The sequence below is a fragment of the Pongo abelii genome, chromosome 2 (assembly GCF_028885655.2).
Source record: "Pongo abelii isolate AG06213 chromosome 2, NHGRI_mPonAbe1-v2.0_pri, whole genome shotgun sequence".
In the NCBI taxonomy this organism is placed as follows: Eukaryota; Metazoa; Chordata; class Mammalia; order Primates; family Hominidae; genus Pongo; species Pongo abelii.
The window spans coordinates 110,554,246-110,626,334 of NC_085928.1; the positions used below are offsets into that span (position 1 = coordinate 110,554,246).

The 72,089-nt window shown below is 43.9% G+C and overlaps 1 long non-coding RNA gene across 5 annotated transcripts; it reads right to left on the reverse strand.

Annotated features, from left to right (window-relative positions):
* Positions 1-1,189: 1,189 nt before the first annotated feature.
* Positions 1,190-49,327, reverse strand: LOC129058273 (uncharacterized). Of its 5 annotated transcripts, none has more exons than XR_010139211.1 (5): positions 40,645-49,327; positions 39,104-39,184; positions 28,035-28,114; positions 18,182-18,250; positions 1,190-2,349 (listed from the first exon to the last, which is right to left on the reverse strand). It is a non-coding gene; the product is annotated as an uncharacterized LOC129058273 (long non-coding RNA). The 5 variants fall into 5 exon arrangements; XR_008523341.2 differs by having other exon boundaries at positions 2,142-2,349; positions 40,470-49,327; XR_008523342.2 differs by lacking the exons at positions 1,190-2,349; positions 18,182-18,250 and adding an exon at positions 21,911-22,921 and having other exon boundaries at positions 40,470-49,327.
* Between the last annotated feature and the right edge of the window lie 22,762 nt (positions 49,328-72,089).

The following is a 72,089-nucleotide window of genomic DNA, read 5'->3' on the forward strand; positions in this document are numbered from 1 at the left end:
AGGACACAAACAAATGGAAAAACAATCCATGCTCATGGATAGGAAGAATCAATATTGTGAAAATGGCCATACTGCTCAAAGTAATTTATAGATTCAATGCCATCCCCATCAAGCTACCACTGACTTTCTTCACAGAATTAGAAAAAACTATAAATTTCATATGGAACCAAGAAAGAGCCTATATAGCCAAGACAATCCTAAGCAAAAAGAACAAAGCTGGAGGCATCATGCTACCTGACTTCAAACTATACGACAAGGCTACAGTAACCAAAATAGCATGGTACTGGTACCAAAACAGATATATAGACCAATGGAACAGAACAGAGGCCTCAGAAATAACGCCACACATCTACAACCATCTGATCTTTGACAAACCTGATAAAAACAAGAAATGGGGAAAGGATTCCCTATTTCATAAATGGTATTGGGAAAACTGGCTAGCCACATGCAGAAAACTGAAACTGGACCCTTTCCTTACACCTTATACAAAAATTAACTCAAGATGGATTAAAGACTTAAATGTAAGACCTAAAACCATAAAAACCCTAGAAGAAAACTTAGGCGGTACTATTCAGGACATAGGCTTGGGCAAAGACTTCATGACTAAAACACCAAAAGCAATTGCAACAAAAGCCAAAATTGACATATGGGATCTAATTAAACTAAAGATCTTCTGCACAGCAAAAGAAACTATCATCAGAGTGAACAGGCAACCTACAGAATGGGAGTAAATTTTTTGCAATCTATCCATCAGACCAAGGACTAATATCCAGAATCTACAAAGAACTTAAACAAATTTACAAGAAGAAAACAAACAACCCCATCAAAAAGTGGGTGAAGGATATGAACAGACGCTTCTCAAAAGAAGACATTTATGCAGCCAACAAACATATGAAAAAAAGCTCATAATCACTGGTCATTAGAGAAATGCAAATCAAAACCACAATGAGATACCATCTCACACCAGTTAGAATGGCGATTATTAAAAAGTCAGGAAACAACAGATGCTGGAGGGGATATGGAGAAATAGGAATGCTTTTACACTGTTGGTGGGGGTGTAAATTAGTTCAACAATTGTGGAAGACAGTGTGGTGATTCCTCAAGGATCTAGAACTAGAAATACCATTTGACCCAGCAATCCCATTACTGGGTATATACCCAAAGGATTATAAATCATTCTACTGTAAAGACACATGCACATGTATATTTATTGCAGCACTATTCGCAATAGCAAAGACTTGGAACCAACCCAAATGTCCATCAATGGTAGACTGGATAAAGAAAATGTGGCACATATACACCATGGAATACTATGTAGCTATAAAAAGGATGAGTTCATGTCCTTTGCAGGGACATAGATGAACCTGGAAACAATCATTCTCAGCAAACTAACACAGGAACAGAAAACCAAACACCGCATGTTCTCACTCATAAGTGGGAGCTGAACAGTGAGAACACATGGACACAGGGAGGGGAACGTCATACACTGGGGCCTGTTGCAGGGTGGGGGGCTAGGAGAGCGACAGCATTAGGAGAAATATCTAATGTAGATGACTGGTTGATGGGTGCAGCAAACCACCATGGCATGTGTATACCTATGTAACAAACCTGCACGTTGTACACATGTATCCCAGAACTTAAAGTATAATAATAATAGTAAAGTGATACCTATATATAATGGAATATTACTCAACCTTAAAAAGGAATAAAGTTCTGATCTAAAACATGGATGAATCTTGAAAGTATTTTGCTAAGTGAAATAAGCCAAACACAAAAAGACAAATATGGTATGATTCCACTCATATGAAGTACTTAGAATACTCAAATTCACAGAGAGAGAAAGTAGAATGGTGGTTACCGTGGGTCAGGAGGAGGTAATAGGGAGTTATTTTTTAATGGGTATAGAGTTCCAATTTGGAATGATGAAAAAGTTCTGGAGAGATGGATAGTGGTGATGGCTGCACAGCAATGTGAATGCTTTTAATGCCACTGAGTTGTACACTTGAAAATGTTTCAAATGGGAGTTTTGTTTTATGAATATTTCGCACAACAAAAAACATTTTTTAAAAAAGTGATTCCGTGAGAATGTTTGTGATGTATGCTCTCATTTCATTTACAAAAATCCTTTTCTTTAATCACGCTAGTTTCTCTGCATACATTGCTACAAAATATTAATAGTCCTCTGCTTCATGTCCAGGAGGGCCACTCTGCTAAGCCGAAGGTTTAGTGACCAGGTGGCTTCTGAATTTTGAACTGACAATCAACTTCTCTTGGGTGCGCATTTTGGGGAGGTGGGGGTGCTGTTGGTTCCTGATGCCTAGTCCTTTATTCTGTCCATGATCTGCCTTCCTGGAAGAAAAAAAGATTGGAAGATGCTGACAATGACTGCAAAGATTGCCTAGTAATTTCAGGTAGCAAATGGCTCATTAAAAAATTGAAGAAGAAAAAGAAAACCAACTTTGATGAGCAAGGTATAGACGAGTCAGAAGCATGAGAAATAAATACATCTGAACTCTGAGTAGGTGGTTTTTTTTGTTTTTTTTTTGAGACGGAGTCCTGCTCTGTCACCCAGGCTGGAGTGCAGTGGCACAATCTCGGCTCACTGCAGCCTCCCCCTTCCGGGTTGAAGCCATTCTTGGGCCGCAGCCTCCTGAGTAGCTGGGATTACAGGCATGTGCTACCATGCCTGGGTAATTTTTGTATTTTTAGTAGAGATGGGGTTTCACCATGTTGGCCAGGTTGGTCTCAAGCTCCTGACCTCAAGTGATCCACCAGCCTCGGCTTCCCAAAGTGCTGGGATTACAGACATGAGCCACTATGCCCAGCCTAAAATCTAGGTATTAAAAATGAAGGAGAAATGGTGCTTAGCAAAGTTATTTGTGGTTTTTCAGACTCAGATCAAGAACAATAGAAAAATTGTTCCAGATGTTCAGTGGAACTTGGGACAGAGCCAGATCCACCCAGCTCAGCGCAGTCTGAGAAAGGGAGAGGGAAAGGAAAAGAAAGGAGAGAGAAATGGGAATGCAAGGGGTGGGGGGTTGCTTCTGGTGTGTACATTTAACTGTGAAACTAAATACACATGTTGGTAGACACCAAGTTACTGTGCCTGGTAAACGATGAATGCCAGGGCAACCCAAGTTTCTGAATTTAAAATTACAGGATAGAGGTTTAAATTAGCTCCAGTGTTGAATACTGGGGGGTCTTTCCTACCATGGGAATTCAGGGTTAGAAAGATTCCCGTAGGATGTATTGGATTCTTCCTCTTTAATTACACTTGAGTTGTTTTTTTAAAAACGTTTTTCTTTATATTTTGGCATTGTTTTCTGAATTGAAAATCTTGTCATGTTAATTTATTTATAAGCTAACAGAGGCCGAAAATGCAGTGTTTTTTTTTTTTTTTTTAACTGATGAGCACAGTAATTAGCTTGCTGCTGAGTGCTGGAGTTCACATTGAGAATGCTGTGGGTGAGTTTCTGGTGGTGTCAGTAGTTGCCATGAGATGGGGCTAAATCAGCCCCCCACTGTCCTATAGAACAAGTCCAGAAATAAACCACTCAGATAAGTTTAAATTGTAAGACACAGAATACTACCCCCAAGGAGTACAGAAAACCCCATCAACTCTCCAACACTAAGATTGACCATAAATGCCAAATCAACTGGGTAGTTTATTTGGCACACATTTTTTGAGTGTTCACTATATGCTTTGTGCTAGGTGTCAGCAAAGGAAGACTCCAGTCTTTAAAAACTCACAGTCTAATGAGGGCCAGCAGACTATAAATAATCAACCATAATGCAACTTTTTTTTTTTTTTTTTTTGAGGCAGAGTCTCGCGCTGTTGCTCAGGCTGGAGTGCAGTGGCGCTATCTCGGCTCACTGCAAGCTCTGCCTCCCGGGTTCACGCCATTCTCCTGCCTCAGCCCCCCGAGTAGCTGGGACTACAGGCGCCCACCACCATGCCTGGCTAATTTTTTGTATTTTTTAGTAAAGACGGGGTTTCACCGTGATAGCCAGGATGGTCTTGATCTCCTGACCTCGTGATCCACCCGCCTCGGCCTCCCAAAGTGCTGGGATTACAGGGGTGAGCCACGGTGCCCAGCCCCATAATGCAATTTCTTAAGTGTTGTAAGAGAAACTTGTCCATAGTGATGTAGGAACCCAGGAGAACTAGTGAATGGTTTTCTGTTTGGGTGCATGTGTATATGAGTGCATGTATGTGCATGAATGTATATGTGAGTGTGAGTGTGTGTGTGTGTGTGAGAGAGAGAGAGATAGAGAGAGAGAGAGAGATCAGAGAAGGCTGCACAGAGAGACACTTGTCCTCTGTGTTGAAGATTGAGTAGAATTTCAAAAAGCAAAGCCAGGGGCGATTCCAAATAGAGGGAACTGCATGAATACAATACATTGTGATTCAAGCAAAAAAGAAAAAGGTTTCGTGAAGGAAACAAGATTGACTAGAAAAAGAAAACCCAGCCTGTCCTCTTCTTTTACTTTCCCCATTTATTCCCTTCTTTTCCTATTTTTTCCTTCCCTTCCTAAACAGTTCAGTCCTAAACCATTAGCTGAGGCAGAGCAAAGTAAACATTCATTCCAGGGGAGGTCATGACAGTTCAAAGAGAAGCATCAAACCCCAGGCAGGTGGGGAGACCTGGGTTGGGATGATGCCCACAGAGAGGGGCAGCCAGGCTTGGGGAGTCAGTGCTTGGGCAAAGTGAGAAAGGCATTCCCCCAGAAGGGCAGCCTGGTGTGAGATGTCAGAGCCCATCTAAAGTGAGGAGAGTGTGCATTCAATGGCAGAACAAGAAACGTGAAGAAGACAACAGTTGATTTAAAAAACAAACAAATAAACTCAGGGTTTTACATATTGATTGAGTTCATTTGTTCATTCAACAAAAATGTATGGAGCAGGTACCAAGTTCCAGGTCCTGGGATAGAGGATGCAGAGATGAGTAAGGTGTCACAATTTCCATCTCTATGGGATGTAGAGTCTGCTGAGGAGACGCTCTGCCCAGAAATGAGGAAGAACGAAACTAATGTCCTTTGCAAAAATTTAGGTCTCATAACAGATATGGGCCACAAATAAAAACGATGAAAATGACACCCAAATTTTTATTGCAAGTGTGAGTTGAGTGGAGCAGCCCATTACCCCAAAGGGATCACAAACAGGTCAAGTTTAGAAACACTTATCTACATTTACCAACATTTAGTCAATTTCTTTGCTCCTCAATTGTTCTTTTATTCTACTACTTCAGATTCATTTTTTTTTTCCTGCTGAAAGTATATGCTTTCATTGTCCTGTCAGCATGCATCTGTGGTTTTGCTGGCACTTGAGTAATAGTTTAGCTGGGATAGAATTGTAGTCGGAGAGTTATTTTCCGTCAGCATTTGGAAAGTATTTCTGTGTCTTTGGGCATCTGTAGTTGCTCCTAAGAAGCCTACTTCCAAAAGAATAGCCATCACATTGATATAATCTTCCTTTTATCTCCGGTAGCTTTTAAGATACTCTATTTGTATTTAATGTACTCTGTTTCATCACATTGTAACAAGATGTGCATTTGTTTTTATTCAATCTATTTGCAATTTAAAGTTCTCCTTCAATCTAAGAACTCATGTTCTCTAATTTCTTTTTCTTTTTTTTTGAGATGGAGTCTCGCTCTGTCACCCAGGCTGGAGTGCAGTGGTGTGATCTCGGCTCACTGCAAGCTCCGCCTCCCAGGTTCACGCCATTCTCCTGCCTCAGCCTCCCAAGCAGCTGGGACTACAGGCGCATGCCGCCGTGCCCTAATTTTTTTGTATTTTTAGTAGAGACGGGGTTTCACCGTGTTAGCCAGGATGGTCTCGATCTCCTGACCTTGTGATCCACCCTCCTCGGCCTCCCAAAGTGCTGGGATTACACGGGTGAGCCACCGCGCCTGGCCCTCTAATTTCTTATCTCTTTGAATATAATTCTTCCCTAGTCTCTCTTGCATTCTCCTTCTGGAAAATATATTGGTTCTTCTCACTCTTTTGTTCATATCTCTTAATTTTCTTTCATATTTTTCATCTCTTTATCTCTCTGTGCAATTTCTGGGTGATTATGTCAGCTTTATCTTTCAATCTATTAATTATTTCTTCCCCTAGATCAACTTGTCCATTGAGTTTCTGAAATATATTTTCATTGAGATATAATTTACATATCATAAAATTCACCAAAATGTTGGTGAATTGTAGAACATTTTCATCACCCCCAAAAAGAAACTCTGTACCCATTAGTAGTCACTCCCCATTTGCTCCTCCTCCATTCTGTGGCAACCATTAGTCTACTTTCCATTTCTATAAATTTCTCTTTTCTTGACATTTCATATAAAGGAAATAATACAATATGTGGCCTTTTGTATCTGACCTCTTTCACTTAGCATAGTGTTTTCAGGGTTCATCCATGTTGTACCATGTGTTAATACTTTGTTCCTTTTTATGGCCAAATAATATTCCACTGTATGAACAGACCACATTTTGTTTATTATCTTGTCAGTTGATGGACATTTGGGTTGTTTATACTTTTTTGGCTATTATGAATAATGATGCCATGAACATTTGTGTACAAGTCTTTGTGTGAACATATATTTTCAGTTCTCTTGGGCATATATCCATGAGTGGAATTGATGGGTCAACTCTTTATTAAACTTTGCGAGGAATTGTCAAACTGTTTTCCACAGAGGTTGCACCATTTTACATTCCCTCCAGCAGTGTACAAGGGTTCCAATTTCTCTACATCATTGCCAACACTTGACATTATCCATCTTTTTTGTTATAGCCATCCTATAAGACATGAAGTGGTATCTCATTGTGGTTTTGATTTGCATTTCCTTGATAACTGAAAGATGTTGAGCATATTTTCATGTGCTTTTAAAACTGGCTATGTGTATATCTTCTTTGGAGAAACGTCTGTTCAAATCTTTTGCCCACTTTTAAAATGGGTTATTTGTCGTTTGATTGTTGAGTTATAATAATTCTTTGTAAACTCTGGATACAAGTCTCTTATTTGATATATAATTTGCCAAAATATACTCTCATTCTGGAGTTGTCTTCTCAGGTTCTTGATGGTGTTCTTTGAAGCACAAAAGCTTTTAATTTTGACAGAGTCAAATTAGTCTATTTTTTCTCGAGTTAATTTGTGTTTTGGTGTTATATCTAATAAATCTTTGCCTAATCCAAGGTCATGAAGATTTACACTCATGTTTTCTGCTTAGAGTTTATAATTTTAGCTCTTAGATTCATTTGGGATTAACTTTTGTCTATGACATGAGAGCCCAAATTCATAATTTACATGTGGACGTCAAGTTATCCCAGCACCATTTGTTGAAAGACTCTTCTTTTCCCCTTTGAATTATCTTGACATCTTTGTCTAAAATCAATTGACCAAAATGTAAGGGTTTATTTCTCAACTCTTAATTCTACTTCACTGAGCTGTGTCTGTCCTTCTGCCAATACTACACTGTCTTGATTACTGTAGCTTTGTAGAAAGTTTTGAAATGAAGAACTAGGAGTCTTCCAACTGGCAACATGAGTGAGCTCTTCACTCTCTCCTTACTGGAGAAGCCAAGCAAAGGCACCGAGATCTCTCCTGGCAGAGCCCTCCCCTAAAGGCTTCCTTCCTGGAATATAATAAAAACAACAGTCACTGAATTAGGCCAGCCCACTTAAGTTTGTCTCATTTAATCCTAACAACCCTGTGAGGTAGGTATTATCTTTATTATTTCTGTTTTACAGATAAGGAAATGGATATGCCCAATATGTTCCAGTTGCTCTTCCGGACTCACACTCCAGCCTTGCCCACATACTCTGCTATTGGGGGCTGGCTAGTGTATCATTGCCCCCATGAGTTCTAGACCCTCTGGCTTCTAGTTGGGTTGGGCAGAAGAGACTTTGCTGGAGATGAGAGAGTGGGAGGTGTGTGAGGTCGGGGTTTTTATTCCCTGGCCATCTCTCAGTGAGGGTGCCCCTGGCTGGCTTTGACCCTTCCAGAAGGTCACGACTTCTCTCAAAGCAGCTTGCTCTAAATGACTCTTTCTTTTTGGGTTCTGGTGACCTCACCCACCTTGGGCTGTTCCATGCAGAGAGGTGGCCACAGCTCCTGGGAACTGTGGCTTCCGTTTCAAGTGGGCTGATGGGTCTTAGAGCTCTAAAATTATTGCTACCACTTTATCTTATTTGTACTGCATATTTCAGTTTACCTACTACATCAAAACAGCATGCACACTCCACCTTAGGGCCTTTCAAAAATTAACTCTTTTGCTGTATTTAGAAAAAAGACTCAGAACTACTGAAAAGTTGCAAGAATATTTCACTGGACTCCAATATGTCTTTCAGAAGTGAACCCCTTCTGGGTGTCATGGGTTCAGCAGGCTCAGGAGGATGCACTCTTGAGGAGGACCTAAGGGAAGATCTACCTGATGTGCCAATTTCTAGAGCACTTACTCCGAGGTCCTTTGCCAATCCATTTAATATTAATGGTAGTAGTAGGTGGAGCAACCCTTAGGAATGAAGTTTGGGCAAACATAATAGAACTTGCAGATGCAAAGAGCAAGCCCATGGAGCTTTATGTTAGAATCTGCCTTGAAAGGCCAATTGGACTCTGCCAAATTTGGAAAACCATTTAGAGTCTTTCAAAGCAAACCGAGAAAGAGGCAAAGTCATAAGTTAAATGTCAAGAACCTAGAAATGTAGCTTCTAGCAGATGAGCCCATTAGCAATACTACTGAGACTTGCAGGTTTTAGGAAGTTTGTGAGTGATTTTGAAATTATCTGGGCAGGATCCAAGCATCTGTTTGGAGATATGCTTTGTGGAGAAGGGGAGGCAACACCAATGCAGAGCTTGAAAAGTATTGCTACCACTTTATCCTATTTGTACTGCATATTTCAGTATGCCTACTACATCAAAACAGCATGTACATTCTACCTACGGCCTTTCAAAATACATTAACTCTTTTGCTGTATTTAGAAAAAAAAGCTTAGACCTACTGAAAAGTTGCAAGAATATTTCACTGGACTCCAACATATCTTTCACATGAAGCCACCTATTGCTTACATTTTGCTGTGTGTGTGTGTGTGTGTGGCGGGGGGTGCGTGCATGTGTGCACGCATGCATGCATGCTCTTTCTGTCTGTCTTTCAGTAATATAAGGTTGAGCCATATAAAATATGAATGTTATTATTCTTATTTTTATGTTTCATATTGATATATTTTTACTATGCATACTTATTAATTTTTTCGTATTTATCATTATTATTCATACTTATTCCTATTTTTATTTTTGCTGAACATTTGAGAGTAAATGGTAGAGACCAAGATCTCAAGTCTCTAATACTTTGTGTGTATCTCCGAGGAAAAAGGATATTCTCTTAACCACAATTCAAGGATAAAATTTGAGAAATTTAACATTTCTCCAGCTTTTTTATTTCACATATAGCCCATATTGAGATTTTGCTAACTCCCTCAATATCATCCTTTACAGCAACATTTATTTTCCCCAGTCCAGGATCCAACTTGGCATCACACCCGGCACTCTGATGTCAAGCTTAGAGCCTCTCTCTCAGTACATGGGTTATGTGGTACTTAGAGTGGACTCAGGTCTTAGCTTAATGGTTCTGGTTGGCAGGGGAGCAGTTAGCTCCTGCCAGAGAAAAAGGCTTCCGATGTGCCTGAGATGAGACATACTCTATGATGGAGAACTTAAAAAACTCCAAGAGTTTTGGCTGACTCTGGAGAAGCCTTAGAGAGCCCAACCCAGAAACACTGGGAAGGAAGATTCTTGCTCTGGGTCCTCATCAACAGCCCTACAGTTTGCATTTTCCTACCCCTGGGTGGCGTGAGTTCTCCGTGGAGTTTCAGGGGCTTTCCCAGGGTTACATATTCTGCTCTGGGGAATCCTTGTCCTCGGTCTGCATTCCTCTGCCTTTGAAATCAGCAAGATGTGTGGCCCAGCCCTGCTCTACCAGGACAACCAACCAATGGTGGGTTTAGTCCCTAGCTCTGAAATGGGACAATAAAGTTTATATTGGTAGCTTGTCAGGATTCAAGGTAGTGCTCATAAAATCTTGGAACAGACAGGCTCTCAGCAAAACAGAAAAATATTATTTCTTTTTTTCTTAAAAATAAAAAGTGTTTCTTTTTTCTTGAAACAAAATTTTCTTTTTTCTTAAAAAATGAAGTGGAAGTGTCAACTCATCTGACCTTGAGTGTGTGTGTATACATATATATTCATGTAAAGATAAATACATATATTTTTTGTATACATGATATGTGTACATCTACCTATCAATTGATTGAATGATCTATTGCTTACTTATAGATATGATCGTCTGACCCTTTCTGTGTATTATAGAGACATAGGATGGTACTGGGGGAGGATATTGATTTTCCTACTGAAAGGACAGATGCCATTTGCACTATCCTTTCCTTTGTTTACCTTTCTTTGGATACAGATATGAGGCCTGGAACTGTGGCAGCCATATTGTGCCCATGAGGGGAACCATTTTCCAACCAAGGGAGAAAGGCCAACCTGCTAAGAATAGTAGAACAGAAGGACAGAACCCGGGCCCTTGTTGAGTAATTGAACTATGACCTTGTTAAGTAACTGAACTGATTATTACAATCACTTCTTTCAGATCTTGTTATACTGGAAAAAAATTAATTGTATTTGTGGCATCCTAAATAACATATATTTTGTCTTTCCCCTGCTTCCTGGCACATAGCTCCTGAAACCACTGGACTCTCTGGAGTGATAAGTCTTTAGTATGCTAATGAGAGAACTAGTGGCTGGGGGCTCTTAGATAACTTCAGGATGAAGCTGGTCACCAGAAAGACCAAGACATCGTTAGAGGGTTGGGACTTTCTGCTCCCTCCATCCCCCAACTGCCACCTCCAGGGAGGGCTAGAGATTGAGTTAATCACTAATGGTCAATGATTTAATCAATCATGCCTATGTAATGAAACTTCCATTAAAAAAACCCAAACAGTAGGGTTTGGGAAGCTTCCAGATTGGTGAACACATTGGGGTGCTAGGAGGGTGGCACTCCCAGAGAGAGCATGGAAGCTCTGTGTTCCTCCCACACCTTGCCCATGCATCGCTTCCATTTGGCTGTTCTTGGGTTGTAGCCTTCATAATAAACCAGTAATGGTAAACAAGGTGTTTGCCTGAATTTTGTGAGTCATTCTAACAAATTATCAAACCTGAGGGGGTGGTTCGCTAATCCTCAGCTTGTAGCCACGTTGGAGAGAGTGTGGGTACCCTGAGGACCCAATACTTGTGAATGGTATCTGAAATGAGGGTAGCCTTGTGAGACTGAGCACTTAAACCTGCAGAGTCAGATGCTAACTCCGGGTAGAGTCAGAGTTGAATTGTAGGAACAGCCAGCTGATGCCCAGAGAGCTGGAGAATTGTTTGGTATAGGGAAAAACCCACACATTTGGTGTCAGAAGTGCTGTGAGTAAAAACAGCTCAGTATCTAATAAATCCCCTGTAAACTGGGTTTTCTATTACATAGTCTGAAAGCATTCGGAACAGATAGAGGCATAACTTTGGGAGTTATTTCCAAGGGAAACGAAGTCTGAAATCACTGAAGTTTGTTAGTTCCATTTATATCTGGAGGTGGAGAAAAGATAACTAGTTTAGTTTAAGAGATGTTAAAATTGTCATCACTTTTTTGAGTACTTGCCATGTGCTTTAACACATGCTATCTTATTTAATCCTCAGTCCAACCCAATGAGCTCAGGTAAGGAATGAAGACTATGCCTGAGGAGAGGGTCACTGGACTAGAAGGGTTGAGCTCTGCTCTCTGTAGCACATTGCCCAAGGAAAGTGCATGAGGGAAGAGAGAAGGGGCCAAGGCCAGCAGAAGTTGGGTATTGGCCTGAGGGTTTGTCTTTCATGTAACAGAGGAGTAGGCAGGGAGATAGGACAGTCAGGAAGCCAGCGGGAACTGTGAGGTGGTCATGAGGTCTTTGGTGACCTTAGAGTGAAGGCCCCGGGGTGGATGCGGGGGGTTGGGTTGTCTGGGCATGCTGAGGGAGGGCTTCTTTACCCACCCTGGGGCGCTTCTCTGTAAACAGTCGCTGGAATAGTTGCTCTTCAGATGTGCTTTGAGTTTCACATTTGCTGAGTCCTTGTGCCCCCTTGGATACAGGAATGAAGACCTCTGCTTCTAGATGGCTGATGATGAGGAAAGAGAGAATGAGAGGGGAAGGGAGGAAGGGAGAGAGGCCCGCAGGAGGGGGAGGGGCCGGCTGTCTGTGGGATGTGGGGATAAGAGAAAGACTGGCCTTGGCTGCTTTGTACAGCTGAGGGGCAGTGATGGAAATGTGCCCACAGGGTTCTGGATGAGGCAGGAAGGTGCGCACCTGCTGAGATATTCTCATTTCCACAGCCAGTCAGTAACCCGGGAGGCTGGTGCTTCCTACTCCTCGCTGGGGAGTCTCCTGTGCTGATTTATGGCAGCTCATGGCGGTCTGCTCTCCTGTTCTTATTCGGGTTTCCTCTTGTTGGTTCAGCTGGAGTGTCCAGCCCCACTCCTTAACTCCCTCTCAGCCTCCAGCATGGAGCCTGGCACGCGGTGAGCTGTCAGCCTGTTTACTGACTTCATTTGTGGAGAGTAGATTTTGGTTGAGGTCTCTGCCTGTCTTTTAATTTCTTGTTTAAGCCAGCATTACCTGGCCCTTGTTAAGACATGTGACAGCTGCACAGGAAGCAAATGCCAACTGTTGGCATGCTCTCCCCACCCTCCTCCACAAACCTCCCTCCACAGATTGCCCAAATGGCACCAACACTTACTCTGGACACCTCCCTCGCCCTCCCCGCTCACGTCGGAGCCACTGCCAAAACCTATTAACACTTACGTCCTAAATATCACTTCTCTGCAACTCCACCCAGGCTTCTACCCAGCCCTGGCTTTGCTCACGTGGGCCACTCTAACAGTTGCTTCTCATTGATGCTTTCTCCCTACAATCTTTCCTGCATTCAGAAGCCCAAGTAGTTTTCTAAACAAAAAATTGGATCCTCTCTCTCCTTTGCTTAAAACAATTCCATGACCTGTTATTACCTTCCAGAAAAAGACCAAACTCAGGGCTGTGGCCTCGAGGACCCTTCTGTCCCTGGGTCGCTGGTTCAGCCTCAGCTCACTCTTTCCTGAGCTGTGCCAGCTACCATGTCTGCTGTGAGTTCCTCAAACACGCCACGTGCACTCTTTTCTTTCTCTCTCTTTCTTTTTTCTCTTTTTTTTAAGATAGGATCTCCTTCTGTCGCCCAGGCTGGAGTGCACTGGCACAATCACAGCTCACTGCAGCCTCAACTTCTCAAACTCAGACAATCCTCCCACTTTAGCCTCCTGGGTAGCTGGGACTACAAGCCTGTGCCACCACGCCCAGCTAGTTTTTTGGAGACAGGGTTTCACTATGTTGCCCAGGCTGATACGTGCACTCTTTTCTTGAGGTCTTTGTTCCTGTCTAGAACGTTCTCCTCTGCCTCCCACTCTCTCATCACCTCTATGAGCTCCTACTTGGATTTCACAATTTAGTTCAAAGGTCATTTTCTCAGGGAAGCCTTCCCAGTTCCCACAAAGCCCAATCGAGCCCTGCTATTACACTCTCCTGTAGAAGCCCAGAGCTTTTCCTTTGCAGCACTTATCATGGCTATAATTCTATATTTGTGCACCTATTTGATTAGTGTTCATCTCCCCATCTTAGCTGAAAACTATATGAGGACAGGGACTGGGTCTGTTTTTGTTTCTAACTGACTCACTTGTAGTAGTAAGGCAAATAGTAGGTGCTCAATAAACACCTTTTGAAAAGTGAAGGCATGACTGGGTAGATGGATGGGTGGTTAGTAGCCTAGATTCTTTTTTTCTGCTGGGGGAAATGCTGCACCATTTTACATTTCCAGCAGTGATATGTGAGGGTTCCAATTTTTCTACATCCTTGTTAACACTTGTTATTCAAATATATATATATATGTGTGTGTGTGTTTGTGTGTGTGTGTGTATGTATATACATACACTTATTTCCATCCTAATGGGTGTGAAGTAGTATCCCATTGTGGCTTTGATTTGCATTTCCCTGGTGACTAATGATAATAGTGCATCTTCTTACGTATTTATAGACCATTTGTATATCTTCTCTGAGTAAATACCTATTCAAATCCTTCGCCAACTTCTTAATTGGGTTGTCTTTTTACTGTTGAGCTGTAAGAGTTTTTTATGTATTCTGGATACTAGACCTTTATCGGATATGTTTTGCAAATAGTTTAAATAACTCTTTATCTTTGCTCCCTCCTGAAACTCTCCTAAAATGACAGCAAAATAATAAAATTAGACTCATTCTAACATCAAGGACAAGAAGCAAAAATACACAGATGAGAGATTTCTAAAAATCTTTTGAAATAGCATTTGGGGGTGTGGTCTCTGACTTTGCACATAGGGATAGTCTCAGCTCAAGTGTCCAGAAAGAATGAGACAGCTCACCCTAAAGAATTCTGGAAAAGTCTAGGGCCTTAAAACACCAAAACTGCAGAAGTTGTAGGGAAAACAAAGGGTAAAACATTAGCTTTATTTATATAGACAGTGGATGAACCCTAGGTCCCACCCACCATCCACAGGAAATGAGAGATTTCTTTCCCTTCAGACATTTCTGATTCAGAGGTGTGGAGTGCACAGCAGGCAGGTGACAAGAAAGTCTGCACCCTGAGCAGGGCCCTCTGTTGTTTCCTTATTTTGTTCCTAAGTATGGGGATCTGGGCACCTCTACTCCAGGCAGGAACAGAACAGTTCCTCTGAAGAAACTGCATAACCTCAGAAGAAAGTCTTCTGATCCTGGCACTGGGCTGGAGACTAGGCTTGCGTGCAGTCCCATCACCCCTGCTGAGGCTGACTAGTTCCCAAGCTCTCCGCATACTCAGAGTGGAAAGAGATACCCCTAGACCAAGCCCCCCACTGCACAAATGTGCATATGCATTAATTTAATCGCCTCAGAGAGAAAATAAGATGTATTTCAGCCAAAAAACACAAGGACAGAATGTCACTGAAAAGGAGCAACAGAAAATAGAAAAGCAGCCTTGAAAATTAAAAATATAACTGAAATTTTCAAAAATTACATAGCAGAATTAGAAGATAAAGTATAAGAACTCTCCTAGAGAATAGAACAAAAAGTCAAAAATAGGGATGAAAGGGCAGAGGAGATAAGAAAATGAGATAATCAATCCAGAAGTCCATAAAGGGAAATGAGAGACAAGAGCAGGAAAGGAACTATTAAAGAAATATTACACAAAAAAATTCCAGACTTTAGGCACAATAATCATCCAATTCAGGAAATGGGAAAAAGATCCACATCAAGGCACATCAGGGATTTTAAAAAAGATTCTAAAAGCCTCCAGGGAGGGACAAAAACTGGTTCCACATGAAGGATTGGGATGCAAAATGCCATTAAACTTCTCAAGAGCACAGTGGGAGCCTATGACAATGGAACAATGCATTTTAAAGAATGAGGAGAAATAATTTTGAATCAAGGAACTAATATTTCTAACCTATCAATCAAATTTGAAAGCAAATATTTTTAGATGGGTACAAGCTGAAAAAATTTGCTTCTCAAGTAAGTGATTATTGGGAAGCTACTGGAGGACGTACTTAAGCAAAAGAGGAGAGAAAACAGGGGAAGAAAAGAAGAGGAGGAAGATAATAGATCCAACAAGCCAGAGAAATAGTCCAAAAGAATCATAGTGGGAAATCAGGAATGTAGTCCATACCCAGTCCAGAATAAAGGAGAAAGATGGAGAGCTATAGAAGAGAGGTTGCTAGGAAGTCAACAGAATTGATAGAGCATCTGACATGCTTGGCCATTCAGAAAATGTTGTTCATAGGCATTAGAGATCCACTGAAAGATAAAGAGAAAAAAAATAAGTACATAAAAAATGAAGTAAATGGAAAAGACCAAGGCAATGATTAACTCCAGGAAAAATAAAAACTTGTACAAGCAATGAAAAGATGAAAGTACCTCCCTGCCTCAGCAGTGATTGATATTTACATAGTCATAAATAATATAACCACTGGCTACTTATTTAATTTCTGAGATAGCATATTAGAAGAACATGTAAAATGGCAAGGTGGTGGCGGGGCAGAGGGGGCAGTGATCAGTAAGAGGGCTAAATTCTCATATAACCTAATAGAAAGTCAATAGATCATTTCTAACACATAAACCAAGAAACTGAAGCATAAGCATGTTAGTTAGAAATAACACGGTGAGTACTCAGGATGAACACTGAACTAAGTGATTGTTTCTGGGGAGTGGACATGGGGGTTGGGAATGTGGAGGGAAAAAAACGATAATTTTTACTGCCAGACTTGGAGCATTATTTTACTTAAAAAACAATTTGAAAATCAATTACAAAACCATAAGGAGGCTCCTTCTGAAATGTGTGCTGTGAGACCACGAATTGAAAGTTTCCATTCCATTTACCTGTGAGGAAAGTGACAGTGACATTCATATTCCCTCAGGATGTTAATAACTCAGGGCTGAGTAAGTTCCCACATTGTCCTCTCTCCCAATACACACACCCTGCATTTATGAAAACCTTTGTGCTTTAGAGAAAAAAGGAGAAAACAAATGTGTGGAACTCCAAAATCACAGCCCAAAGCACATATTTATTTGTATCACAGACAAATCCTCAGATTTGGTTGGAGAAACTTAAAATCATTAGTGTCTACATTAGTGTCAAATGTGTTATCCGCAGTGTTTTCCAGTGGAGTAGCACATGTTTCAGAAATAAGTGGGAGACCAAAAGGAGGGAGCCAGAAAGCCAGGAAGTGTGACTCAGACATTTGCTTTTAACTTTAATTAGTCAGCCCTGCCAATTTACTTCTCGGAAGGGGAAGCTCATCTCCTACCCTCTTTCTTCTAGAGCAATTTCAAGTTAGTCTCACCCAAGAAGTGAGCCACTTCGTTGCCGTTGTATGTCTGATGAGACCTGCCCACTTGGTACTGTTCATCAACATTAGAGCTGCACATCAGTCAGCAAAAATATATCGATCACTGTCTTTCTTTATCCTCACACGCTTTCATAGGACTCCCTAATGCTAGTGGATTTTTCAAAGCTAATCCAAGTCCCAGAAGGTTGCTAAAAGAAATGATGGTGTGTATATTGGCTCAGAAACAAAATTGCAAAGTGCTTTCCAGTTGGTAGACTTGCAGAGAAGATGCACAGAAGCGCAGACCGAATTTGATTCAATAAACATTTATTGGGTGCTGACTACATGCTATTCTGCTGGGTTATAGAAATGACTGGGACCTGAAACTGGCCCTCAGTTATCCCAATATTGGATCATAACTCTTCCCAGTCTCCTCTTTTCTGCCCCACTTACTGGGGGAGCCCCACACTGTCTTCAGGGCAGGAGGAAAAATGAAGGGAATGGGCTGGTCTCTCCAGCTTGGGGTTTTTTCTGTTAATCTGAGAGAAGGGAGGATAGAGTCCAGCAGAAGCCAGTGGAGTGTGTGTGTGTTTTTGTGTGTGTGTGTGTGTGTGTGTGAAATGGGTATTTATCCCTTTTAAATACTGCTTTGCTAGTTTTCTGTATCCTAGATACAAAATGGCCTTTGATGGTATTTTAAACAATGCCTTTAGAAAGAATTCCACTCTGAGACCCCAAATCATACAGACACAGAGGATTTGTTTAGCTAACTTTCCCTGTTAGGGGGACCAGGCTTTCAGAGTATTCCATGTAGCTGTTCCCCCGAACTACTCAAACCCTCTCAGCTTCTATGTTTTTCTCTGTAAGCCCTTCTCTCCCCCTCCTCCAGGATATGCCATTCTCCCAAGCTCAATACAAAGAAAGTTCCAGTGGCAGCTGCCAGCTATTGCTCAGGCATATTTCTATTGGTCATCAATGGTGTTTCTTCTGTCCAGTCCTTTTTCTGGGTCTTGGGTATGGGGAGGGGGAATCCTCACCGTGGATGGCTACAACCTGGAGACAGCCACTCAGACCCTTTATGGCCTCCAAGCCCTTATGCACCCAGCAGTTGCCATGGCATTACTTTGCTCCCATCCCAAAGGCAACGAGCATTTGAAACATGAGGGAGGTTGAAGATTCTCCAACTGGGGTTTCCAATTTCTTGGAAGGGTATTGGAGGTAAAGTACCAATTTCCAGAATGTTAAAATATAAATACCTTGAATTTGGTCATCCAAGCTATTAACGGTGTATCACTCATGGTCCAATCAGGAACATAGAAAACCATCTAGGTATATTAAACAGAGAGAATTTAGTACAGAAAATTGAATACAACGGCCCTGGAAGGGCTGGAAGAGCAATAAGGAGAAGGAGTGCTACCCAAAGATCAGTATGGGCTCTGCCCATGAGCCCACACCTGCTGCTGTGCTGGGAAGATGCTGACGCAGAAGATTATTCTTAGACCAAGCCTGGAACTGTGGAAAAGGGCTACCTTGACTCCACTGTCGAATCTGGAATCCTACTGCCACCATAGCACCACCAGCTACTGTCACAATATGGGAGCCAGAAGCAGATGGCTTCTCTTCTCCTCCCATTGATCTTCAGCCAATGTCTCCATTGGCCGAGCCTAACAGAGAGCCTGCCAGCAGGGATTCTGGGAATATAGTTTACGGTCTTCCAGCCCTGAACTTACAGAACAGCATATAGAAGGGTGGGGGTGAAAGACAACAGAAATAACCTGCACAGGGAAACACCCATCCTAAATTTTGATCTGTTGCTTAGAACAGATCCTCTGATGTCCAGGAAGCTTGATGCTAAGGCATTGGGATCTGCACTGGAAAAGCTCCTCTCATTGCTGCAACTAACCATGATATGACAGCATCATCCTTCAGGGCAGCTGGAATCTTAGGCCCTAAGGCCTGGAGGGACTCAGCTTTTCTGCTGGAAGACACATACAAGTTTTCTTTGTGCCTTAGTCAATTGGGCTGCTATAATAGAATACTAAAGCTGAGTGGTTTATAAACAACAGGAATTTATTTCTCACAGTCCTGGAGGCTGGAATCTGAGATCAGGATGCTAGCATGGCCGGTTCTGGTAAAGGCCTTCTTCTGGGTTGCAGACTGCGACTTCTTGTATCTTTACATGGTGGAAAGAAGTGTGAGAGCTCTTCCGGGTCTTTTTCATAATGGCACTAATCCCATTCAGGAGGGCTCCACCCTTATGACTCATTACCTCCCAAAGGCCCTGTCTCTTAATACCATCAACTTTGGGGTTAGGATTTTAACACAGGAAGTTTGGGGAGACACAAATATTCAGCCCATAACACTACATGTTTATGAAAGGTGGCTCTGAAGCCAATTTTGTACAGCTCCATTAAAAAAAGACAAAATGAAAACATATTCTTTCTCTTAAAAATTTCTTTAGAAAACTATAAAAATATGATCTTATATAAAACATTGGCTCTTTGTATGACAGAAAGAGAATGTTTGGCAAGACAAGACACTATAGGCTTTGTTACCCCAAATCAGTGCCCAGCCTATGAGGGATTGTTTCAAAAATACCTCTCTTTTCTGAGAGTCAGATGAATTATAGAAACACAGAAACACCATCCAAAATGTTTTTTTTTTTTACTTAAAAGTACATATTAGAGTTGTTTTGTCATTTTAAGTTATTTATGTTTACCACTGGGAAATGTTGAAAAGCATAAAGGAAAAAATTATTATAAACATTTTGGTGTATATATCCCTCTAGTCTTTTCTGACATATGAGAAAAAAATCTATAGTTTTACTTTTACAGTTTAAAAATTAAAGTGAATTGTGTATAAATTATTTTTAAAATCTTTTCCTACTTGACAACATGCCATTAAACCAACTTTCATGACATAATTTCTGAATAGCTCCTTGTATCAAAAGAGTTGTACTGGGCTGAGCACAGTGGCTTATGCTTGTAATGTCAGCACTTTGGGAGGTTGAGGCAGGAGGATCAGTTGAGGGCAGGAGGATCAGTTGAGGTCAGGAGTTCGAGAGCAGCCTGGCCAACATGGCAAAACCCCATCTCTACTAAAAACACAAAAATTAGCCAGGCATGCTGGTGCATGCCTGTAGTCCCAGCTAGCAGGAGGCTGAGGCTTGAGAATCACTTAAACTTGAGAGGTTGCGTTGAGCCAAGATTGCACCATTGCACTCCAGCCTGGGCAACAGAGCAAGACTCTGTCTGAAAAAAAAAAAAAAAAAAAAAAAAAAGAGAGAGTGTAATGTAACCAGCTTTATAGGTTGAATATTTAAAGTACTTCCTGGTTTTTTACTAATGCTATGATGAACATGAACAATTATTTTTGCAGGACTTTTATTATTTCCATACGATTGTGGAATAGTCCAGAGAGAATTGCTGAGTCAAAGGACATGAATGACTTTAAGGCTTTTGATGCACAGTGTCATATCCTCCAGATGCACTGAACCAATTTCTACTCCTACAAGGCAGTGCACCAAAGTGGTTGCTTCTCCAAATCTCACTGATTCTAGGTCCTGTCATTTAAGAAAAAACAAAATAAACAAACAATAACAACAGAATACTCGCAAAGGCCATGTAAAAGCATGGTTTCACTTGTCCAAACAGAATATTGAAAAGTTAAATGTGATATTTTACTGATTCTAAGATACACCCTTTCTTCTTCATATTTTAACATCTCTGATAACAGTGGGGTTGAGCACATGTTTTTGTTTATGCTCATTGTCCATGTGTTCCAGTTTGGATGAAAAATAGCACATTTCTTTCTCAAGGGTTCTAGTTTGGATGAAAAATGACATGATTGTACTAGAAATCCACTAATCACAGTGTGGCTGGTTCTGACTTTGGACAGAACTGGGCACTATAAGAGTCCTTTGGAGGGGATCCCAACCCCCTTCTAGACAGCCAGAGATAGCTAAGTGGAGACTGAAGGATGAGAAGGGATTCATCTGGTGGAGACTGTGGTAAGAAGAAAGGTCAGGTTTAGCAGAGGGCCTCACCTAGGCAAGGGCTTGAAGGTAGCTGGGACACTCATGGACAAGAGCTATGGAATGGGAGTAGCTACATCAGAGGAGTGCAGTAGTTTTGGCCATGGATCTACCTTTATGAGCTGATAACCTCTGTAGAGCTGTGTTTGGAATGTGTGACTCTGCTGACCAGAACTGGGCTACCCATATATACAGTGCAAGATGAACGGGAGACTTTGCAATGAACTGGTGAGCCTAGATGGCCAAGAAGGAGAGTAAAGCTGGATCAGAAGACAGAACCAAATTAGAAATTCAGGGCTGGCTGGGTGTGGTGGCTCAGGCCTCTAATTACAGCCCTTTGGGAGGTCAAGGCAGGAGGATCACTTGAGGCCAGGAATTTGAGATCAGCTTGGGAAATACAGTGAGACTCTGAATCTACTATTTAAAAAAAAAAAATTGCTGGGTGTGGTGTTGCATGCCTGAAGTCCCAGCTACTTGGGATGCTAAGGCTAGAGGATCACTTGAACCCAGGAGTTTGAGGTTGCAGTGAGCCGTGATTGCACCATTGTACTCCAGCCTGGGTGATGTAGTGAGACCCTTTCTCAAAAAGAAATAAAAAAAGAAGAAAATTCAGGGCTGAGGTTTGTGCTAAGGCTGATTTAGTCACTGTGCAGCTCATGTGGCTGTGAAAGCAGACAGATATTTGTGGCATCCTAGAGCTGCTGAAGAAGGAATCAAATAGCTCTCTAGCCTATTCTGCCAGGGCACCTCCTACCTCTTTGAAGGTCATAGACCTAAGTCCAGCAGCCCCTGGAAGTAATTTTCAATTCTTGTGTCAATCTCATTTAAGAAAAATAATGGAGATATTTATTGACTCCAGAGGCTTCCTTCTTCTTTGGTTTTTCTAGGGTATCTGTATTAGTCCATTCTCACACTGCTAGAAAGAACTATCTGAGACTGGGTAATTTATGGAAGAAAAGTGGTTTAATTGATGCACAGTTCTGCAGGCTGAACAGGAGGCACGGCTGGGAATGCCTCAGGAAACTTGCAGTCATGGCTGAGGGGCGAAGGGAAAGCAAGCACATCTTCACATGGTGGCAAGAGACAGAGAGAGTGAAGGGGGAAGTGCTACACACTTTTACACAACCAGATATGTGAGAACTCACTCACTATCATGAGAATAGCAAGGAGGAAATCTACCCCCATGAGCCAATCACCTCCCACCAGGTCCCTCCCCGAACATTGGGAATTACAATTTGGCATAAGATTTGGGTGGGAACACAGAGCAAAAAGTATCAGTATCTTTCATGGAGCAGGGTCATGTCTCCAAGAAGTGCCTGTCTCTCTTCAACTCATCAAAAGTCTGGTGCTGCTTCTGGGGCCACCACTGACTAATAGCTGGAGTAAGTCACTTGAAATTTTTTCCATTGGTAAAACAGCTGAAAGCAGAAATATATCCACTTCACTGGCAAATAACTGTAAGAGGTTACTCAGGGCCATACAAGGTCAGTCTTTCCTCTCATTCGCTTTTAGGCTGTGTCTATATCACGGTGAAGGAGAAACACAAAGGTTTTTGTTTTTTTTTCTCCTATTCACTGCATCACCCCATACTACACTGTGTATGGACAGAGCTCCTGAATGGGAAGTCTGGCTCTGCCACTGACCAGCTGCATGCCTGGAAGAAGTCTTGAAACTCTTTCAAATATTTTTCCTCATCAGTAAGAAGGGAATAATAGTACCATGGTAGACACTGCTCCCCCTCTACATCCATTCTCCCTTCATTCTTACCCACAAAACCCTGACCTTGTTTGGAAAGGCAGTGGTTCCAGTTAAGATGCTCCACTCCCCAGGCTCCTTTGTTGCCAGCGGTGATCGCCCCTGCCAATGGGATATGACCACAAGCTTGCTGGTGTGGCTTCTTATAAATAGAGACAGACCCAACTGGTGCAGGCCTTTTACTCTCTGCCCTTATCTTTCTTCTCGCCTGGAACACAAATGCTGTTTTGGGGGAGGGCATTCATCTTTCAACAAGGAGGTTGGGAGCCACCTGCTCAGGGATGGTGGTGTACAGTCTTGGGTTCCTGATGATTCTTAAGCAGCTGTACCAGCCCTGGGCTGCTACATGTCTAGAATTTTTCATCACGTGAGGAAAAGAAAACCCTTATTTTGGTTAAATCACTCTACTTGGGTTTCTTTCAGCAGAGGGTGCAACTGAAACAAAGCGGCTATGAGGACGAAATGAGACAAGGATAGAAATTGCCCATTTCACGGTCAAGGTGACTACCCGCAGGGAGATGCTCTAGTTTGCAACCTCTGAGAGGTTGGCGGATAAATGGCACAGATTTTACTGGAACCCAAAGGGCAAATCATTTCCAGCTCAGAGTGAAATCTGCATCCAGAAATCCTGCGCTCCTGTGCTCTGGCCCTATCAGCCTCTGCCTTCCTCTCTTTGCTTTCTACTGGTGGCTTTGGCCCTGTGTGAAATAACGTGAAGGTTCTGCAAAAAGAATAAGTCTCAATCAAATGGAGAATTTGAAAAGAGTGTTAATCAGGTTGGAGTTGGTTTGGGGTTCACATAAAACTAAGTTAAAGAGTGGGCCACCAGGGCGACTGCTTAGATGTCCAGTGAGGAAGGAACACTTAAACATATCTCAGAAAACGTGCTGCCTCTTAACCCAAGTTTCCAAACATGACATCTGGCGTGACTGGTAAAATGTAAATTGGGCTTACTTTGGGGCGGGAGTTGGGGAGTTGGGGAGGAAGATTATTCTCAAGCCAAAATAAAGTACCCTCCCTCCCTCAACTCTGTTAAGGTTTGTTACAATTGACAAAAAGTAGTTGGCCCCATTCCTGCCAAGGAAGGCAAAACCTTGAGAAGAAATACACTGCCAAGACTGGCTGCACTCTGTTGTGCATTTTTGTCATTTACTTGTGAGAGGTGGAATGTTAGCGGCAAGACCACTGACTACAAGTCTAGCCAGCTGCTCTGGGTGAGTTTAGCAGCTATTGTTGCTGAAATTTTGAAACAGAAAAATGTATAGTGGCAGGAATGGTTTATTATCTAAATATTTAAACCATGCCTAATGCTGCCAAATTTTTCTGGTCCAGAAAATTGCATATAACCAATGTGAATAGTTACTTTAATTTTAAACATAGAAAAATATGTGTTTATTAATAGAAAATTAGTTTATCAGAGCCTCTACAAACTGAATGTTGAATAGATATTTTTTTTAAATGTTATTTGAAGGAGTGCCAAAATAGTAGCTTAAGTGCCTCATGAGAACTTAGTGGGGAGAATTAATGATAACAGCTGATGGGGAACCAGGCTTTGGAGCTCTGCACTATCATATACACTTTACATAGGTTAACTAATTTAAACCTCCAAACGATTTATGAGCTACAATTATTTTTCATATTTTACAGATGAGTTACACAGCTAATAATAAAACTTGTTTTTTTCATATTTAAATATAATCCTTAATGGGAAGTCCACAGGAGGAAACCTAAAAATGCCTGTGGCCCAGTTAACAAATGTTTTCACTGTCTCCATTTTATTTTTATTTATTTTTGTCCCTTTAACCTAGAGTATATTTCTTCTGCTTTAATATAGCTCACAAGCAGCATCGGGGAGAGAAAATAACTCTTTGGTCAGGGAGAAAATGAAGTAGAAAGCAGGAGCAACTTTTCTTGGCTCTTAGGAGATTAATCGTCATGGATATTTAATTTAGGATTAATAATTGTTTTAACCAAGCCATTTAAAAATGTGCCAAACCAGCAAGGAAGAGGGAAAATGAATTCGTGATCTGAAATTTGGGGAATAAAGCTTTTTCTCATTAGCAAATGCTTTCTTTTTGTAATGTGAATAAATCTAATGAAGGTCAATTATACGTTTTATTAAATTTTACAAAACCAGCATTATGGATCCCCCTCTGCTCCACAGTCTCCCGCTTCGCCTCCTGAATTTGTATTCAAATTGCTTAGGATTTGGAATTCTTCTGTTGGAATATGGGTGCAATTTATTCCACATCTTTGTTTGCCACTAACCTTTTACTTTGGAGATCTTTTGGATATGATTATCTGAAAAATTGTGACACAAACCAAATCCCAATGGTAGGTAATACGGGTTTGAGGCACAAGGCCCTGGAGTTGTCTGTGAGTAGGGAGCAAGAAGAAAGCAAGGTGGCAAGAGGAAGAGTAGGGGAGGTTGAGTATTCCCAGAAGCCTCCACTTCCCTTTATCCTTTCAGCTAACAGACTCTGAGCATGGGCTGTGTGCCGAAGGCAAGTGACCCAGGCCTTGCCCTTCAGAAATTCTCAATCATTTAAAGGCAGGCTCAGTTCCTTCCATGAAGGAGGGTTAGGTAGTGATTGTGTGGCTTGACTAATCCATGCAAAGCCTCTCCCAGGTAGGTAAATTGGAGAATCCATTAAAGGTCATCAGCAGTGATGTGACAACCACATAGTTTTGCCTTTGTCTTCTGGATGATCTGGATAATTCCCAGCATTGCTTTCCTCTAGTAAGGGGTACCTGACTTTGTAAAACCCAAGGCCTACTTTACCAGAAGCTTCCACTACCACAAACTTGGCTGTGGGAGATTCTGAGTCTAACTTTTGCCACGTTAGGTCCTCAGAGTCTGTGAACATTTCTTCCCTTGAATACTGTTAGCTTAATTTCCATTTAGAAGAGAAGAGAAGAGATTGAAAATCCCACTCCGCTTGGCTCCATGCCAAACGACCATGACTGAAGATGCCACTAGATATTTTGTACAATTATTCACCTTTGTTGCCTTATTAAGTGACTGTCTCTTTCCCCATATGTAATCTGGAGCATCTCTGGATTCACAGACCCCCAGACTTTATATTTACCATGAGGGGCCACTGGCTCACATTCAAGAGACTAAGTACCTTGAATGCAGTTCAGTTATTGGGAAGGTCCTTCAATATCATCTTGGTCCAGTCCATTTTTCCACTACCTTTGCTGGGATTATTTTGATTATTATGTTTCCTTGTCTTTTGTTCTTAGGCAAATAAAAGAAAATTCCTGTGTCCCCTATTAGATTTTTCTTTTCTCTCTCTTTTTTTCTTTTCTTTTCTTTCTTTCTTTCTTTTTTTTTGTTTTTTGAGATGGAGTCTTGTTCTGTCACCCAGGCTGGAGTGCAGTGGTGCCATCTCAGCTCACTACAGCCTCTGCCTTCCAGGTTCATGCAATTCTCCCACCTCAGCCTCCCAGGTAGCTGGGCCTACAGGCGTGCACCACCACACCCAGCTAATGTTTTTGTATTTTTAGTAGAGACAGGGTTTCACCATGTTGGCCAGGCTGGTCTTGAACTGCAGATCTCAAGTGATCCTCCCTCCTTGGCCTCCCAATGTGCTGGGATTACAGGTGTGAGCCACCATATCCCGCCCCCTATTGGAATTTCTACTCTGCTGTCTTTTCTGGCCTTTCATGTATTAGGAGAGCTCCTTTAAATGAATTGCTAAATAGGTTGAAACAAGGTAATTTGGGTAATTATAAAACCCCCCAACAACAACAAAACACCAAGCATTGTACACATGTAAAAGCCTAGGTGACTCCGTACACGTTCATAGATGATGCCCTTGGGCCTTCCTCCATGGCTAAGCCTCAGCTCAGCATAATTTTCCTCCTGGAGCCACTCTGCATCCCCTGGCAGGATTCCCTTGGCAATAAGGGGAGAAGCGTTTTTGCTTCCTCTGATTATGGGCCTCGGCTCCTCTCAGTGAGTGACTTGGGAAAAAAAGAACTGGAAGCAGGCCCTCCTTGGTGACTAGGCCTTTTCCTGACTGCACTGGGAAAGTGGGAGCGGAATGCTGATGCTTTCTATACTCTTCCTGATGTCACTACAGGGGTCAGACCAGCAGGACTGAAGGCGGCTATCAGGCGCACAAAAGGCACAGGATTTTGTTCGCTGGCATATGTCTGTTCTCATCATGACTGTTCTTGAAATCATAATTTTCCCCTTTTCCTCCCATTAACATCATTTCACCTGGGCACATTGAGGTGCTAAAAAATAATGACAGTGTATAATTATTACTATTCAGTTTCAATAGGGTTAGATCTAGATTTGTTTAGTGGTTTTGGAATCAGCTCTGATTCAAGCTGTATCATTTGCCTCCTGGCCACTGCCTTACACCCTCCCAGCCCTGAGTGCAGACACTGGCATGGTGGACAGTCCTGGGTGAGCCTTGAGTCCTCACGCCGCTTGGTGCTCCTGGCCTCTCTCTGCCAGCCATATGTTCTCTGCTTCCTTCTCCAGGGCTTCCCCTACCTCGAGGGTAGGTATGTGGCCCCCACACCTGTGGCTGGTGTGGTTCTCTGGGAAGCAGAGTAGCATGCAGGGTGCTTATTAGGAAGTGCTCTGGGTGTCATCCCTGAGGAAGGGCGGTTATGGAGGCAGGTGTGGGCAGAGGAAGAAATTGAGCTGCGATGCAGTCCCATAAAGGCCTGAGCTGACCCCTTAAGAGCTCTGGACCTGGGAAGGCCCTGCAGTTGCCCAACTTAGAGCGACAGGCCAGGCTTCTATATTGCCAGTGTTGAGCAGCGTGTGGGCTTCCCCCTGGAAGGAAGCATGGCCTTGGATGAGGCAGTGTTCATCACTAGAGGAATCTCCGGGCGGGCTGGCGTCTCGGGGCATTCTCAGGCAGCACCCCTGGAAGGGCAGCTGTGGAAATAAGCCTTCATCTCTGCTGGGGAGTCTGGGGTTATCTACGGCACCCACCATACATGCTCAGCCTGGAGGTGTAGGAGAGTTTCAATCCATGGGGGGTGGGAGCTGGTGGATGAATGCTTCTGGCTATGGGAGAAGCTTCTGGCCTTGGGAGCATCCTCTATGTTCCCAAGAGGTCTATCCCAAGCTCCTGTTAGTGATGACTTTAATATGGCAATTTTCCAGTGGCTTTCCCTCCCTCCCTCTCTCAATCTTCCTCACTATGGCTCCCTGGAATCACCTCCCAGGTAAACCCATCTGCACCCAAGTCCCCCTCTCAGGGTCTGCTTTTGGGGTGGGGAGGACCCAGGTGAAGACACACGTGCAGACTGATGCTTAATAAAGACTTTGTAATAATAATGTTTATACTTACAAATGAAAATGCCAAGCTGGGACTGATCATCAGAGATGATTACCAACCACTCTATCTCTTGAATCAAAGTTTCCAAAAGCCTAAAGAGGGAATGGTAGAGGGAAGAGGGTAGGAATGAGATTGTGAACAAGAATTAAGAACTGGGAAACCAGGGGAGGAGGGAGAAGAAGCAGCAGCTGGAAATGAAGGTTCAAAATTGATCTGGATTCAAATCTCATTCTATTTCTTAAAATTCTGGATGGGCAATTCATCCTTCTGAGCCTCAATAGCACCAAATCTGTAAAATGGAACCAAAGCTAGAAACCCCATGATACAGTTGCTTGAGTGAGAGCAATCCTGGCTCCTGGCACAGTTGCTGTCACACAGGAACTGTTTCAGAAGTGGGAGTGTAATGGGTTTACTATTTCTGGGGCTATTAGCTGATGTATTTTCACTTCCTCCTTTATCATGTCCTTTGGAGCCTTCCACTGCTAAGGCTGAAGTGAACCAAGAGGTTTATTACCCCAAGGAAGGAGAAAAAGATGTCATTGATCAACTTGAGACTCAAAGCCAGCTTGTTCATATTAAGACAGTTGTCTGAAAACCTGGGCATTAGGGAGAAAAAATACCTTTTAACTCCTTTTAGTCCACTCAAGAGTACAACTTGGGAGATAAGTCCCATAAGGTTGTATTAGGCACAGAGTATGACACAGAGGAGTGGGAAGCTGCCTGTGGATTACAGGAAGCAGGAGACAGAGCAGGGAGCAGATGGGGAAGTACAGAGGTCCTATTCTCTTTTCTCTAGGCAAAAGCCTTGGTGGGAAGATGGTGTGTTATGCAGGCAGAACGAGAGGAGGGGCTTTTGTTTCCCTCTGGGGGCTGTGCTTGCCCTGGGCCCATTGCCCTCAGACCCATCCCTCCCCTGCCTTGCCCAGCTCTGGATCTGGGCATCTGCTGCCAGCAGTGTTTCCCAGTCTCCCGTGTCAGCTAGGTTATGCTCATGGGAGGTCCTGGGGGAAGGCTGGCTGCCAGAGGAAGGGACAGACCAGGGTATTTCCCTTTGCCTCTTTGCTTCAGCTGGGCCTTCAGCAGCCAATGCATCTCCTCCATGGTTTCAGGTCCTATTGGTCAGGTCTGCTGTGGTTTCAGCATTCCCAGGTGACACCAGTCCCCAGGCTCTGCTAACCTTTCTCGTTTTGTCACTCTAGCCTGAGGGTGGTGGCAGCCACTGTTAATCCTGGGTGTCTTACCCCACCCTGCTCAGCCTCTTGGTTCTTCCATCATCTGTGTCACCACTGACCAGTACTAGAACCCCTCTGTTTTAGATCGCCAAGGAGTTTCTGTTGTCTGGTTGAATATTGACTCCAGCAGGAATCTAGGAGAATGTTTCTTACCCGGCACCCATGTGGAACATACCACTGAGGAAGGCAATAGTGCCATGTGGTCTTTTCAGAGAACTCCTAGATTCTCAGAGCCCTTGTGATGTTACATGCCCTAGAGGGCTGAGGTTTGGCTAGAAGGGATCACCGCCATGGGGGCTAGAAGTCTGGACACTGGGGCTGGGAACTGAGCCCCAGGGCTGCAGCCTTGGCAAAGCAGCAGGAGAACCACCAGGCCCTTGGAATAAACCGAGAGTGTAGATCCCAAGCCTCAGCAGCCACAGCCTTGGCTGATGCCAGCAGGGCAGGCAGTGGCCAGGTGGACAGGGGATGCCAGGCCTACAGAGGCAGGTCCCCCTCTCCCTCCCCCTCTGCCACCTGCACACAGTAAACTCCTCATGCATCCAGTAGCCCTCTTGGAGTGGAGAAGGGAGGAGCAGTGGAAACTCAAAGGAGGCTGCTTAGACTCAGAGAGACTGAAATATCACCTATTGACACGGTTAGGTTTCTTTCCTACCTACAGGATAAAGGGCCCAAGAGAAAGGATGGCTCAACATATGACTAAGAAGCTACATTTTATTTGCCATAACTACTGTTATATTGTCACAAACTTATTAATAATAGAGTGAGCACACAGAAAGCACTTGCTTGCCAGCTTTACCCATCCCTTCATACCCTTTGCAGGGCTTTGGATATGGCCTGTCTGTCCTGATCTTCCTTCCATTGCGCTTTCTGTAGTTTGGCACTTTCAAGCAATGGGACTTTGGGCAAGCCATGTAACTTCTGTGAGCCTCAGTTTTCTTATCTGCAAAGTGGGGGTAGTCAAGAGCATTTTTGCAATCTGAATATTCTGAGAGTCCTCAGAGAATTAGGGTGACCATGGTGAGCAGAAGTAAACATAATGAAATAGTCACCTCTGAATGATCATGTACAAATTTGGGTCCCATTGAAATGCCCTTGTCTGTGCCTCTTGTAAAGAGAAATCACAATATCTGCAAAGAGGCAGGATTTCATAAAGATAATAATTGTGAAGTTGGAGAATTGCAAAAGTTACATGCAAAGTTAGCAAAAACTAAAATTCTTCAGCTGAGCCTTCAGCAGCCCATGCATCTCCTCCGTGGCTTCAGGTCAGGCTTGCTGTGGTTTCAGCATTCCCAGGTGACACCGGTCCCCAGGCTCTGCTAACCTCACCTTCTCCTTTTGTCACTAACCTGAGGGTGGTGGCATTAACTGGAGTTAAACCAGTTAAAAGTCGAAAAAAATGGGATAGGAAGTTATGGGGACAAAATAACCCTTGATTCATTCTTGGTTCTAAGAACTGGCCGTCATTGTTCATTCATTCACTTAACAAATATTTATTGCACAATTTTTGGCTCTGAGCACTAGAAATACAGCAGACCAGAGTTACACTGAAAACATAATTTTGTAAAATATGAGATAAAACCTATCTTCATAGTTTTAGTTTCACTTTTCAAGCTTAAGAATACTCCATTCTTTTTTTTTTTTTTTTTTTTTTTTTTTTTTTTTTTTTACTACTTGAAATGACATTTTGGTCCTCATTTTAAGTGGATTTACTTTAAGAGGTCTTTTCCAGGCACAAGTCACCCTGTTTTATTCTTCCTGACTCTCAAAGCGTTTTAGAGAATCAAATGACATTCACATTTCATATTTTCTACCCAAAACGACAATGAAAAGTAGCTACCCTTGGGAAACTGCTCCTGTAGTTTGGTGTGGCTTCTTGCAAAAACGGGTCATCCCTTTTTTAAATGATTATTTCAGGTGCAGAAAGAGCTTAGGTTATATATCATATTAGCATTATTGCTCTGTAGGAGTCATCACTCTGGTTCACTTTATTTATTTTCCTTTTTATTCCTGATCCCTTTTATTCTCTTCCCACAGATACCCACTGCAATGGGTCCGACAAAAGTCCTTAAATGTATGTTTCCTTGTGGACTATGTAGTGCCATTTTGTGTTTTAACTTGTGCATATGGCATTGGGTAAGAGACCTTGCTCAGTTTCTTTCTTTTTTCACTCAACATCCTGTTTAAGATGTATCCACATCACTGTGCAGCCAGTGTGGCGCTGACTGCTGCAGAGCATGCTGTGGGTCCATCCACACTGATTCACTGCCCCAGGGATGGGCCCCTGGATGGCCTCTAATGCTCTACCACCCAAATGACACACAGGTGAACACCTTTATACATGCCCCTTACAGACCTGAGTGAGCAGGTCTTTAGGATATTTATCCAGGAGGTAGGGGTCATTGGTCCCAGGGCATATACCAGATAGGTTTCCTGAATGACTGTCCCAGATTCCCCCCTCACCAGTAGTGTGAAAACCTACCTCCTCACACCCTTATCAACCCTTATTACTCATTATCTTTCGATTTTTCCTCTCGTCTTATGGGTGAGATATGTTATGTCCATTGTTTTTATCCCTAAAACACTTTATTGGTTATTAGTGAGTTTGAGAATGTCATTTGTGAATTGACTATACATATCTTTTGCCTAGTTTCTATTTGGGATTTCTGTCTTTTTCTTGTTAATTTGCAAGAGTTCTTTGTAAAATATAAAAATGGCTTCTTTATCTTTTTAAATAATTCCAACTATTTTTCCCCAGGCTGACACCTGTTTATCATATCTGCCTGTTGAACAGAAAACCTTTCACTTAATGTAGTTGAATCCACTAAACTTTTTGATTTTATCTTTTTCTGCCCATCTCCTGGTTGCAAAGATATTCTCATATATTTTCTTCTATTGTATTCCCTTTCACAATTAGGACTTTAATCAACCCTGAGTTTCCCTGCAGAGGGCATAAGGCAAGGCTCCAGTTTTACTTTCTTACACATAGTGATCCAATTTCCCACCACCATCAACTAAGCAATCCATCCTTTCCCCATGGCTTTGGTGGTACCACCTTCATCATTATACCTCATCATTATACCAATTTACCATGTAGAGAAGAGCCTGGTTCTCTGCCCTCTATTCCGTCCCTTTGTTTTTTTTTTTTTTTGACATCTCATTTTTTTGACATCTCATATCTTTTAAACATATTTCAGGTTTTATATTTTGCTTCATAATATGTTTGCTATAATATATAAATCATAGTTTTTAAGTCAAATATTTAAACTCCAAGGCCATTTAACCTAGAAATAAAGAGTATGGTATTTGCATCACACGGAGCAGAGTTGACATCCTGCCTTTACCACTCAACCTCCATGGGACCTTTTGGAGCAGTTTCCTATGGCTTCTGTAACAAATTACGACAAATTTCGTAGCCTTAAAAACACAAATTTAACATCTTACAGTTCTGGAAGTCATAATCTAAAGTGGTTTGACAGGGCTGTGTTCCTTCTGGAGGCTCTAGGGTAGAATCCATTTCCTTTCCTTTTCCAGTTTCATAAAGCTGCCCATATTCCCTGACTTGCTGCACTGTATCACTCTGACCATTGTCACATCTTCTAGGCCTCTCCTGCCTTCTTCCTTCTCTTAAAAAGATCCTTGTGATGACACTGGTTCCACTAGATAATCCAGATAATCTTCCCATCTCAAGATTCTTAACTTAAACACATTTGCCATGCCCCTTTTGCTTTGCAGGGTAACATTCACAGGTTCTGGGGATTAGGACACGGACATCTTTGGGGAGCCATTATTTTGCCTACCACACCTTGGATGGGTAACTTAACCTCTCTAAATATCAATTTCCTTATCTACAGAATGGAGGTGAAAAGGTAATTAGAGTTTCTTTGTTTGGCACAGTGTTGGGAACATAGTGCTTAATAAGTGGTAGATATTTTTATCTGCATCATGGTCCAGGATGATGCGCCATGTACCACAATTGGAGAAATTCAGAGTGGATGAGACATTTTATAAGTGAAATGCTAAATTACTGAAAATAGTCATAACAAATAATTTGATTAGTATTTCAATTCTAAGCCAGGTGTCCTATTAAAGCCCAGGGCTCATCCGGTTGTCATTTTCTAATTGTTATTCCGGTGAGTAAAGTCAAAGTGATTTACTCTGTATTTGAAACATATGACCTTTGATGTTCTCTGAATTCCCTGAATTCATAGGAAACCAAGATTTCACCACTGGCTGTCTTTTGCTTGAGAGTTGGCATTGCATGGTTTCAATAAAGAAAATCACAGAGGACTGAAAAAGTCTTCTGTTCATAAATCAAGTTTTGTGTGTGAGAGATCTCAAGGGACTTCATTTGGCAAAAGGAAGTTCTCTGAATCAAGGCATATTACAATTTGTGTCTAATCAGATTAAGTAGATCAAGGAAGAAGGAGATCATCTTTTCCCTTGCAAGGCTGTATATTTCCAGAGCAAGAGCCATCAATGGGAGAAAGTTGGATGTCAAGAGCAGGATGGGAACACAGTGATGGCATGAGAAAATGGCCAAGATCAGATATATCACAAAAGCAGCACCAAGCACATCACGATCACAGAAAAAAATCATCCTGTGCAAATTTTAGCATTTTAGAATCCAGAGAATTTACTTTCTGACCCTAGAGTTACATTGCCCATTACATTTCATTATGATATTTACTAGCTGTGGCCTTGGGCAATGTTTTAATCTCTCTGTGCCTCAGTTTCCCTTATTTTCAAAATGATGATATCACCCACATCACTGGTGCCTGTGCAGATTAAATGTTAGTCTATTAATGGATTAACCCTACCTGTAACTCAGCCACAGTTAGTTGTTACAACCTTTGTTATTGTCCATCTCTAAAATGATTGTATAATTTCTGAGGCTTGTAGGGGTTGGGTGATTCATGCATCATTCTGCTGATAATTAGGGGCAGAGAATCTAGGCTCCCTGTCTAAAACTGCTTCCATTGAGGAAAGATACAATTATCTGGAAAATGCTATGAGATTTCATGGGAAACATCAAGGGCAATACCTCCCTATTGTAGCATGATTACAAAATTGCTCAGGTTGCAAGTCCTCCAAAAAGGGGAGCTTCCTTGATCTCTGCAGTCAAATTTACTTCTAATTCCATGAATTCCGAGCACAATTACGAAGCACGTCTAGCAGACATGAAACATTAACAGTGTATTGGTTAGTGTAGGCTCACTGCTGTAACAAACAAGCCCCAGCATTTTTGTGGCTTAATACAATTGAAGGTCATTTCTCTGCCAAGTAAAGTCCAGACTAGGTATTCCTACTGGGCAGGCAGCTTCCCTCCAAATGGTGACTGGGGATCCACGCTCCTGCTCCTTCCATCTTGAACTCTGAAAGTGGAACAAACACTTCCACTCATATTCTGTTGGCTGTAGTTGTCACATGGACATGGTGAACTGCAAGGGAACCTGGGGGAATGTGGTCCTGTGGTATTCCCAGGGAAAAGAGGATGGTTTTGATGACCAGCTAGTTAGTTTCTGCTACAGAAAGTGATATAATTAGAAGAATGTACACTCAGACCAGATTTCATTTGCCAGCATACCCTTAGGAGAGTCACCCTTCCATCATCACCCCTTAGATTCAATGAACTGCTCAGCCAGGAAAAAACAAGGTTTGCCATCTGCCCCAAGATCACAAGTGAACTAACAACCACCAAGGATTTAGAGAAGATGGTATGTTTGTGTTTTGGCATCAGGAAGAATGAGGGGGTGAAGGGAAGGCTGGAGAGCAGAGGATATTAAGGTAGCAAAGGTGGGAAGGTATTATAGACTGAATGTTTGTGTCTTCCTCAAATTCATATGTTGAAATCCTAACACCCAACATGATGGTATTAGGAGGTGGGGTTTTTGTTAGGTGATTAGGTCCTGAGGATGAGGCCTTCATAAATCAGATTAGTGCCCTTATAAAAGAAACTTCAGAGAACTCCCTCACCCCTATTGCCATATGAGGTTACAGCTAGAAGATGGCCACCTGGGGACCAGGAAGCAGGCCCTCACCAGACACCAAGTCTGCTGGCACCTTGATCTTGGACTTCCCAGCTTCCAGAGCACTGAGAAATAAATTTCTGGGCTGGGCGCAGTGGCTCACGCCTGTAATCCCGGCACTTTGGGAGGCCGAGGCGGGTGGATCACCAGGTCAGGAGATTGAGACCATCCTGGCTATACGGTGAAACCCTCTCTGTACTAAAAACACAAAAAATTAGCCAGGGGTCATGGTGGGCGCCTGTAATCCCAGCTACTCAGGAGGCTGAGGCAGGAGAATGGTGTGAACCCGGGAGGCAGAGCTTGCAGCGAGCCGAGATCGCGCAACTGCACTCCAGCCTGGGCAACAGAGTGAGACTCTGTCTCAAAAAAAAAAAAAAGAAAGAAATTTCTGTGGTTTAAAAGCTATCTGATCTATGGCATTTTGTTAAAGCAGTCTGAGCTGAAATAATACAGAAGGATAAGAGGTAAAATTGCTCTGAAATTTTAAAACATAATTTTTATTATGAAAAATTTTAAGCATAAAGTAGAAAAAAATAGTTTAATGTAAACATTTAAATTTAAAAGGTAAAAATCACATTTCATTATGGAAAATCATTAAAAGAAATAAAAGAAAAATATTTGTAATTCAACCACCTTATTAAAGCCAGGTATTGCTTTGGTGTATTTCCATCTAGTCCTTTTTTTTTTTTTTTTTTTGAAGGGAGGGGCATAAGTTTTTATATAGAGTTGTAAAGAACAGAAATGGTTATAATCAGAGACTTGGTGGTATGTCCTTATGGGAAGGGGGAGAGGAGAGGGGATGGATTCTTCTGTATGGTTTTACACAGAATCCCTTGCTCTGTGTTCGTCACTTTGGGGGCTAACACACATTTCTGATTCTGTAGCAGGTAAGGAAGCAGGAGGTGGGAGAGGAGTGTGGAGAAACATAATTTAGATCAGTTATACATTCAGTTTGTTAGCAGCTTTGGCGAAAAGGTTCCTGGGAAGAGCAAGTGGAAATGCCTTATCAAAATGAAGTTTAAAAGGTATCTCTAGGCCGGACACGGTGGCTCAACCCTGTAATCCCAGCACTTTGGGAGGCCGAGGCAGGTGGATCACCTGAGGTCAGGAGTTCAAGACCAGCCTGGCCAACATGGTGAAACCCCGTTTCTACTAAAAACACAAAAATTAGCAGGGTGTGGTGGCGCTTGCCTGCAATCCCAGCTACTCAGGAGGCTGAGGCAGGAGAATCATTTGAACCCGGGAGACAGAGGTTGCAGTGAGCCAAGATTGTGCCACTACACTCTAGCTTGGGCAACAAGGAGCGAAACTCTGTCTCAAAAAATAAAAAACAAAAAATAAAAAAAAGGTATCTCTAACACATTCACGCTTGATATTGAACCCCTGTGCTAATTAAGACTCTAGCGGCAATAGGGAAGGCCAACAAATCAGTGGTTTCCAGAGATTGGGAGTTTATTTCTCACCTTCTGTGCCCTTCAAGTGGGGAAGATGCTAGTCTCCTAGAGGTCAACCAGGACTGCACCTCGGCTGCCCGCAGTGGTCACCTGCTCACCAGTGCACTCTGATGCCTGCTTCCCTCTCCTACCTCATTTCCTGTAGTGCCCATGAGAATGTGCCTAGCAGTCCTGCCTCCAATTAGAGGGAGTATCGGTAACCAAAGGCCTGGCAATTGCTGCACTAGGAAGCCCAAGGACATGCTTCCCAAGAGCTGCTCCCAGTCAGTGACTGAGCACAGCAGGGACACTCGAATGCAGGTCGTTCCTAGGAGATGTGGGGCTCCTCTAACACTGGCTTTGGCTCCAGAGTTCCATGATGGCTTTGCTGACCCTTCCATAGACAGCCTGGCAGTCTAAGACATTCTTTCCCCACCTCTTTCACTCAGGGTCAGACTTGGCTGGATGTATGACAGCTCTCTCAGCCTCATGTGGCTCCCTCCCCATTCTCCCTCACGTTGACAGTTACCCTAATAAAATCCTTTCATGTGTAATCCCATCTTGGCAACTACTTCTTAGAAGACTCACACTAACACATTTCCCCCACTCTCCTACTAATACTTCCTGGAATCACCTCCCAGACAAACAACTTGTACTCAAGTTTTTGTGTTAGTATCTCTTTCTGGGGAAGCCAGCCTAAAACAGAGAACACTCCGGGGACACTGCACACATCCCTTGCACGAATTACCTTGCGGCAGAATAGGGTTAGGTGGCCACACTGAACAAGGGAGGCTGGGGCATGTAGTCTCCTTCTATGATGGACCATGCAGGGCAGAATGGCTATCAGGGGGTCTGGTGGCAGCTGTGGCTATTCCTCCTCCCTCTAGCCTTCAAAGTCAACTTTCTGGAGCAGAATGTGTGGAGTCCTTTGTTAAATCTGTGCTGATGTAAACTGATGGAAACTAACCCAAATCTAACTTCATATCATACTGATGTGCTCCAAGGAAAAGTGAAAAGTGAGTGAAGTTATGGTCTAAACCTAGCCCATCTCTTGAGCCATGTTCCCAGTTTTTCCTTTTTAGACTCCCTCCAGAACGCCAGCTGCCCAGAGCCCCAGCTGCCCAGAGCCCCTATTCCAGTGCCTCACCCGAGGTATTGATTCATCAGCCTGACTTTCTTCCTCTTGCCTTAAATTGTACCTGTTCCATTACCCAAGATTCTGTACATCACTAAAGTGATGAGTTAATTTAACATAAAGACAATAATGTTGGCTAAGGCTTGACTGTGGCAGCAGCCAGATGAACACATTTGGCCTCTAACCAGAACCTGGAATGCCTTACCCAGAGGATGGAATGGTAGTTTGCCTGTTGACTGTCACTGAGTCCTGGATAATCACATGCAAATGTTATCCATCTTAGGCTTTTTTTTTTTTTTTTTTTTTTTTTTTTACAATGCAGGTAGCAGAGGTCAAGGATCAGGCATGGATAAGCTACCCCACTAGGAAGGATCTTCTTGAAACCCAGTAGCTGAGACTCCATAAGTTCTGTGAACTCAGTTTTCCTCTGGGTCATGCTCCTTAGGATATTTTTTTTCTGTCGTATTCAGGAAAGAAGCCTAGACTCCTTTGATTCAACACTAAACTGTTCACAGTAGTTATCCCTAGAGTGAAATTGTAGCTGGGGAGACTGTGAAAGGACTATTGCTTTTAATACTGTGAAAGGGCTACTACCTTTTAATGTTTCTGTAGGGCTTGAATTTTTCATATCAAGCATGTAGTCTTTTGGTAACTTTAGAAAATAATGTAATTTAGCTGCTATGATAAACCATTTGCCTTGCTGTGTGGCATGGACAAGAAACCTGTCCTATGCATTCCTGAGAAGATCTCTTCATCTTTGGTAAACAATGAAAAAATCTGGTCCTTAATGTCTCTTCTTTTTTCAGAATGCATTTGGATCCTTTCTGCTATTAGCTTTCTTAAACGTGATATGAATTGTCCTGCATCCCTGGTTTCTCTCTGTCCCATGAGTCAGCTGTTCAAATTTATTTTAAAACATTAATTTTTAAGTAAAATTAGAATAGAGACCACACTTATTTATCTACAGTGCCTGGGTCTAGTGCCTGGTATAAAATAGACACTTTAAAATGTTTTGAAAAATGGCTGAGAACTCATATTAGTCAAGGGACTCCTAATGACCACGGAGTTGTTTCCATATGGCAGCCACTGCAGGTCTTCGGAGGTGGGAGGTGAGCCTTGAGTTCTTTAAAAGGCTTTCCCTGGGATGTCGACCCAGATACCAAATGCAGTTGGGAAGGGAAAGTGGTAGTCTGGCCAATGGTGTAAAATTAGATGTAATATATGAGAATACAACTGCTTGTGCCCTACTTACCTAGTCATTGGGCAAGGCAGGTTAGGTCTGAAGGGGAAATTACTGGCCAGAATCTCAGCATTTTACTGCAAGCTTGAGAAACTGAAAACAAAGCAAAACAAAACATAATCAGTTTTCCTTTGTTGTGCTTGTTTTGACAATAATTTGTTTTGACAAATTGACACTCTTAAAGATGGCTTTTCTGATATTTTGTAAGGCCACTGCACTATCTGCCATTTAACATTTTAAAGTAACTTCCAAGTTTCACACCTCTTCAGCACCTAACCACTTTTTGCTAGCATTGCTTCATGTTGTGAGAGAAGAGACCACCTAATGTCCTGATGTGCAGTGGTGACAGTAGACACATTTAAGTCCAACCTTAGCCCTTCCAGTTCTGGTCCTGTGACCTTAAGGCTCTGAGCCTCAATTTTCTAATCTGTCAAATGTTATTAATGATGATAGCTGTCTCTACAGTTGTTTTAGGGATTACATGAGGTAATCTTTTTTTTTTTAAGCACAGGGGCTGGTGCATAGTAAAGACTCAATAAGTGATAACCATTGTTATCATCATCAACATTAAAAGCTTATCAAAGGGGGCCAGAAGGACTTGGGATATGGATCCAGGAAATCTACCACTTTCAGGCCAAGAAATAATCATATTAATAAAACCAGTAGAGTTCTGCTGGGTCATTCTTCTGGGATCTCATGTTCTGTTCTTTGCAGTATTGGGAAGTGGGCAAGGAGGTGGGGCGTGGAGAAGGGAGGCGAGGAAGGGGGCTGGGAAGGCAGAGGGAAAATGAGGGCTGCTGATGGTTGGTGGTTCAGAGGCAGCAAAGCCAGCAGTGAGGAAATGGGAATTACCAGGCACTGAGGAGCCCTAGTGCCAGCTCTCTGCTGACATAATTAATGAGGCTGTTGTGCCAAAAATGAGGCATGTTGTTAATATACAGACCTGTTGGGAGCACAAGGGAAATGCAAATAAAAATTTTGCCAAAAGAGGAGTGGGGTCAAATCAGCTCCAGAGGGAGACCACCTTATCTACAAAACTCTAGTATATGGGAGGCCAGGAGACAGTATGAAGAAAAAGAGAGGAATTGATTTCAAACAGGATCGGTAGCTACTAAATAGTAGACTTTTAATATTCGTGTTTGCTGATTTTTCCTTTTGTGTCTATTTCTTTCAAAGTCTGTTCAACTGGTGAAATTCACTTGATAATGAAGACTATTTAGGTTGGTGCAAAAGTAATTTAATTTAAAAAAAGGCAAAAACCACAATTACTTTTGTACCAACCAAATAAAATTTCAATGGAGTTTTAGCATTCAGGACTTTAATATACATTCCATAAGATACACAAGAAAAAAACCTTAAAGATTATTTTTATTTTTACTTTAAAGAGCTCTGGTTTGCTGAGAGGAAGCAGTCTTGAACCTATATAAAATTGTGATTTTTGTGCCTGTTTCCATCATAAAAACCAAAAATGATTATTGGTTTCTTATGTGTGTTCTCAATGGCGAATTCAATTTTTTTTCCCAAAGAGCCTTGTTGAATCATCCGAGTGAGACCTGGAGCAAGGTGAAGGCGCCTGCGGGTGGCTTTGCTGTCCAGGGGTAGGCAGGAAATAGAGTCCCGGGCTGCCACTGCTGTCCCCTGTGGGTGTGGCTGGGGACTGCCTGGGAAAAAAGCCAGCATCATTTGATGCAGTTGCTGTGGAAGGTCGCTGAGCACGGGCCCTGGCACCCATCTTCCCAAACACAAGCCCGGCCCTCGGCCCAGCGGGAGGGTCTCGTACAGGGGATAGGGATGGCGATGCTGGTCCCACGGGAGCCAGGCCGGTGTCCCCAGGGGGTGAGGGGTGGGGGGGCAATACAAGGAGGTTACTTTGGTCTGTTGCTCCCGCTTTGTTAACCCATCCCTATATCCTATCCCCGTCTTCCCTGGCTTTGCCCAAGCCGGGTAACGAGAAAGCGCTGGGAACCAAGTGGCTGTTGGACGTGGCCGACTGCGGAAAGGCCTGCTTTATTTCGTCGCAGTTCATTTATTTTCCTTTTCATTCTGCCGGCTGCCAGGTGTTTGGTAAGTTAGAGCACGAAACACTTTAAGATGGGCCTGAGGGGCCCGAGCAGAGCCGCAGAGCTGTGCAGGCGCGCGTGTGCGTCCCCGCGTGCACGTGGGCCGTGTGCGCGCGCACATTGTTTCTGTCACCAGCGGTTGGGAGCGCGCTGGCCGTTGCCTGAGGGCTTGGGCGCCCTGCGCCGGGGCGGAGCGGGCAGCAAGGCCGGCGGGAGATGCTGGGCTGCTCTGGAGAGCGCGCAACCGGCGTGCTCACCCTGTTAAGGCTCCGCTCTTTGCTGTGCTCAGATCCACACAGGTGGCCCTCAACCGCCGCCCGGGGAAGTCGGTGTTCTTATTAGCTTCAATTTCCGGACGAGGAAGTAAGGCACAGAGAGGTTAAGGCGCCCAGCTATTAGGAGCCTTTGAACTCAGACAGTCTGGCTCCAGAATCTGCATCTAAACCCCATTACGCGTTATTTTTTAAACGCAGGCCCGCCCCCCACCCCCGGACTCCGGTTTGAAACGCATTGAATAATGAATCCTTTTCGCCTCCCTCCTTCTAAAATAACAGTTCAGTTATCGAAAACCCAGAGGTAGCCCACCGTGTGACTCAGCGGCACGGAAAACATCAGAGTCATTGACTTTGGCGTGGCAAAGTGGGATCTCACACATGGTACTTTATCAAATAAAGGGCACCGGCATGTTAAACTGATTCGTAGCATCTTTTAAATGTGACAAAACATAAACTTTGATAACACTTCTGATTTTTTTTCCCTGACTTTAAGTGATGCATTATATTAGGAAAATACAGGATAGGACAAAGAAGAAACTAAAAGTTCCCCATAATCTCAGCTCTCCACCCCATAATACTATACGTTGTTGAAAATCTAGTGATTTTTTTTCTAAGCATATGCTATCATAAAATTGATTAAAAGAAATTTAAAACAGTATCATAATGTACATGGTGTTTTATAATTTTTATATTTAATAATGCATCACGAACATTTCCCCATATCAAATATCTTACTACAAATGTTTTTAATGACTACACTGTATTTCATTATACAAATTTGCCATGACTTAACTTGTCACTAGCCTTATTTTTTGACATTTAGGTTGCTCCCCAACTTTTGCTATTATAGATGATGGACACCAGAATGCAGCAATTTTTTATACACACTATTTCCTTGGGACAAATGGGATTGCCAGGTCAAAGATCATCACACTTTTAAAGGGGTCAAACTATTATCTAGAAAGGTGGGCTCAGTCCACTCACCTCCAAGTAGAATAAGTGTGCCCGTTTTCTTTCTCAATTCTGGGTGCTATTGCTCCAGGCAATCTTTCTTAATAAACAAAATACAGCCTTCAAGGAAAAAAAATACCTCAGTTATTTCATTAGACTATGCCAAGTTTCAAGAGAAAGACTTTATATGATTGCAGATATTTGAAACATTTGGGAAATTCAGTTTATTCCGATGCTCCCAGGACTGCACAAGACTCAGCAAAGGATGTGGTAAAATAAGGGCACTTTGGAAAAAGGAACCAGGAAGGAATTCTCAAGCCATTTTTTTTTCAAGGCAGAGAGATAGATGATGTCTCTAAAATAAAAGAAGAGGTATTAATTGCCTCTTTGGCTGGGTCTTTGACTCCCTGGCAACTTTCCCATTGTCAGGTCTGAAAACGTTGATGGTGCTGCTTGCCGCAGAGCTACTGCAGAAATATTCAAGGCAGCAAACCTGAGCAATTAGGGTTTCTATTAATTTTCTTCCCCTTTCATTCTACCAGCTTCCCCTCCCCCTATGTCAGCAAGTTGGAGTGACAAATATTTAAAGTCAGCCTGTCACGCATGAGCAGCGCAGCTGTGTGAATGACTGATTTTCTTGACGTTCTCAACAGCTTTGTGTGTGCATGTGGAGACCTGCAGACCCCAAACCTGCCACCGTCTGCCCCACAAGACAACATTGGTTTGGTATTTGAGGCAACAGTGGGGGTCTAGGCAAGTGGCATTTTATGACCAGGAAATGAACAGACATATAATCCGCAGATGTTTTAGGAATAGGCATGTTTGTCACAATGACCTCTAGGTGAATTTCTGCAGTAACAAAGAGGAGACTTTTCGGGTGTGGTTTAAATTCCTTTCCTTGCACAGTGTGCTCTAAAATCACTTTTGCCTAAGGGACTGGAGACCATGATGTCCTTAGTGAATCTGAAAGATGCACTTGGACCTGACTGGCCTTTTTTCTCCCCACTCAGCGTTGCAGCAAGAGTAACAGATGTCTATTTAGGGAAGGCATGTTCTCTTTTTCTATGCAAACCGTGTTGCTAAAAATTCTCCCTTAGATGAATTATTAAACTCAATTTATGAAATAAGGACAATACAGATTTCCTCTGGAACTATTCTTTCTCTCTGATATGTGATACCCGTGTCTGCTGGTGGAGAAAAGCAAAGAGAATATGAGAAGCCAGGTGGAGATGGGAGAAAAGTGAGATAAATAAATAAAGGTTATTTTATAGCCCTAGAAATTCCCTGAATGTTTGGACCCCTTGGGGTGCATCTAGAATTCTTTAGCCATCATATAGAAATGCACAAAAACATAATTATTTTTGTAAACCTAGATTTCTTCTCATGGTCTAATGAAGTAGGAATATTTAACTTACCACAATTCCTTTAAGAAACAGTACTGCTTTTGTTTGAGAACAGGCATTGATCTGTGTTTGGAACATCAAGGTGGTGCTTCTAAGGGAGAGAGTAGGTTATTCTTTTTTTATTCAAGGGGAAGGACTTTGGTTGCTCTTGAAGGGGACTCAGCAGGAAAAAGTGGCTGGAAGAGCTGAGTGGACATAAAGCCCCAGAGAGGTGCAGTAAGTGGCCCCTGTATGTCCTGAGGCCGGGGTTGCCTGGGGCGCTCAGCTGGTTGTTTAGGTTATAAACTTAATGTGAGGTGGAAACCAGCATCACCTCTCTTATGAAATCTTCAGTAACATCTACTTTTTAAAAGCATAAAAGCCTTTGCTAATGAATATTCTCCTTACATTTTTTAGAAGAACTCTGTTATAGAATTTATATCCCTTTTGCAATACATGAATTTTTATAGTAATTATGAAAAAAAAAGTTAACCGTTAACTTGAAATTCACACCTCAATGCCAACCTTAGATGCTGCCTCCGAGGAAATAACTTCCTGCAGTTTTATCTGCAGTGTGGTCCTGGACCTGCAGCATCACCTGGGAGCTGGATAGACCTAGTGACTTAGTCTGTTCAGGCTGCTATAACAAAATACCGTACACTAGGTAATTTATAAACAACAGAAACTTATTGCTGACAGTCCTGGAGGCCGGGAAGTCCAAGATCAAGGTGCTGGCAAATTCAGTGTCTGGTTCAGTGAGGGCCCATTCCTCATGGATGGTACCTTCTTGCTGTGTCCTCACGTGGTGGAAGAGGCAAAGGGCTCCCTCAGGCCTCTTTTTTAAGGGCACTAATCCCATTCATGAGGGCCCTATCCTCTTGACCAAATCACCACCTGAAGGCCCCACCTCTCAATACCATCACATTGGAGACTATGTTCCAATATGTGACTTTTGGGAGGACACCAACATTCAGACCATAGTACCTAGTGAATCAGAATCTGCATTGCAACAAGATTCTCAGGTAATTCAGGTGCGTGTTACAGTTTGCAAACTGCTGGTCTACAGCCCCGATTCTAAACTTGGCTGCACATTGGAATCACTTGGGAAGCTTTACAAAATATAGATTCCAAAGTCCCATTCATAAGGATTCTAATTTAATTGATTTGGGGAGGCAGGGCTCCCAAACATCTGGATTGTGAAAGGCTCCCCAGGCGATTCTAATATGTGGTACATTTGGAAACCCCTGATTTCAGAACGCTTTCTTCTTCAGGTCATGTCTAAGCTCAGACACCTTGTGAGGTGCCTGGCCTGGCCACAAAGTCTGTGCTGCTTGGGAATCACAGCTCGCCTACAATAGCAGTGCTCCGCATTCTCAAAAACTTCTGTGTAACAAATTTTCACCATGAGACTCAATAGAGGATTTAAGCCAATAGCAGACAATCAGAGGAGCTTCCAGGATCACTCTTCTCTAGCACCTTGACCCCCATCTTCTGGTTTTGCACCCCCATGAGACTGCCTAACATGGTGGTCAGGGAAAGGGTGGTCAAGCTCCCTGGGTTCAAACCACGGCAGTGTGCCCTAACATAGATTACCTACCACTTTCAAACTCCATTTCCTCCTCTCTACTTGGGGTTAATAATAGTACCTACATCCTAGGGTTGTGAGAACAGGTCCAACAGAATTCAGGGAACCTACTTACCAGGACTTGTATTCAAGTAATAAGAATATATGCACCATGAGGACTAAGAGAAGGAATAAAACCTAATTAACACTCAACTTTCTCCGCTGTTGGAAGCCTGCAGATGGGAATGGCAACAAGAAACAAATCCATTCATGCTGCAGACACTTAGAAACACTCAAGAATTGAAGGACCAGGAACCTCTGAAAGTTGGGGTAATTGGAGGAGCTGAAGGAAGAAGGTTTGATACGTCTGTGTGAAGAGTCGCTAAATCCCTGCCCGACACAACCTGAGCTCAAGGCCTTCCTTGCCCCAGCAGAAGCCTGAAGTTTTACCCTCCGAAGAAACTGATCCAGCCTGGCTTCCAACGCAGAGTTGCCAGGCACAGCTGGGGTAGAGGTGAGGCCCTGGACAGAAACAAGGTTAAACGAAATTTTGCAGCTTTACCCCCACTTCAGTCCTATTTCCCCAGTAGGCTCCCAGAATGCATTACATTCCCCAGGCCAGAAACCAGAGGAAAGAGCAGAAATACTGAATTTTGGCGGAATCTTCCAAAGGAACAGCAGCAGGTCCCCTGCCTGATCGTCCTCAGCAAAGACCCTATTGGCAAGCTCATTCTACTTAATGAGCCTCCAGCCAACCTTGGATGCCACCTTCCTAATATAAATGAAAAGGCAATGATTACAAGGAAAATCTTCACCATGGAAAGCAAATATCAAAACGAGGAGAAAAGGAAATTAGAGTAAACAGAGATCGTGTTGCCCCACCTTGAAGGGAGTGAAGGCCCTGCATCCATAAGACAAGACTATTTAGGGGACAGTAGAGATGTTGAAAATGAAAAGAACACAAAAACAGAAATAAAATGCAATAAAAAGGATGGGGCTAAAGTGGGTAAAGTCTCAAAAAGTGTGATAAAAACATTAGATTCATATTAGAGGCCCAATACTCGAGAGAAAATAAAGAAAATGGAGGAGAGAAAATTATCAAAGAGAACAATATTCTGAAATATCTCAGAACAAAAGGATATGATTTACCAGACTGAACAGGCCCAAAAAGTGCTCAGCATAATGAATGTTTTCTTCTTTTCCTGTATCTTTATTTTTTATTTTATTTTTATTTTTGTGGGTACATGGTAGGTGTATATATTTATGGGTCACATGAGATATTTTGATACAGGCATGCAATGCATAATAATCACATCATGGAGAATGGGGGATCCATCACCTCAAGCATTTTTCCTTTGTGTTACAAATAATCCACTCATACTCTTAGTTATTTTAAAATGTACAATTAAATTATGTTTGACTATAGTCACCCTGTTGTGCTGTCAAATACTAGGTCTTATTCATTCTTTCCAACTATTTTTTATACCCCTTAACCATCCCCACTCTCCCTCCCATACCTTTCCCAGTCTCTGGTAACCATCCTTCTACTCTCTCTCTCCACGAGTTCAATTATTTTAATTTTTAGCTCCCACAAATAAGTAAGAACATGAGACGTTTGTCTTTCTGTGCCTGGTTTATTTCACTTAACATAATGACCTCCAGTTTCATCCATGTTGTTGTAAATGACAGAATCTCATTCTTTTTTTTTTTATGGCTGAATGGCACTCCACTGTGTATATGTACCACATTTTCTTTATCCATTCATCTGTTGATAGATACTTGGTTTGCTTCCAAATATTGACTATTGTGAATAGTACTGCAATAAACATGAGACAGATAGCTCTTTGATATACTGATCTCCTTTCTTTTGGGTATATACCTAGGAGTGAGATTGCTGGATCATATGGTAACTCTATTTTTAGTTTTTTGAGGAACCTCCAAACTCTTCTGCATAGTGGTTGTACTAATTTACATTCTTGCCAACAGTGTATGAGGGCTTCCTTTTCTCCACATCCTCGCTAGCATTTGTTATTGCCTAACTTTTGGATAAAAGCTATTTTAGCTGGTATGAGATAATATCTCATTGTAGTTTTGATTTGCATTTCTCCAATGATCAATGATATTGAACACCTTTTTATATACCTGTTTGCCACTTGCATGTCTTCTTTTGAGAAATTTCGGGGTGGCATTAATCATCTTAGCAGCATCAGAATATAGAAAATAAAGGAACAAGACTTTCAAAATGCTGAGGAAAACATTTCCAGCCTAGAACTCTATATCCAGCTAAGCAACCAAGGGTGATCTCTGGAAGCTAGTACAGACATCCCAAAATAAAGGAATTAACAAAGAAAGAGGATGCCATAGGATCCAGAAAAGGGATTCAACACAGAAGAGAGGCAAAGGGAATTCAGAGTTTGGTAAGTGAAGCCCCTGGATGACCACTGGGTAACGAGGATGACAGGTCACCAGCTCAGATTGGAACAGGAGGAAGGACAGCTTCTGAAAGGACATCTCCAAGGTACAGATGGGATTGATATGTTTCAATATACCCAGGGGAATTTTACATCTCTTCTGTAGAGTTTGTAGGGAGAATTAGTGACGGCTACATAAATTATGCAAGTGGAAGCAAAGTCAATAATTCCAGGGAAAACAAAAAGTCATATGCAAAAGAAAATGCAACACTTTTCTGGAGCAGCTTGACCAATGTTTACTTAATGAGAATAACATGTTCATTGAATAATGATTTAACAAAGCCTGTGACATGATTACATGGGGAGGATGTAGAAGGGAAAGTAGATGAAGTAAAGGTATCCTCTCTAAAACCCTCAGCAACCATAGCAGGAAGGCAGGAGATTATGTCTAAAATGGAAAAGTCAAGATTCAATAGTATGTCTTTTACTCAGAAAAGTGGAGGTAAATATGAAAAGTATTTGCTGAGTTGGGACTTGGAGTGGGGAAGGTATGGGGAGGGGAACACTACATTTCTTTACTAGCCTTATAGTAGTATTTGACTTTTTAAAACATGTATGTATTAAATTTGATAGAAATAGAATTAAATTTTAAAACAAGGCTGAGCACCATGCCTGGCCCAGGTAAGTGCCAGCCATTGTGGGGAAGCTGTTCTTCCCATTCCTATATCTTGCCCTCTTGGTTTTTCTCAGCAAACCCTGACAGGCAAGTTACAAAAGTTGGCCATCGTGATTCCTTGTAACTTCGTCTTTCACTTCTACACTCAGGAGAGGCCCCATAATAGCATCTTTGGTGGTGGTTGTTTTTTTGTTTTTGTTCCTTTGCTGTGTTTTGCCTTTAAAGAGAAGGTGCCTGAATGCTGGACTTTGCTGGAGAAACTCACAGTGCATGAGAAACTTTGATTCAGAATGTTTTTGGTGCTGCTTTGGTTACTGAAATAACTGACTGGTGTTTAAAATAAGAAATCTGTACTTTTCACCTCATATATAACTAGAGATTTTTCTTATAAGGATTTTATTTATGTGAAAAATTGGACTGTCTTTTGGAGTACTGGAATGGATTAAATGTTCCCAACTGAAATAAATGGCAGAGGCCTTTTTTGCAAAACACCCCTTTGCCTTCTGCCCTTTCTGTGGGAGGTAAATTGAGAATGCTATGTCAGGGAAGAGCTGTGCCTGGGTAGGGTGGATTTTTTTGTGGAAATCAGTGAAAGAGTTGATAGTTTACATCTGGACGACTGAGGGGATAAAGGGGACAGCACCCTGGATTCCCAGGGCAGAGGGGACTAGGAGGAGGCTAAGGGCTGGGAATTTGCAGAAATCTGTGGAGGGCATGGAACCTGAACTTCACTGTGGCCTTACGGGTCTGCAGTCCTCTTAGCTGGTTCTGGTAGGGCCAGAGAGGCCTAGCTGATCTCAGAGTTGCAGGAGTTGCCCAGGTTTTCCTGGCATTATCACACCCACATAGCTGTCTTCACTCCATCAGGGATTAGCAGGCTCTGGTATTTGGTATTTGTACAGAAGACAGGCTTGCCTCAAACTAAAAAAAAAAAAAAAAAAAAAAAAAAAAAAGATTCTGATGACCAAAGTGTGTTTCTTTTCTTAAAGTCATTTTCCCTCCCCCTTTCCTAGAATCAAGCCAAAGTTACTCCCCACCCGATGGGGCACCCCTCTGCACAGCTCAGTGCAGCTCATCGTCTGCTGTGACTTAAATAGCAAGAAGAATTTTTAAAAATAAGTTTTGTCATCAGTCCTGCTTGATCCTAAGCAACACTGCTCCAGCAGATGTGGCAAAATCCTCTCACAGGCCAGCTTGCTTTGTTCCAGAGGCAATTTGTGTAGAAAGCAGCAAGTTCCCTGGTGCTAGAGGGCACAGAAAAGGACCTGCCACCCTGCCCCTGTGACTGGGGGACAGGCAGGGGCTGTGTGTGGGTATGAATGTGTGTGGGGTGTGAGGATGTGGGTGTGAGTGGGAGTGTGCATGCATGTGGGGCGGGTGGGGCTGGGGCAGGAGGAAGGAGAACGCAGCTCAACCTAGTTAAGAAGTTGAACCCAGCTTTCCGGTATATTCTTTTTTAACAAAGAGTGGTATGTTCTGTCTTAGCTATTCAGCCTCTTGGTCTGAAAATCTCAGCAAGAATCCACCAAGTTTATTTTTAAAATGCTTGTAATTTGAAGATGGACTTCAGAAAGACTTGATGTTTGCACGGGGCGGGGCTTTGGGCCATTGTAGATCATTTCTTGACCTTTCTGCAGTGGGGAGAAGAGGGTGCTGGTGAAGTAGGAGGCACTCATCTTTTATTATCAACAGGAGAAAATGTTGTGTTTTATGTGAAAAGTATAGGTAGTTTAAGAAGAAACGCGTTTCTCCGTGGTGTGGGTTTGCCATATGTCTGGATTGCCGCCATGTGACAACTTGGGTCCTTATTTTAAGGACAGTACTCAGACAAAAAAGCGTGTGTCCCTGAGCTGAGAGCTTCACATACAGTGACTCAGTCCTTTCCTGGGGTGTCACTGGCCATGGGGGTACAGTGATGATTTTAGGTGGAATGTGGTGAACACTTTTACTTTAAAAGGTATTTGTTTATTTTAATGTGTATTAGGAAAGATCAAAACCAGGATAAGTCCATAATTACATGGAGAGATGAAATTCCTGTCAAACAAATAGTTTAGATTCTTAAAATGAGAGTTTGTTTAAGAAAGTTACCACTTAAATACTAATCCAGGAGCGCATCACCCCAGGTTAGGGAGAAGAAATAATTCTCCCTGAAGGTCCCCATGGTGATACGTATGAAGGGATCGTCTGCAGATCTCTGGGACAGGGCAAATGGGGGCCCTAAAGAATGCCGAGGTCCCCAGACAGTAACCTCAGAGTGATGCTGGGCCACCTTAGGCCTGAAGAGTCAAAGGAGGGAATCAGAGTCCACTGACAGCCAGAGCCACAAAAGGGGCACAGCCATGGACACAGTCAGGGCACCAGAGCGAGGGGTGGCAGGGAGAGATTCTCCCATCTCCCTCCTCCCGCTGCCTCAGCCCTGCCAGCACCTGCCATGGGCCAAACCCAACCAGAGGCCAGTGGGCTAGGAGCCCAGTGAAGTCCACAGTGTCCACCTCCCCAAGAGTACAGATCTGGGCAGAGACTGGATCCAGGTTGGGGCAGGGTGGGAGCAGAGAGTAGCCAGCAGGAAGTGGGCTGTGGGCATGGCAGGAATGGTGGAGATGGTGAGTGAAGCTGGGTCTGGCTTCTTACGATGGTCCAATGAGGTTGGTATGGATTCGCTCACTTTTCAGGTGACAAGCTGAGCCTCAGAAAGCTTGAGAACTTGCTCAAGCTTACATTACTGGTGACAGAGCTGGTTCTCAAATCAGGTCTATCTGGTCAGAGAGCTTGAGCTCTTAAGCATTACACACACACATACACCCAGCTCATATAAAACCCAGCAAAATGATACTGGAGCTATGTTCACAATGAATACAAATAGTAAATCGAATCTTAAAAGTGTACTTGAAGTGCTGATGTTTTATTTCCATTATCTCTGTGGTCGGGGGTGCACAGGTGGGCCTCTTGTGTAGGCAGGTTCTGCGCTAGACCACTGGACTACATCCTGGTTCACCCGAGGCCTTGTGATTCCAGCCACAGAAAACAAACTCTATTTGTCTAAGCGCCAGAGTCTGGTTGGCTCTCTTCAGGGTTCACACTCAAGGACAGGGCTCCTGGCCAAATTAAAGTGGGGCCTGGGAGAGTCCAACTGCACTTAAAAAATAATAATAATTGCATGTACTTTCTTTAATGAGCTCTCATTCCCACTTGGCAGCAGGAACACTAAATTCAGTCCACTCCAGCAAAGCCCAGTCTAATCCAATAAAAATGTTAGTCTAATCCAGGAATTCGATCACTGTCCAGTTCAAAGGTCTCTCTCCACAAGGTGCTTCCCCTCCTCCACCTAAGGGGAATATCCCAAGGACTTGCTGCCAGCCCACAGCCCAACAAGCAGGGGCAGGGAGAGCCAGCACCTGGTGGGGCTGAGAATGCACAGCCTCATGGCTGCTGTTCTCACCCTATTCACTCGTGTCCACCTGCTGTCTCTGCACATTTGATGATGTGGTCTGCCTTGCTGGACGCCCCACCCGAATGCTGAGGGGCCTACAGAGGCACAGTGGCTGCTATGGCACTGTCTACTCAAGCAGGCTCCACCTCCCAGCCCCTGCCTGCTGGTCACTTTACTCCTCTGGAGGTCCTGTGAAGTGAGAGAGTAGCCCACTGCACTTTTGAAGTTGGCTTTTAAAATCGCTATGGATGAGATTGGGGGCTGGGCGGGGGGAGGATGGAAATCCCTGCTTGGTTTCACGTAGCCCAGGCTCCCTTGAATACACAGCGTGAGGTGCCATGTAAGGGGAAGGTACTATCCTAGGGCAGCAAGAGTGAGAGTGAAGGAAGGAACACGGAACGGGTGGGGGGAATGCAAGGCGCTGTCTTGCTGAGCCGGCCCTGCTTCAGGAAGAGGCCCAGCTGGTCATTCTGCCATGGGGGATGTCTCTGAACAGATTTACAGAAATGCCATGCTTTGAAACAGCCCATCGTGGAGGAATGGAGTGGGGATTTATCCCTGGTTCTCTCCTACCTCTTGTCCCCCATTGGTCAGGGGCGAGGGAGTCAACTCTCCTGTGTTTCTGGGCTGCATCGCCTGTCTTCTGGGAAGCCAGACCCCGTGTCCGGCGGCATGGCTCATCATGTGAGTCTGGGAGCTGGGAAAGCAGCCAGAACTTTCCACAGGGGCTATGCTTCCCAGAGCCCATCACGGCAGAAGCTGGGCATGGGAGCGACTGTGGAAAGAGCCTGAGGTTGCACATGAAGGGTCAGATGCTGTGGGGATGTTTTGTTCTTGTTTTAAATTTTCTAGAAGAAATTGGGCTGAACCAACATCTAAAATACTTCAGTAAAAAATACAATGGGTGACTGTGTGTCTTCAGAATACCCAGGACCAAGACTGGTGGAGGCCTGAGCAGCACAGAGACCTGGGACTTCCTTCCTTTGTGTGAATTGGAGCTGCAGTATATCGTGGTGATTAGACTCGGGGCTGTAAGGCAGAGCTGCAGCTTCCTTAGCTGCACTGCTTCCTGATAGTTAAGAAGGTTACTGCATGCCCCAAGCCTTGAAGCCCTGATACACAGATGGGAATGACAGCTATATCTAACTCACCAAGTTGTTGTGAAAAGTAAATGGGATAAGCCAGTGTTTCTCACGTTTTGGGTATTTGCATACCACCTTCCCACTTTCCTCCTTACCTGTGTACCATCTGTCTTATTATTTAGTTGATATTTTTCTTTAAATTGGCCCTATTTTAAACCTTAGCTTCATTCTAAGCGATAATATCTATGAATTCTCCAGGTAAACATGAAGATTGCACATATATATATATACACACACACACACGTATATATGTGTATATACACACACATATGTATATACGTGTATATACACACACATATGTATATACGTGTATATACACACACATATGTATATACGTGTATATACACACACATATGTATATACGTGTATATATACACATATGTATATACGTGTATATACACATATGTATATATGTATATATATACTTTTTTTTTTTTGAGATGGAGTCTCTCTCTGTTGCCTAGGCTGGAGTGCAATGGTGTGATCTCAGCTCACTGCAACCTCCGCCTCCTAGGTTCAAGTGATTCTCCTGCCTCAGCCTCCCGAGTAGCTGGGATTACAGGCACCTGCCACCATGCATGGCTAATTTTTTGTGTTTTAAGTAGAGACGGGGTTTCACCATGTTAGCCAGCCAGGCTGGTCTTGAACTCCTGACCTCAGGTGATCCACCTGCCTCGGCCTCCCAAAGTGGCATATATTTTTTCTAATGCACAGTAGAATAAGATGTTAGTCTTAGATTGTTAGTCTTAAACTGAGAAAATGACCATCTCACTCATGAAAAGTGATGCGGTGCTACACTTTGGTGAACACTGAGCTGATCTTTACATTCAGGCAGAATCTGGTGTTCGGTAAATATTTGCTATGCTGGCACCTTCAATGCTGGCCGATGCTGTGTCACTTACTTCCTGAGTGTGGACTGTTCATTTATCTCCAGCTCTTCTGTCTTGCTTAGGAGTATCTTGCCAGTGGAGCGATGGCCATCTCCCACCGACTCTGCAGTTGCTCACGGACCTGGCTCTTCCATGCCCATGCAAAGGCCTTCTTCTTGAAGCTCTTGTCATCCATCTCTACCTCCGTCTCCCCTCCCAGTGGCCACCTTTCATAGCCTTCTGGTCATTTCCTTTCTTCCCTGAAGGCTTTGGCACCTGCCTCTTGGCTTTGCTCTCCACTCTAGGCTTATCCATAAACCTTGATGACCTCAATGACATCCAACATCTTGTCTCAAAGGTCCTTGACCTCTTCACCTCCAATAACTATCTTCCCCACGACCTCTTCAGCAAACCACTGGCACGGCCACATCCTGTGGAGCATGCCATCTGCTAGAACTACACAATCTCACAATCTCAGAAATCTTTCCATCTCAGACTTCACCCTCTTTCTCTCCAACTCCTTGTGCCCTTATGCCCATGTTTGGTTCTTTAACCTCATTAGAACTCAAATTCCTTGATGCTCGCTTTTCTCACAGGTCTGCACCGACCTTCCCTGCCCAATCTAGGCCCCATGAGGCATTGCTTAGCAACTTGGAAGTTCCTGGCCATTTTCAGATTCCACCACACCCACCTGCAAAGCCCCAATCTTGGAGCAATTAACCTACCTGCAGGCCAGTCCTATTCCTGGGACTGCAGTGGGGCGTGCGTGGGCTGAGCACTGTTGAAGAAAATCTACTCATCTTTTCCTCAGAAGTTTGTTTTGTTCTTATTTCCCTATTTGTGGTACTGTTTCTGTTAGATAAGTGTTCTGAAAATGATAAAGTGCTAAAGAAAAAAAAAAAGTAAAGTATGTGTATCTTTACATAAAGACCTGACCTCTTCCATGGAGGGATTTACAGTCAATTGATTAATTGTGAAAGCAATGCCCCTGTCCTCATGTGGATTTTACACTTCTGTTTGGAAGGCCCTTCCCCTTCTAACTCAGCTTTCAAGACTGTCCCAAATCAGTTCTTACAGGAGACCTTGTCTGTGCCCCAGACTTGGTTAGGTGGTTCCTCTCCAGCTATGCTTTCAGAACACTCATCACAGGACTTTGCAATGAGCTACTTATGTATCTGTCTCCCCTATTTGACTGTGATGTGGGTTTTTGAAAAGAAGGACTTTGTCCTACTCTTCTTGGTTCCTCCACCTCTCACCCTAGAGCAGATTCACAATAGTTGCTTGTTAAACAAAACTAAAATGACCTAAAGCCAGAAGGAGAACTTCAGCATCTTTTGGAGAAGAAAAAAATTATTTCTTGCATTAAAATTATGCTGAGCTGCAATAGACAATTAATATTTTGTCTATTTAGCCCTCCAACCATGTGGAATGGAAGTTAATCACAGGATCACTTCCTCTTGGCCACTGTTGATTGGCTTCAGTTGGGCCAATCAGACTGTTCCCTAGGATCTTTTGAACTGGAGTTAGAGTACAAGACATAGTTCCTCCTTGTTGGTGAAGCTGTGAAATGTGAGGCAGGGGGGCTGCTGAGAGCCATGTTCACCTCCATTTAGAAGAAGCCAGTGTGCAGTAAGAGTGATGTACACAAGACCAGAAGTGGATTCCTGCTTCCCACTGTTCCAGGTGCCTAGGCTGCCAGTCTGTGAGAGATACAGACAGTCCTCTCATCAAATTACTCTTGGTCCTAAGGTAGAGAGTTGAGTTACTGTCGTTTACAGTTAAAAGGAGCCTGACAGATTCATGTGCTCATCCTTTGCTATTGATTTTTACTTCTCTTAGGACAACTAAACCAACTTAAAATAAAAAATGGTCAAGAGATATGGACTGATGGTTGACCTGATAATTTAATGACCCTCATTTTTTTCCAATTATTTTGTTAGGGTATAATTTACCCAGAGTAAAATTCTCCCTTTTTAGTGTATGGTTCTGCAAGTCTTGAGAAAAGCATAGTCTTGGAACCATTATCACAGTCAAGATAGAGAACAATTCTTTCACCCCAGAATTTCTCTGTTCTCCTTTGGTGTTTAATCTTTGCCCCACTCCCAGCTTCTGGCAACCAGTGATCTGTTTTCTGTCCTTGTAGTTCTGCCTTTGCACAAATGTCATGTATGTGGAATTCTACAGTATGTAGGAATTAACACATGTACGATTCATCTGTGTCATTGAGTGTATCAGTAGTTCAGTCCATCATCTTGCTGTTTTGTATTCCGTTGTACAATGGACCACAGTTGCTTAATCTATTCCCCAGTTGTAGGACATGCAAATTATTTCCAGAGGGTTTTTCTCAGTGTCTGCTTCAATCTTAGCTTCAGGTATTATTGCACCTGCACCTCTGAGAGGCTGTCTCTCCTAGCAATGCTCCAGCCCATGTCCTAGCAATAGATGGTCTCCCTTGTTGACCCAGTCACAGTGTGTGGGTGGGAGAAGGAGCGTTCTTTGTTCTGATTCAACCTGTCAGGCAGACACCATGCCGGTGTCTAAAGAATGAGGCCTTCTGAATGACTCTGCACTGCCCCCAACTGTAGGAGACTTTTACTAGTTTGGGCCCAGGATGTATTTCTGCCTCTTTCTCAGGGGTGGAGATTTTTTTCTGTTCTTTTCCTCCAGCTGCAATGGGTGCTCTAAAGGCAGCGGAGTCCGCTGCCCTTCTCTTAGCAGCTTATCGTCATTCCACAGGGAGGAAGGACCTCTTACTGTTCCTGCAGCGGCTGCTGCTGTTTCCTTGCCCAAGGGCTGCACCATGAAAGACGCTTTCTCAGGACTCTTGCTCTGCTCCAAATCTTTCTTATGAGTGCTTGGTGAGATCAGGGAAGAAAAGCCTGCTAGTATGTACAAATTCCCTTGTGTCTCAGTCTCTTTGGGTTGCTATAACAAAATACCATAAACTGTGTGACTTATAAACAACAGAAATTTATTTCTCACAGTTCTGAAGGCTGGGAAGTCTAAGGTCAAGGTGCTGGCAGATTCATTGTCTGGTGAAGGCTGGCTTTCCTCAGAGACGGCTGCCTTCTCACTGTGTTCTTATGTGGCAGAAGGGGAAGCCAGCTCTCTCTGGGGTTCCTTTAATAAGGGCACTAGTCACATTTATAGAGGCTCTGCCCTCATGACCAAAGTACCTCCCCAAAGCCCCACCTCCATATACCATCACCTTAGGGGTTAGAGTTTCTTTTTTTTTTTTTGAGATGGAGTCTCGCTCTATCATCCAGGCTGGAGTGCAGTGGCGCAATCTCTGCTCACTGCAAGCTCCGCCTCCCAGGTCACGCCATTCTCCTGCCTCAGCCTCCCCAGTAGCTGGGACTACAGGTGCCCACCACCATGCCCGGCTAATTTTTTGTTTTGTATTTTTAGTAGAGACGGGGTTTCACCGTGTTAGCCAGGATGGTCTCAATCTCATGACCTCGTGATCTGCCCGCCTCGGCCTCCCAAAGTGCTGGGATTATAGGCATGAGCCACCACGCCCAGCCAGGGTTAGAGTTTCAACACAGCACCTGTGTCTGTGGCACCCAGGGGCTCCATATTTTCACAATAACCCCACTTAGCCTTTAGTAAGTCATTAAAAATTTTAGGTGAACTCTTCTCACTGACTAGTATGCAAGTGCTGATGTCCCCTCTTTCCTTACAGGTACTTGTCTTTCTTTAGATTTTGAGTTGTTTACCTTGTGGCCTCAGCTCTCCTATAGGTTCAAGTAAAGTTGTGAATTTGCACAATGGTCAGTTTTTTCTCATCGTAAGGGTGGAAGTGATGTTTCCCCAGCTTTCTACATCCTAAGCAGAAGCCAGAGCCCATCCTCACTTTTAAACAGAAGGTGGGAGGACAGAGCCCCAGTGGTGAAGGGAGAGTCATTGGCTTAAAGTTGGGGGAGGGGACTCCCAAGGGCCAGCTCCAACCCTGGCTATATTCCAGTTGAGCCACAGGTGTTGGAACAAAAACTTGAGTTGGCTTCAAACATTTTAAAATCTGAAATTTTCTCATTAAAAAAATCTGGATTTTTGCTTTCTCTTGGAAAAACTTCCTGCTGTGGTCATCACCAGGATACTTTTTTGGTGTGGGGCACATTCTCCTTTACCTGTCATCCCCTCCCCCCATGGAACACTCACCTACTTCACCCATTTTCCTAACCTGCCTGGTCCCTGTGGGCAGGGATGGGGCTGAACCAACGTGTTCTGGTAAAGTTCTACCAGTGGTGGAGATGTCAAAATAGTCCCTTGCCTGTGAGTAAACAGCCAGCTCCCTGAGCCCTCGGAGAACCCATCCATCAGCTAGACTGGCACCTTCCCTAGGACCTTCATTCCCAAAGGGGTAAAGTTAGCAAACCCAGTGGCTGTGGTGCAGAGCTGTGACTGGCACCTGTGCTGACTGCTGTCCAGGCCCATGCTGGCATAGGATGCCTACTGACAGGATGACACTCAAAACACTGAAGTTTGCAACTCCCGACTTAAAGTACCACACACAAGCTCCTTGCTCTCAGAAGGTGGAGGCAGGTAGAGTGATGCTGTTTAAGGTGATATTTTCAAACAAAAAGGCTTTGAAGGGCCTAGTAGTAGAAATCAGTGTAAGCAGCGAAAATGTGCTTTGGATATTGGTTCTAGAAGAGTAAAGAAGAGGCCAAAAACAAATAGGAAGTAAGAAATTAAAGAGTACGTCGAAGAGAAGCTTAAGCTACAGGAAAATCATGAAACAGGGCTGATACATGTTGGAGATAAACGAAAAATGGCTATGCCTCAGGGTAGCCTATTATCAAGGATTTTTTGGCCTCTTTCTACTTTAAAACGATACATAATTACAATAAAGTAATTAACTGTTTTGTAATTAAATACCAAAATAATTAAATTTGAAATTAAACATGATAACATCAAGTTGTTCTGACAGGATTAATTTGTGTCTTAATCTGATAAATCATTTTCATTATTATTAGGATTAAGTTTTAGAGGGAAGAAACTGCAAAAGGAATAGTTCCTGTATTCCACAGAGAAAGACTGACAGGGCTTTGATTCCTCTCACACAGAGCTCTCTCAAAGGTCAAGTGCTGGAGACTGATTTTTAAGGCACAAGTTGGAAGAACAAGAGAAGATATTCTTGAAAGGACTGGTTTTCTGATACTCATACCTCAACTATTTTGTACTTGGATTTTGAAAAGTAACCAAAGTTTCCTCACAAGTTTCTGTGAGTTTCTGATCGAATAAATAAATACATCAGAAGCCAAAAAAAGTAGCCAAATTAATAGTTTCCCATCAAACAACAAACATTTAGTGTCTGTTTTGTGCTAAGTACTACGCTAGAAAACGCAACCGTATGGGAAGACATGTAAAATACCGTCTCTTCTTTCCAAATGCAGGGCTTTCTTCTCTTGCTGTAAAGAAAAATAATGTATGCATATAGAAAATAAGATGGCAATCCGAAATTCAATAATAATAGAAGGTGCCTATTTGGTAAGACCACAGTACCCAGATATTTTGTTAAACTGTATTTGTTATTCAATATGTTCTGTGAAGGTATTTTTTTTTAGACGAGATTAACATTTAAATCAGTAGACTTTGAATGAAGCAGGTTACCCTCCATAATGTGAGTGGGCCTCATCCAATCAGTTGAAGACCTTAATAGAAAAAGACTGGCCTCCCGTCAGAAGGGGAATTCTGCCAGCAGACCACCTTTGGACTTGAACTGCAACTCTTCCCTGGGTCTCCAGCCTGCTGGCCTACCCTGAAGATATTGGACTTGCCAATCCTCCACTATCAAATGAGCCAATTCCTTAAAATAAATCTCTCTCTCTATATATATATATACACATCCTGTTGGTTCTGTTTCTCTGGAGAACCCTGACTAATTCAGCACCAAAGTAAGAGATGCCTCAGGGAAGCTCACTCTGTCTTTGGCAGACTCTATTGTTATAGCAGCAAAGTGCTGCAGGATGGATGAGCCCACGGTGCCCTGATAAAACTGCATTTATAGAAACAGACAGCCCGCCCGTGGGCCACAGTTGGCCAATACGTTTTTTTAAAACTATTGCACGAAAATGTTATTTATCTTGACTACTGAGTTTCTTGGTGTCCACTTCCATTTTTCACTCCAGGTGATGTCTCTCTTGCCCCAACACAGTCCCCACCTGGCTCCTCAAGCAACGTGATCTGAATGGTGTCCATGGGGATAGAGTTCAACTAGCAGGACCAGAAAGCAGCATGGACATGGTGGAAAGATGGCCCTACCATTCTGTACACCGTTGAATAGCTCTTAAACTTCATTGGGACTTGTTTCTTCTTCTAAAACTAAGTGTTGTAAAAAAAAAAAATATGAATATAGCAAGTCTTCACACAGGTGGCATCCTGGGTGGAGTGATCTCCATGAAAAGGCCCAGTGAATCCCTGAGATGCTGGAGTCGCTGCGCAGTTTCCCAAGGTTCTAGCCATGATCCCTGCTCCAGCCAGCCCACGGAGAAAGCCTGGGTGGCCTAAGAGGAAGTGCCATACCTGGTAGGGTGGGCTGAGGGGCCTTGGGAGTGCCTACCTCTTGGGCTGGATGAGAGTGGACACCTGCCTTCAAGCATATGTCTCAGTCCACAAGTTATAGGAGAAAGAAGGAGAGGAGAAAGCAGAGGTAGAAAACAAAAGAATCACTCACCCTACAGACTGCCTGCCAAGTTCCTCTCCTGCCTGGAAAGCCCAAGGAGAATTCAGAGATCCCATTAGGTTGGAGCACAGGGCAGGACTGCGTAGGGCAGGATGCTGGTCAGGCTCTCTGAGTTCCCAGGCTCTCAATTTAGGGTTTGTTTACTACCCTGCTGGGCTCTCTTTGTATTAGCCACTGCAGCCTTCGAATAAAAGGCATGATGGAGTTGCCAGCCAGAAGTCATTGTGGCCTTTTCTCAGGATCTCAGAGGGCACCCTTTGTCCAGCAAGGTGGCTGCATAGTGGATGATACTTGAAGGGTGTGGCAAGATTTACAGGGACTATGGGAGACTGGCACTGACTCATTGGTTTAGAAAGGACTTGCTAGGCTGGGCAGGCCAAGGTGGGAGGATCGCTTGAGCCCAGAAGTTCAAGACCAGTCTGGGCAATGTGGTGAACTCCATCTCTACTAAAAATACAAAAAATTAGCAGGTGTGGTGGCATGCGCCTATAGTCCCAGCTACTCAGGACACTGAGGTGGGAGGATCACTTGAGCCCGGGAGGTTGAACCATGATTGCACCACTGCTCTCCAGCCTGGATGAGACAGAAGGAGATCCTGTCCCAAAAAAAAAAAAAAAAAAAAAACCAAAAAAACAAAAAACAGGACCTGCTAGCTGCCCTCATTGGCCACCCCACATTGGACTCAGGGATATTGCTCACACCCTGTGTGCCCTGGGACAAGTTCCCTAACTACTTCATGACTCAGCTTCCTCATCTGTAAAGGGGTAATCATAATGATAATAACCCCACATATTTAGCAAATTATTTAGTAGAATGAATGGAGTGCTTAGCACAGAGTAGTTGCTGAACAAATTAGCTGCTGTGTCTATTATTGGTCTTGGGCTGGGCAATGACTTAGGCCAGCCAATCAAAATCCTTCTTTAGGATTTTGTAAACTAGCAGTGGGACAAAAGGCCAGTCCCTCCTAGGTGATGAAGCTGTAAGTTGCAAATGGGGGAGCCATTCCCTGCCATGTACAGGAAGCTGGTTCTGGGAGGACAAAGTCAGAGAAGCAGAGATGGAAGATAGAGGTGAGCTCCTAGTGGTTTTCAAATCCCTGATTCCAGTTGTTCCACGTGGCCCAGCTGCACCTGTTGTTCCTGCAGTGTTTGATCTATCAAATTCCCCTTTGGGCTGTGGCTAGTTTGAGGGGTATATTAGCATGCTAGGTCTGCCATGACAAAGTACCACAGACTGGGGGGCTTAAACAACAGAAATTTACTGTCTCACAGTTCTGGAGGCTGGAAGTCCAAGCTCAGGGTGTCAGCAGGGTTGGTGTCCTGTGAGGCCTCTCTCTTTGTCTTGGAGACAGCCGCCTTTTCCTTCTTTCTTCGCATAATCTTCCCTCTGTCTAAATCTATGTCCTAGTCTCTTCTTATAAGGACACCAGTCACACTGGATTAGGGCCTGCCCTGATGACCTCATTTTAATTTAATTACCTCTTTACTGACCCCCATCTCCAGATACAGTCACATTCTGAGGCACTGGGAGTTAGGACTTCAACATATGAATTGGAGGGGAGGTGGGAAGGGACAATTCAGCCTGTACTGAGGCATCTGAGTTTTTTCTGTCACCTGTAACCAAGAGAGTCTTGACTGATATGCATGCATACTCATAGAAAATAAAATCTGGGAGAATGTTTATCAAAATCTTAAAACATACTATTTCTACATGGTAGATTAAGACTGACATTTGTATTTGCTTACCCACATTTTCAATTTTTCTTCTGTAATAAACATGCATTCTCCTTGTAATAAAAATGTTTTAAAATATTTCAAAGAATTCCAGAGCCTTGCAGGTGATGGAATGGGGTAAAACCTAAGGGTGACATCTGAAAGCAGCCAGGCAGTGGGAGAGGGTGTAGGTGCTGATTGCCGTGGACAAGGTCTGAGGGCACCCATGGTGTGCCATGGGGTGTGGGCAGAGACTGCCTGAGATAGCTCAGAGATCAGGAAACAAGACATCCCTCTGCCAGTTAAACCATAAAGCATGCAAAAATGGATCCACACAGAGAAATGCCAAGTCACCTTAAAGAGGCAGGAGGGCTGCAGCCCAGACTTGCTGTGATTGGAGGAATTCAAGAGCTAGAGGCAGTGTGTGTTGGGGGCGGGGAATGCAGGGGGAACAAGAGAAGAGGGAACCAGAGGTTTGTGGGGTTGGCAGCAACAATAAGCGTCTGGAAGGGATGCTCTTGTGAAAACCAAGCTGCCGTTTGATCCAGACGTCTTGGAAAAATACAAAGTCCCTCTTAGCCTCTTAGGCTTGGTTGCATTTTTGTGAAAAAAAAAAAAAAAAAAAAAAAAAGGGGAAGCCTTCTGTTTTTCTTTCCTCTTGTTTATTTATGGTAGAGAAAAATGAGGTTCCTGTGCCTAGACCAGAGGGAAAGTGGGTAAAGACCATGAAGAGCCGTGCTGGCCACCTGATGGGGCCACAGGCACTGAGACCTGTCCTTGGGCAGCCAGCATTGGGAGAGGTTTGGGGAGGTTGTAGAGAAAAATGAGGTTCCTGTGCCTAGACCAGAGGGAAAGTGGGTAAAGACCATGAAGAGCCGTGCTGGCCACCTGATGGGGCCACAGGCACTGAGACCTGTCCTTGGGCAGCCAGCATTGGGAGAGGTTTGGGGAGGTTGTGCTTGAGAGAAGGCCATCCTGCAAGAGGGGTCCAGCAGCATTGAGGGAGGGGAGGCCTGGGGAGAAGAAGGATGAGTAGATGCTCCCCAGGGGTGGGGAGAGCCCGGCAGCCTTCCAGTACAGTCATCTCCAGGACTGCAGAGAAAGCTGCTTCCTGTTCTGGGTTCTGTCATACCCCCCTTCATTACTCCCCAGCCTCAATCAGATTCCATGACACACAACAGCATCCTGTTAGCAGTGCTTGGGGGAATGAAGACAGAGGGTGGTGACTACATGAGAAGGAAGGACAAAAAGAGGGGGCAGCAGCCCAGGTGGGGAGAAACAGGGGGCAGGCTTCAGGGAATTTGAGACAAACTCCCTTTTCTCAAAAAGAAAGGGAAAGAGGAGCGACGAAATACAGGGAGGCTAGCCAAGGGGAAGACACAGGCAACAATAATTGTCATGTACTCTTTTCTGAGCAACAGCTCCCTCACATAGAGCAGGAATCCTGTGGCTCTTTAAGGAGGAGGTATAAGACACTGATTCTGAATCGACCCTACAAGGGCTGGGGTGACAGGCATTCCAGGCAGATCTTAGATGATGAGGCTTAGAGAGGCCCAAGGTTACGCAGCTCAAACATGAAAGAGACGGGGTTGGAACGTGGCTCCACCTGACTTCCAAGGGCAGCATGTCTCTTATTGCACCACAAGGCTGCCCGTGATGCTGTTGCTTCCAGCTCTGGCAGAGCAACGTGGAGTCCTTACCCACAAACAGTCCTGTCCTTCTCTTATCACCGCTGAAGCTCCAGGACTCAGCCATTATGAAATCCAACCAAGCTTCTGGCAGTGAGTGCCTTGTTACCCTGTAATCCCCGTTTATAACAGAGGTTTTCTTCCCTGGAGAACATGGGCTGAGGATCCTTGGACATGAGAACCAGAAGTGCTGGCTAGTTCTGTCTCTCCCTGGAAACGTGGCCATCTGTTGGGAGTTTGCTTCCTGCGAGTCAGTCCCGGCACCTATCACCTTTGGGTGTTGTACCAGTTGCTGCTTTGCTCTGCCCAAGCTCCTTGGATCCCCGTCACCATTTTTGTGCCCATAGACACCTCTTGTGCTTTCTTCTTAACAGGCAGCATCTGAGGACAGCTCTCAGGCTGCTGAAACCCACTTTGCCTGTGTGCATGGGGAGCTGGAAATGCCTGGGATGTGCCTCTTCCTGGGGCCACCTGTGACCAATGACTGATCAATCCCCAGCTTCCCCCACCCCGAGACACGCTGAGGTGTCACCTGCCCTATCTCCAGAGCTCACCTGGGGGAAACAGCCAAAGTTACCCTCCAGGCGGGATGTCACACTCCCGCTTCTTGGTCCTACATTCCCACTTGCCTACCAGTTTTTCCAGGGAACAATTGCTAATAAATCTTTTTCAAACGAATTGCTTCCAGATGAATCTTCATCTCAGGGTTGGCTTTGGTGAACTCAAACTAAGACAGTTATATTAACAAATCTAATTGCTGAGCCTCCAAAGCTGAGAACCAGCAGACTGGTTCCACGGGCTGAATTTGGCCAGCAGTCGTATTTTGTTCAGCATGCCTCCCTCATCCCTCCTGATCTCTTCTCAAAGCAAACACTCTGTTTGCCATGTGGAAATAAAATTCTTGACCTTGGCTAATGGAGTGCTTATCAACTGTGTTGATCCTTCACAAAGAAAAGCAATACATGTGGCCACCACATAGCAAGTGCTTCAAGAGCCACTAGTATCTCCTGCAAACTTTGCAATTACCTGTGAGAAAGAAGCTAATGTCATCTGATTTTAACTGATGAGGATTCTGATTCATAAGGGCTTGTTTACCCAGTCACATATCTGGGGGCCAGCAGAGATGGGGTTTGAACTGAGGCAATTTGACTCCAAAAGACATGTTCTAACCACTGTGTCACATAGAGACCCGGGAAACCCACGCCTGCCCTCCTGGCCCCCAGTCAAGGCCATCTCATAAATGGTGAGATTTTCACCTGGTTTTTGGAACTTCAATTTGGTTTTTGCTTGTCTCTTTCCCTATTATTTACTTTCTCTCTTTCAACAGCTTAGGGCTTGATTTGGGTAGGCACAAGAATAAAAAATGATTGAGGACGATGTATTTTTGGAGGAATTTGTATCTTTCTGTAAAAGAAAAGACTAAGCATCTACATATATTTAAATTCTCAAATTGCAAAGTGGCAGTTCTTGGGACCCAGAAATTCCACAGAATTTCCAAGGCTGCTTCCAGAAACTGGACCTTTATGTGCATGGGGCTGTGGGTGAACCAGAGCAAGTCGTTGGGAGAGGAAATCTGCCCCCCTCCCCACCTTGTGCCACTCCTCCTCCAACAAGCTGTCAACTCTGCAGTGGAGAACAGCGCCAGCCTGCAGGCTTTCTGTTCCCAGAGCTCAGGGGATGACTCAGTTACTGAGGTATTTCCTTTTTTCATAAGCCTACCATGTAGACATTTTCAAATTATTTCCCTGAAATGTTTCTCCCCTCACCTTTGCTGCATGCCTTGTCTCCAGAAGGCACAATTTTCAATAGATTCTTCTGAACAACGTGCCAGCCAGCATCTATTAGGCTCTTCCTAGATGCCGGACACCCAGCTCAGCATTTCATATCTGTCAGCCCAGTGCTCCCTCACAGCCACACTGGAAGGTCTGCATACTAGGCTTCCCATTTTCTGGATGAGGAAAAGGAGGCCCAGAGAGTTTGCCCGAGGCCTTTTTGTCCAGAAGTAGCAGAGCTGGAGCTCAAACCCTTGCCAGTTTGCTCAAACCCTTTAACCACTCTGCTATACTGCCACATTACTATTAAAATATTCTTTTTATCCATGGTAGATTGTATTACTTGTCTGAAATCATTGCTACCCTCCTATCCCTTGATATGACTTTCCCGTGGGCAGATCCTCTACCCTTAACTTTGGCTTTGGCCATATGGCTTGCTTTGGCCAATGGAAAGAGGATGGAAGTTAGAGTGTGTCATTCTGAGCTGAGGCCCTAGGCAGCATAGCACGTTCCTGCCAGTCCGCTTGGCATTTCCACTCTCTGCCACAAGAAAAGCACACTCCTGAAGCCAGCTTGAGCCCCAGCGGAAAGCTGGGACAGCTCACTCTACCTGTGGGACAGTCTTGGTCCCAACCTGATGGCCTGAGTGAGCCCTTCTCATCCAAACTTGGCTGAGTCCAGCCAAGACCAGCCAAACCACAGCCAACCAGCACATGGTGGGTACAAAATCAGTGGTTGCTGTATTTTTTTTTTTTTTTTTTGCAGCAAACCTCTCATCAATATATGTATCAGCATTCTAGTCTAGCCAGTGCCACATGGACCGGCTCTCAGCATCATGGTGGTGGAGTGCAGGATCACAATCTCAGGGAATGAATGGGTCTGTGAGATCATCTGACCCAGCTCCCCTTCCTACCCTTCATCCCTCCCTGCCTCCTAAGGCGGCCCTCTTCTTCTCTGGACACTCTGAAAGGAAGTCTTCCCTAGATTGAACTTTGAAAGTCTGTGTTCAGCCAACAATTCATGATTCCCGCCTCTTCTTTATAAGATTGGCACCTGACTCCCTCACAACCTTTGTCACTCTCTTATGAGCACACTTCTGCTTGTCAATGTCCCTCCTAAGCCACGGGCAGGGCCACTTGCTGGTTTGCTCTTATATCCCTGCCATGTCCTTTTTCCCATTCTTCTCTGCATCGTAGAGGGGTGAGCCCTGCGAATGAGTGTCCTGGAGCTCTTGCTCACTGGCTTGCAGATAGGTGTGGCTATTGAAAGGCTCTGGGGAGAGATTGGGAGAGGAGAGAGAGGGAGGAGCCAGGGTACTTCTCCCCACTACCCCTACTCCAGGTAGTGTTTCTGGCAATGGCTGAATGTTCTCCATGGGTTCAGCTCCTTCCGTCAACAGGCCTCCCACTGTGTTCTCTCCTTCCAAGTCCTATCTGGTGGCCCCTAGAGCCCAAGTTTGGGAGTATCCCATCCTCCTTTGACCCTTCCAGCCCGAGGGGTGGTGGTGGCTTCCAGTTGTAGCTAAACTCTCGGTTGCCTCACCTTCTCCTGTTTCCTTTCCAGCTAACTCTTCTGACCCTTTGCCCTTCCCATATTAAATACCCTCATCTCAACTACTTGGCCTGGACCATTCTGTTTTCCTCAATGGACATTGACTAATACAGCCTCCTGACTTTTCAGGGATTCATCTCACATGATATACAACATGCCTACCCTTTATGCAAACAGAATTTACATGTGAAAATAGGACATGAGTTGAATTGCAGTTGACTAGCTAACAAAATGTTACATTTTGTAGCTGTTTAATTATCAATATATTAATTTCACATAAAGTTTTATTTTAGCATTGTTTTGCCAGCCTGTTTTTCCCTAGCCCTTGGGACATTTTTGTACCCCTTAAAAAGCTCATGGGCTCTGTGGAGAAAATCACTCTGATGGTGGTGACTGAAGTAAACAAAGAGCAGTTGCAAGAGACTGTCTACTCCAGAGAGTTGCTCTCTCAGTGAAAAGCCAAGAGGAAAAGGAACCCAAATCTTCACTGTTGGGTGCCATTTTGCCCAGAAATTCTCTACTTTCCCATCCAATAAGACAGTGTTTTTATCCTTTAAGAGGCCCAGAGCTCAGAAAGACTTTGTTTCTATGAGATGGAGTTTCTTCATGATCTGAGAGGCAAGAGGATTGTAAATGTGTCAATGGAATTCAGATTTCCCAAGTTGCCCAACCACTATAATACAGTTAAAAGCAAAACTCCCCTGGAAGGCTGCCGAGACTCTAATGCAGGATGCTGCACAGCCTTGAGAAGACAAACGGCAGCTCTGACAGCCCCTCCTTTGCAAATGGATTTGGCTCTGTGAGCTGGGCCCCACAGCACGGTAAGACTTAGCCCTGCTACTGAGCTGTGTGGCTCACCCTGGTAGGAAGATGGCCACACCTGGGAAAAGAAAATGCTGCTGAGGCCTGAGGCCAGCACCCAGACACTGAGCCCTGAGTCTTCTCATCACGCCAATGGGAAGAGTTCATCTCATCAGCCAGATGAGGAGCTGGGCCATGGCAAACACATGGGGCTGTGGCCAACTCAGTGGGCACAGCAGGGCTTGGTATGGAACACCAATCAGTCTGACCAGTCACCCCCCACCCTCCCTTCCTCGCAGCTGGTGGCACTAGGGAATTTGATTCTGTGACACCCTCACTGCCCCTGCCCGCCCACCCACCCGCTGTGGACAACAGTGGGAATGGAGATGAAAGCCTGTTGGTTGGAGAGAGACCCATTGGGAATAGTGCTGAAGAGAGAACTAAGCTAATACAGCACATCACATAAAGAAGAAGGAATGGAGAGGGCCTGGCTCAAAGGGGACATGAGTCCAGTCTTTAGCCATTCGAAGGACATTGAGCAAGAAGGCTTTATTGAGCACCTATCCAGTGTCTCCCCTTTCACCGGCATGCCTCTGGGCTGCTGACCTCACTGTATTTTCCAGAACACCCCTGAGCTGAGAAAAGTTGGACCAGTGAATGTGCTGTTGTATAATATGCCCTTGTTTATGTGATGGGGAGCTGTCGTCCAGGAATTAAGGCCAGAAAAGCGGCAGATCACGGGAGCCAGGCAATAAGAGGTGCTTGAGATGGAATAAAATGGAGCAAATTATATTTACCAGAATTTTTAGGAAGCAAAGATACCAAGCAGTATGTGTTTGAAATGCATCTTCTGATACATTGCCTGTGGGGAGGAAAGCTGTGTTCCCCAGGGACATGCTTTACTGCCTATTGGCTGATTCAGGTGGTCACTCAGTAAGAATTTGCTGAAGAAATGCTTGGGAAACACCAGAGGTTCTCTAAACTGCCTCCCAGAGTGTAGGTCCCCCTAAGTGAGGGCTTTGGTTTAGCTGAGTAAGAGGTGAATGCCAGTGCTGTTAATGATCTTCTTCTTCATTCCCACTACAGAGCTCAGCCTCACCCTTAAATCCACCTTGAACAAATATTTGCAGAATATACTATGCATGGGGACCTCACTCTTTGCCATTCCAGAGCACTTAGGTCAGGCATGGTCAGAAGTCAGAGTTCAGGGATGGGAAGACTAAGCTCTGCCTCTAGCCAGCTGTGTGACTTTGGGTCTTGACCTCTGTGGGCTTCAATTTCCTTATCTGCAAAATCATGGTCTAAGACTCAGACTTGAATCCTTGCTCTGGGCTTTTCTTGAAACCAGGCAGGCAGCACTTGCCGAAGACAATGCATTTAGGATCCTAAGAGGCTAAGAGGTGAGAGTGAATGGAAATGATAATAACTAATGCATGACCAGCATCTACATGAGCATGGAACACTTGTTAACCTGCTGCATTCTTACAATGGCACCCACTTTGATCAATTGCTTCCTGTCCTCAGCACCACTAAGGTGTGGGGCTAATGTCATATTTTCACAGATGAGAGGGAAAATTGCAGGCATTAACCTAAGACCAGAGAGAGTAAGCAGGTGTATGGACGAGGCACTGCCTGGTCTTTTGTAGCACAAGCCCACAATGCTGGTTCTCCCTAGAAGGCATGAGCATGTACCTGGATACTTGGCCACAGGACCTCTGGGCCAGCTGCTTCCTTCTTAGGAGTTGACACCCCCTCAGATCCTCACTCTGCCGGGAAAGGCCTTGAAACAGAGAAGAGCCTGTGCTCACGGAGCCGGCTTAAGTCCTGTTTACCACTTAGTCGCAGCCAAATGGAATAAGTGCAGTATTGATTAATTGCAATTTTTTTGGAATACATATTCACTCTGATGTTTTATCATTAATGCATTAAGAAGCTGAACAAGCAATAAGACCAAATGGACTTCAAAACACAGCAGAATTTCCATCTAGTGCGGTCTGATTTACAGCCATTACCTCCTGGCACAAGACAGCCCCCATTATAGCCCACACCTTGGCTGAAACTTGAGAGGTCTTTGTTCTTAACTTTACTTATTTATTTCCTCCGACAGCAGGTATACTTCAGCTTTGTGCCACAGGGCGGGCCCTTCTTGGCGACGGGGTACATGTGCTGGAAGGCTGGACAGAGGGAGAGGAGTCAGCTTCCTGCTGCATGCAGATGACGGGACTGCAGACCCTGACCTGGTTATGGGGGAACATGGTGACCTCACCTCCCATCCTCCCCAGCAGCAAGCTTCGGAGGGAGAGGAGGACTCGAGGGCCGAGTGACTCCAGCTCACTCTATCAACTCACTCTGCGCATCTGTCAGCTGCTGCAGTGCCCTGTGCATCATGGCTGGGTTGGGCACTGGCTCTGTCGTTAGCTGATGGCAAGAAAAACTGGCTGTTTTTTTTCCTGTTTGGGGGCCTCAGTTTCCTCATTCGCCAAATAAGGAAACTGGACTGGACAATTTCTGAGAGCCTTAAAGATGCAGCAGCTCATGACTCTTCCCTCTCCCCCTCCTTCTCTCCCTTTTCTCTTCCCTCTCTTTCTTCTTCCTCCTCCTCCTCTCCCGCCTTTTTCTTTGCAAAACAATTGTATTCTTGCAGAGTCTTGTCAAAAGCTCTCTAGGTGCACTGACTGGGGCAAAAATTGTCTAAAATAATAACAGCAGCAGCAAAAAAAAAGAAGAAGAAGAAGAAAGAAAAACACCACAACTATTTAAAAAGCACTTTTGCAAAGCTCAGATGTCAACAACGAAAACTTTGGGAAGGTATAATTAAAGGAGTTGGTGTTTTCAAAATTTAACCTAAGATATTCAGAGAGCAAGGAGGGACTTGGAGTCAGGTGGAGTCTGGGTCAGTGGTGTGGCCCACAGAACTGGCCATCCCAGAATGGAGCATTCTCTCCATTTCAGGGTTGCTTGTGGGGACTTGCTGTGTGTTGGTCACTCCCTGGTGGCAGGCCCTGTATGGGTTCCAAGGATGGCACCTAGAGAGGGATGAAGGGCAGCCTCGGCTTCAAGAAGCTTCAGGAAAGCTGAACAAGTGGACTGTGACTGGCCAGTGTACTGTGGAGGTGGCAGAGGTGAGCCCAGGACACTGAGGGACCTCCCCAGAGCCACAGGCTGGGATGGGCTGGGTGGTGAAGGTTCAGTAGAACTGAAGTTAAATGTCAAGTGGTAGTTAGTTAAGCAGGGATTGGGGCATTCCAAGGGGAAGCAAAAGACTGGAGGTCAGAGAGACCACCTCTGGGTCCAGAGAATAGAAAGTGAGGGCAGGGATGTCAAGAGATCATGCTAGACAGATAGGTAGGAGCCGACATCCGTGGGTTCTAATTTTATGTAGTCATAGTTGCAGGTTTTGTAGAAAGAGAGTGATCTAAGGTGCCCAGGGGGTATTGTGGGAGAGAGACATGAAACCAGGCTCCTATTTCATGCCATGCCCTCTCTGGGCCAAGTCTCCTCACCTGTAATGTAGTGCATGTGGATTCCATGAGGATTCATGTAAAGGGCTTGGGCCATGACAAGCACTCAACAAAGGGTCACTCTGTCCTTTAGACTCAGTCTGTAAATGAGGAAAGCACCATGTCCAAGGGCACAATCAGCATTGAAGTTCCATCCCTTCCAACTCCAAAATCCCAGCTCTTTCCTCTAGGCTGCATCATCTCCCTGATCAGCCTGATGCTCTGGCAGAATCTGGTGAGAGAGGCTGATATGGGGACTGAGGGAGTGGACGTGGCAGGAAGCAGAGTGGGAAGATCTTGCTGATTCTTTTGCAGGTGGAGTATGCTGACTTCAGGCCCAAGCATCTGCAATTACAAGGTAACCTTGAGCCAGAGGCCACACGACAGAGGTGCAGGGTAATGCCCTCTGAGGCCCCCATGTGCCCTTCCAGCCATTATGGAATGGAGCAGCATGAGGCCAGGCAGTCCTCCATTCCACCAGGGCAGGCAGGGGCCCCAAGTCACCCAGAAATGCCTCTGATGGGCATGT